This window comes from Nelusetta ayraudi, unplaced genomic scaffold (genome assembly GCF_046127955.1).
Source record: "Nelusetta ayraudi isolate G7.1 ecotype Tasmania unplaced genomic scaffold, CSIRO-AGI_Nayr_v1 ptg000008l, whole genome shotgun sequence".
In the NCBI taxonomy this organism is placed as follows: Eukaryota; Metazoa; Chordata; class Actinopteri; order Tetraodontiformes; family Monacanthidae; genus Nelusetta; species Nelusetta ayraudi.
Genome location: NW_027466058.1, coordinates 282,538 through 354,626, shown reverse-complemented (window position 1 = coordinate 354,626; position 72,089 = coordinate 282,538). Strand labels below are relative to the sequence as shown.

The 72,089-nt window shown below is 46.4% G+C and overlaps 1 protein-coding gene across 5 annotated transcripts; it reads left to right on the top strand.

Annotated features, from left to right (window-relative positions):
- Positions 1-27,627: 27,627 nt before the first annotated feature.
- Positions 27,628-55,770, top strand: pax2a (paired box 2a). 5 transcript variants are annotated; one of them, XM_076018446.1, is made up of 12 exons: positions 27,628-28,419; positions 29,847-30,012; positions 30,954-31,151; positions 34,727-34,812; positions 35,000-35,119; positions 36,037-36,081; positions 42,898-43,073; positions 45,537-45,657; positions 50,850-51,065; positions 52,259-52,360; positions 53,600-53,686; positions 53,876-55,770. In XM_076018446.1, exons 1-12 carry the CDS (start codon positions 28,377-28,379, stop codon positions 53,995-53,997), a joined length of 1,482 nt encoding a protein of 493 aa, XP_075874561.1. In that variant the 5' UTR covers positions 27,628-28,376; the 3' UTR covers positions 53,998-55,770. The 5 variants fall into 5 exon arrangements, with proteins under 5 accessions (XP_075874561.1, XP_075874563.1, XP_075874562.1 ...); XM_076018448.1 differs by lacking the exon at positions 50,850-51,065 and having other exon boundaries at positions 27,631-28,419; XM_076018447.1 differs by lacking the exon at positions 50,850-51,065 and having other exon boundaries at positions 27,631-28,419; positions 29,835-30,012.
- Positions 55,771-72,089: the final 16,319 nt, after the last annotated feature.

Here is a 72,089-nt window from a genome sequence, read left to right as displayed (position 1 = left end):
TAATGAAAGCTTTAAATAAAGCCTTGACAGACAGATTTATGTGTATAATCTTGAGTGTAAAACCCCCAAAAAACCTGGGAGATTTAAGTTCAGCTCCGGCTCTCTGGGGACTGCAGTGCAGGTGTGATGTTGATTTACTCCATGTAACACTGTGATTAATGGTATTTCTAATGCACTCTTGGCAAAAGTCTTTCACCGCTTACTTTGCATAAAAATGCAAATGAATACTGACAAACCAAAAAAAAAAAAAAAGTGGGCAGGGCCAAGCCTCGGAGCCTTGGGAAGTGGGTGTGCATATTTCCTTGAGACAGGGGGTGAAAAAAGAGCTAAAATAGTAGATTGGCCCTTGGGCGCCAGAATAATTAAAGATCATGAGCCTTCATGAGAATAATTTGAGGTTTCAGTGGAAGGCCACCAGGAATTCAAGGTTTAAACAATGCTAAATCTCTCCAGTTCATACGCCCTCCGCAAAACATCAACCTAGGAGTTTTGTAGAATGAAAATGAGCCTCAAATATTATTATCAACTTTTGGTTATTAGGTGTTTGGACTACATCATCAGTGAAAAACAACTGTTACGCTACGGATACAGTAGTATCCACATTAGTATACAGTCATTACGAGAGGGCCACTGTATCGGTAGTCAGCTGGCGTCTCACAGTGAACGCTCCCGAAGTTTACTTGTCTGAGGCTGTGGCAGTCTGTTCATCACTCAGCCTTCTCCCCTCTTTTATCATCATAAATAATGTTGATTAATTAGCGAGTCAAAATCACTGCGGATAATCCAAGTAGAATACATCACTGTCAGGGAAGCGTTGAATATTGCATTTACACCAGGAGCATTTTAATTACAGAAGTCTTAACATATTAATTAGGACTCCAGCGAAAATAAATAAATAGCAATAAAACTTTTTGAGAGACACATAAAAACTTTTCATCCTCAACTCAATCCCAGGAGGGATTCTCAACTTTGAAAGATGGAGAGCTCAGGTTGGCAGAGGACAAAAAAAAAATGCAGTGTGTGTGTGTGTGTGTGTGTGTGTGCGTGTATTATAATAGTATCTATTATTATATTTCAAGTTTTCTTTTATTACAATTAACTAAAATACCATGAAATCACACTAAATCACGAGCAAGTATCTTGCTCCTGGTCCATTCTGGGCTTCTGTAGTCACATGACTTTAATATGAAAACAACAAATATTTGTCTCCCAGTGGAAATTTTCGGCATGTTTTCCACGTGGCGCGCGGAAAGCAAGACACTTTTACGCAAAACAATATTTTACATATTCTTAAAAATAAGAAGTTCTGTGAAGTTTTTGAGCTTGTTGCATACCACGTCTGCTCAGAACTTCTGTTCTCTCTCAGTCACAGGTGTGGCGGGAAAATGCAGATGAACTGTTTTGCAATAGCTCTCTCTCGGCTCCAGAAAGCATGTCTCACTGCTTTATGAAGCCGTATCGCCTTGTACGCGGCGGGGCAACCAGCCCTCTAAAACACAAGCCCACCAGAGCCGATCCCATCAGAAGGGCGCCGGGCACAGATGAAATTGGGCTCTTTAACTCTCTGTACCGTAACATGCTAATGCAGGACAATGACTCGCTCATTGCCTACTATTATGGAATGTAGCGGTGGCCCGACGTGAGGGCCGTGACAGGAAAGGATTGCATGATACATGAAAAAAGGCATCCTGGGCCTTTTTCTTTTTTTTTTCTTCTTTTTTTTCCAGAAAGGAGCCAGAATTCAAGTTTTACCGCTCAGGTAACGCTGACGTGCAGGAGCATCCGTTTAAAGTTGGAAAATGAAGATTGATGCCTTACATCTGCTCTTATTAATATATTGATGATGCTGTCAAAAGCATTACAAAAAACATTTCTTTACTCTATTGATACATTATGGCCAGGTAATTGATGAAAACCTTGTGTGTGTCCCGTCCCCCCCCCTCGTGCATGCTATTTATCTACCATCTGCTGCACGCGCGGCTCCCCAGGGGAGTTGGTCGGAGGAATTATGGCTGATCTCCTGGAAGCTCACACACCGAGTTCCTCACTCTTCTAACGACGTTACATTCTGTGCAAAATCGGCAACACTAAACTTCCCGACACGGTGCAACACAATAAACAATACATACTTAAATAAGAATAAAACACTGTCAGTGTTGTTTTAAAATTGTAAAGTATTACAATAGACATTAACGGACTATTAAGTCATTTGATCTGAACTCCATCCAAAGCCTTTTAAAGGCACAGTAAACAACAAAATTAGAGGAACAACTCTCTCGGTGTCAGCAGGCGTTTAAGAGGAACATCACTCTGGCCATTCTCCTTGACCATTCGCAGTGGTCAGCGGCCCACATCAAGGAGACCAGACTGGATTTATTGCCACCGGGCCAAAGGTAACAAATACATGCAATATCAAGGCGGAGATGGATTCCATTATCACCGGATGGATTTTGTGCCCATCACGAGGGGCAATCACATGGAATAGATCGACACTGCGAGCCATACTTTTACATTAGGGCCCGTAAACTACGCAGCGTACGTAAACTCAACACTTCCCCACAGGCGGAGGGCTGCTGGTCTGCGGACAAAAGGAAACAGCCCAGAATCGGGCCCACTTAATATGTTGTCTTAGGTTCAATCCGGAGTTTTCTTTATTTATCTTATTACGAAAACCACACAGTCAAAGAATTTCTGCGGGTCAAACCCCAGACTATAAAACCATTAGAGGTTTCACTCGGCTGAGGTGGAAATATCTTCATCTCATCAGCAGGGTCGGCCGAAGGTTCCCGGGAGTCCTCGGAGGGATGGGATGAGGTTATGAGAGGTCATGTAGAACAGCGCCGCGTGACAGCGAATCAGAGGGAGCCTGCCGCCGCTGCTGCCCTCCCCCCCCCCCCCCCTCGACCCTCTCCAACCACCCCCCAACCATCCCACCCCTCCTTTGCAAGGATCCGTGTGAAACAAAAGGAAACAAGGCGATGAAACACAAACACGAGCCTCGGCGGACGCACTCCATCACCTCGGAGACTTTTTACGACGGCGGTGACGTAGGGCCTCATTACACTGTCGCCACTAGATCGCATTTTACACCGGGCACGAGCAAAGGTGTGGCTAATAAAGTGGCCAGTGAGTTTTTTAAAGCGGCGGTAATAGATTTTTAATGTTCATCCGTCTATGGCCTCCAGGCTGGGATCTCTGACATTTGGAATAATTGTTGTTCCAAGGATTATCACCGGGGAGAGTTGTGAAGAGTGGAGGGCCGATTTGAGTAAATGACTGTGTCAGCCTGTTTATTTCCGACACCACCGCCCCGGGCGCTGCTGCGGGACGGCTATTAGAGGAGCCCGGTCGTAAAGAGGGAGAACAGAGGCGGCGATTGCCCAAAAGTTAACGCTTAATGTGACAACTTATCAGACAAAAGCTCCCCCGCTGAGGATGTGAAAATGAGAAAAGGAGAGATGGAGGAAGAGGGAGGGACCAAGGCGCCGCAGCCCACAGTCAGAATCACCAGATAATATGATAGGACAGTACAATGAAGTGGTTGTAATAACAATTATCCAAAGTGGCTGCCGTGTCAAAGATCACACGTCTACTCCTAGTCCCATGTGCTTTAGCATATTGCACAAAGCCGTCCAATCCATGTCAGCCCGAGGGGAAGAGAGCCGGGAGCAGCGGACGTCCAGCCCCGGATTTAATTCCACGACTCTAATAGCCCTCGCCTGTGGCAAAGCCCCCGGAGGGCGAGTGTGGGTGAGCGTCTGTAAGAGCCGCTAAATAAACACTCGCAGGTCCCAGTGGGCCACGGAGGAAGCTTATCACTCCGACAGTGTACACACAGCGGGTCGGGGGGGTGGGAGGGGAAGAGCACACAAGTCTACAAACCGTTTAAAGACGTGTGTTTGAAGACAAATTAAGTTTGCTGCCGTCAGTGAGTTTCCATGAGGCCTTGAAATGTGCATTAAGGGGAATACTGCATCAGTAAATTCATAGACAGTGTTATTGGGATTACTCCATAAAAGTAATCCAACTACTGATTACTGACTACTTCTTTAAAAAGTAATCTAATTGTTCCTTTAACTACTTAGTTTCATAAGTAATCAATTACAATAGTCTTTGATTTAGACGAAATTAACTCAAAATAATGTTTACTACTAACTCAATCGCTGTTTTTTTTCTTTTGCCGCTGCCACGCTTGTTTTGGTGCATCATTGTATATCAATGTAAAGTAATGGAATCGGAAAGTAACTATGATATAATTACCAGTTTTGCCACGGTAATACGTTACAGTACTCCATTGCTTTTAATTACAGTAGTGGGATTTTTAGGAATAGATTACTCGCCAACACTGTTCATAAAGGATGCAAAATCCGAAACAACTTCCCTCGAATTTGCAATGTAGTCAGTAGACTCACTTTAGGTCATTTTTGTGTTTTTTTTTTCACATCAGAGCTAATGCAAAAAGTGTTTTATGGAAATCAGTTGGACAAATTAATTCTATTGCCTGCGAACTTAGAGCTCAAGTGACCCTCGTGTACCTCCTACAGCTGCATACATTAGGTTTTCATCAGGTAGGGTAGTCAGAGAACAAGACAACAGGGAGCTTTCAGCATTCGCTGTATTGATAATTATTCATATAGGAGTGGCTGACCTGTTATTCCAAAAATTTTGACAAAAAGAGAAAAACAAATACAAAAAACAACACAATTAGTCTAAACTGATATGGAATGTGTTGCAATGGATTTGTCCCTGAATTCCCTTTACTAACTTCTGTTCACGGAAACATCCATAGCCAAGAATTCCTAGAGCCCCAGACAAGATTTTTTTCTTTCCCTCTCAGCATCCCAGGTCTCCACGGCAACTCTGGCCGAGCCAAAGTATGTGCGTAATCTCTGCTGGCAGGGACTGATCCTGGGGCTCAGGCCGGCTGTGGAGTGGACAGTCCCATTGTTCCCCCAGAATCTCAAAGGAGGGAGGAAAGATAGGAAGAGCGGCTGGAGGTGGGAAGAAAGGGACCAGGAGGAAAAAGGCTCTGGAAGCAGTTAAATATAGAACAGAGTCGGAGGGATTAAGTGTGTGGAGGAGACGACAAGGAGCAGGTAGCGTCTTCCTTTAATCCTCACAAAAACTTGCTGGGAAAGTCATTAAATCCCAGTATCTGTTGACTCTTGTTACCAGTGGTGGCATTTCAAACAATTATTTGGCATATTTTCGGGTTTTGCACACTGGGATGCACTTATTGTCATTCTCTCCCTATACAGTGGGCTGGGAATTTTTGTCTCCCTGTATTTGCATCAGAGGAGGAGACAGAGAGAGGGTTGAAGGGGGAAGACACAAGTTGATTTTTTTTTTTCCCCTTTTTGAAGATTATGCAAAATCAGGGCCAGTTACAGAGGGGGTGGAGTGGAAGGCCAGACAAAGACTGAAGAGGGATGCTGCTGCTGCTGCTGCTGCTGCTGTCGGCATTTAAATAAAAGGAGCGAGCAGAGATAGGCGCAAAGGAGGAGAAGGAGGAGGAGGAGGAAAAAAAGCAGTGAGGAAACAGGGGGGGGGGAAATAGAGTTTCTTTAGCTTTCGCCCACTTTTTCTGGCTCCTCAAGCAGATGCCGAGGCAGATGGCGGTGAATTAACAGAAGATGGGAGAAGAAGAAATGAGAAAGCCCAAAACGGGCCCATGGAGGGAAGACATTAAAACATTGCGTGTGCATGTGCGTGTACGCGTGTGTCTGTGAGTGCACGCGCACGCTTGTGTGTGTGTGTGTGCGTGTGTAGTGTGCGCGCAGGTCCAGGGGAGAGGCTGTTAAACAGTATCTCAGCTGGGAGGACTAAAGAGGATGGGTGGAGGATTTCCTGTCAGAGATAGAGCTCGCGATAATAATCACAGGCGTGAAATTACAATGCTGATATTTGTTGCACCCCAGGGTGTGGTGTGGCGCGGCGTGGCGCGGCGTGGCGGGCCTACCCAAGCTTGGAAGGGGCCCACATATCAACAGAGAGCCGGCGCTGGCTGACGGTCATCAATGATCACGCGAGCGGCCCCTCGACTGCCCGCCCCCCTGCCCCCATCCCCCCCCCCCCTCCCCCACCCCCACCCGCTCGCAGGAGATCCGAATCACTCCGCGGAGCTGAAAAAAGAGTGTGATTTGCATTTACTGTAGCGTGATCTGAAGACACAGCATTTCTGTGTTCCAGTAAGAAAATGCACAACAAATGACTAAAGAGCACCAACATTTTCGCTTTATGATCTGGAGACTGGATAAATGCATAACATCCCCCCCCCCAAAAAAAAGTTTTCTCTCAAGTCTTTTTCTCGAACAATAAATAGCAGAATTTTGCTCAGTGTGCTTTTCTTTAAGCTCTTCAAGCAGATGGATGTCATGACTGAGCTCGGACCGGAACCCAATGGCTCAACTCAAACGCAAAGTTCAACTTGAGTTCTTTATGATAAGTGAGTTAAAATTAGAATAAAACCCTTCACAAGAGGAAAAGCTCCTTAAGGAGGACAAGATGAACTGATTGCATACACACAAGTTGATGGGAACAGGTGGAAACATTTGGGGAAAGATGATCCGACAGGTGGGAAACGAGGACAGGCAAGACAAAAACTAAACTAAACTTAAATTCTCGTTGCCATAAGAAATCTAACAAATGTGAGCATTTCTATTGTATTCCTCTTATCCTGGCCTGGTGTGTGTGTGTGTGTTATGAGCAACACTTACATGCTCTGACTGTATTCCCACGTAGGAATTTGACCGGAGGCACTCCAGCACCAGTTTCCTCTCGGCCATGACTCAAACTCTGACATGATGCGACACCACATTTCCTCCCGTCGGCTCAGTGAGGTGGGCGCTGGTGGGATAGAAAAAGGAGAAGAAGAAGAAGAAGCTCATTTTCATGTCCATCATCCCTCTTCGGCTCTTGCACCGCCTTGGTCAAGGGCCCCCCGACTGTCTGCCACATTTCTGGGGTGAAAGTGAAAAGTAGATGTGTTGTCAGGGCAAAACTGATAATGGCAGCCGAACACACACACACACACACACACACACTGATCCCAATTGCCCTGCTTTCAGCCCCTGCCACCCTCATGCTTGGCGGCACTAAAGGGTCCGCTGACAGACGCGGCAGGGCACTGCAGGACAGAGTGCTGACTTGGCATAAAAAGCCCACAGGAGGAAGAAGTCTTTCTCTAGGCTACACACATCACATCTGTAAAGGTTGTAGCCAGTATAGGGGTGGTCTCAAGTTGTTTTTCTTGATTTAATTATAAACTGTGAGAACCCACAGCAGCTGGATTAAAATTCCAGATGAGACATTTTGCACATTTGTCTTGCGAACGTCCAAAATAGTTAGCTTTTAAAGTCTCAAAAGTTACTTAAAATCATCAAAAGAGGGGAGCGACTTTCAGTGCACCATTTCAGCAGGTTACTCAGAAACACAGTCGTTGTAGTTCTACATTTGAACCAGTGCAAGAGCTTTAAAGAAGGCTCTTCCTATTCAACAAAAGGTTTTCGCTTCACTCCAAACTGGTAGTAGCCACAGTTTGGAGTGATTATATGTGGCTAATAGCATCTGTTGCACCTAATGGTAAGCCTACAGCTGTGGCATCCTGGAAGAACAAGATTGGCTGGCTTGAATGTGATGGACTTGATGCGTATCTGGTCAACTTTTAGGTTTTTACTCACTTTTACTTTCTATCAGCTCTCTTACAGATTGCAAATGCCTCCATCTGGCGTGTCAGGGTATAAGGGCCAAAAACTTTTAGTCATAGATTTGTGAAACAGTGCTGGCAGAAACTTCATATCACTTGCAGTAAATCATTTTCAACAAATATCCCGACACTCCTGCTAAAAGTTAAAAAATTAGCATGCCGATAAGGGGAACTGCTCGCTGGTGAGACAAGTTGGCAAACATTTAATTAATTTCTGATAAGTGATTCTTTTCTAGCATCTATTTTGGTTCAATATGCCATGTGATTAGCTCCTTATCAGCTCTGGATTTCATTCGAAACGACCCAACAAATGTTGGGAGAGTCTGGGACCAGATGCAGATAAGTGGCCTGTCTCCTAGCCGAGTGCCTGCAGCGCTCGCTGGTTATCGCCTCGCAGGCCCGTCTCGTTCAGATAATCTTCCCCTTTCAGCGGAGGGTGCGATATCGCAGCGAATCTATCACCAGAAGAGGCAAAAAAAGAGAGTGAAGGTCATTATAATGTCATCGCAAGTTATCCTGCCGCCCCCAAAAGTACCCGAGATTGAATATTGTTCTCTGGAGGGCAGATACGAGACATGAAAGGAAAGGGAGGAGGGACAGTAATAGGCAGGGAAAGGGACACGTTGACAGACAGGAAGTGAGAGAGGGGCGACTGCCTTGAAATAACGGATCGCGGTGGCCGTGCTTATGCAGAAATGCATTGCACTGGAAAGCGGCAATGCATAAGCCGCCCGCTAGATTTATACCAGAGAGAGTTGGGCTGGTAAAGACGCACTTTATCTTCAGACGTGAAAACAGCCCTTCTGCTCTGGCACCATCCCAACTGGGGCCGCTGCTGGGAAATTGCTGTTTTTACATTTCTGTGTCATTTCTTTTTTTTTTCCCCCACGAGGAATATGGATAACAAATGAAATATTCAGCCCCATTGTCTGATTTATTCCTTTTATTATCCACAATTGTGAGCCCGCCAGTCGAAGGACGCTTTGTCTCATTCGGGAGGCTGGGGGTTACCACTGGGGGGGCCTGCTAGCCTATCAAGTGTCTTCACATAAACAGGTCAGGATCCTGTAAGCGCTTCAATAAGCTATATTTTAAGGCTTTACACCGTGTGCAATCTCTAAACAGGAATCAGAGGGGCGGGGGAGGGGATTCCCTCCAGGCCACCTTACAGGAGCTCCTGGAACTTTATTTGAAAGACGAGACCAGATAAATGGGATTAAACACACTTAACAGTCACGGCGCATCGCAGCAAATAATTGCGCGTTGTCTCACGACTCCACGCCCCCACACGTCCTTTTCTGGGCATGTGTGTCGCCGCGTCGCTTTGGCGTGCGCCCGCGGAGCGCCCGCGGAGCGCACGGAGACAGATGCCCCCGTAATGGCGTCATTGTAGCACCTCTTTAGATATTAGTAATTGACCATTAATGAACTCCCTGTGATAGCCCACCGAGGAATACACACAAGAGGCCTTGGGGACCAGGGAGGGGGCAGCCGGGGGAAAAGGGCCTCATCGCATTAACATACTCCCAAGGCTACAAGAGGCTTTTAAGTGGCCAATCAATAAAGAGCATTAGTTCATCGTGCCCTCTGAGGGACCCGGGAGGTGTCCGCTGTGTGTTGAGAGGCAGCACAAAAAAAGGGGTAGGGGGGGAAATGTGCAGTCAAAAAGCCCCATTCTCTGTGAATGATGGATGTGAGAAGACAAACACAAGCTCAATTGGCTGTGTGTGTATGTATAAGTGTGTGTGTGTGTGTGTGTGTGTGGGGGGGGGGGGGGGGGGTAATCTCTGGTAAAACAATTTATTCTGCATTACACAAGACCACACGAGATGGGTTTTCTTGAGACAAAATTTATTTATCAAAAAGCCAAACTTTTCCTTTCATGAAAAATTTTTTTTTTTTGCCATTATCTGGCTTGCTCACATTTAAATTTTTCAAACTCATCCACTTTAACAAGCTCCATCCATAAGCGTTTTCAGCTACTCTTCATCTATGCACTACTTTACGACTAATAAGCTTAGGTCGTGATCAAAATAAGAGGTGAACGCCCAGAGCTTTACAAAGACGAAGCTACTACGGGGTGTACAATCTGCTAATGAGATTCTAATGGATGCTGCGGCAGTTTTATCAAAACTGGGTGATGCATTCCCAGGAACAAAAACGGCACTGACAGCCTAGCCACTAGCAACACTATGCGTGTGGCTTGCGTTGCCCCTTGCTCAAGCATAGGAAACCTACCATCCCTGTCTAGTAGCAAAATTCGATTTAGTTAGCTACAGATAAACAGAAGGTTCTTTCAATCACCTTCCCCTTCACAAACACTTCTTATTGGCTCTTTACCAGATGGACACTTGAAATAAACCCAAAGGTTCCAGGGGGAAGATACATTCCACCTGGCATACAAGGTTACTTTGGGTCCTTTTGAAAGTAACACAACATCAACATTGTAACCTTTAGCGTAAAAGCAGGACAAGGGCATCACAAATACCGTGTGACATTTACTGTACGCAGGCCGCTAGGCAGCGGTGAACGCAGCCGGACCTGCTCCTGCAGCGAGCTGGTTTATTCTTAATTCCCTCATTTGTGTTATATGGCACAATGAAATGGATATCATTACATAGAATAGCACCATCGTACAAATACCACGCGGTGTCCTTGAAGGCGTCATAATAAATGGTTCATCACTGGCAACCAAATGGCAAGACAAATTTATGGGCGCTGATCCCTCTCATCATCGGAGCAAAGTACTGCGTAAAATTTCATTGTAACTTCCGGGAGGGAAATAAATAAATTTGCCCCCTGACCTTGAGGACGAAAGGATTTCCTCACAGCGGAGATGATGCCACCCCACTCCGCCCCTCCCCCGCCCGTCCCGCCCCCCCCCATCCCTCTCTTCTCAATCACCTCCATACATCTCACCTTCATTGGCACCGCGTCCATACAGAGGCGGTCGGCCAAAGATAGGTGTCGCAGCTTCGCTCGCTCTGTATCTCCGCTGCCCCCTGGAGATTTGTGCCGAATATATCTGCTCGTCCTCTGAGACCTCGACCCCCGTGGCTCCAGGGTGCGGTGGGTGGGTGTGGGAGGGGGGGGGGGGGGTCTAGTCTAGTAGTGTGAAGGGTGGAGGCGAGAGAGGGCGAGGGATGACAGGGGAGGAATATGCAGAAAGTCTGGCTTTAAATCAAGATAAAAGACAGATGTAGAAAATAATGGAGGAAACAAACCCCTGGACGGCGGCTCCGGCTAATGGAAACACATGGCTGAGGTTTGGTCGGCCTGCCTGCCTGCCTGCCTGCCTGCCTGCCTGCACGCGCCCCAACATCCCTGCCTGATAATCTGGCCCGCCATAAAATTAGAATAGCAAATACCACCGCTGACAGAGATGCATGTCCTCCCCTCTCTTGTGCCACCATAAAAACTCCTGCCGCTGTCTTCTGACGCCGCAAACTTCAATTTAAATTTACAGCGCCGCAAAGAGGAGAAGTGATATGCATTCAGAATTTTTAATAACCTATTAAGTTATGACTTCAATTTCGTTTTATGAATATTTTCCTTGGGGAGTGCTGCCATCGCCGGAGAGAGACAGAAATTTAAAAAAGATAAATAGTGCTATTAATCCGTAACGCGTCGTTCCCATTATTCTTGAAAATGAGGGGTTATTTTTGCTCAGATCGTCGCATAATTGGCTCCTTACACTTGACTCACAGGCCAGAAAATGACCATATCGAGAGAAATGGGAAGTCTGACATTTGCCTGAGATTAAAATCATCATTTGTCTTCATATAATGTCAATGTGACAAGCGGTGTTTGAACTTGATTAGGGCCTCAGTGGCTTTATTAATAACAACTGGCGGATCGCTGCTACGAGGGGGTCAGCGAGTCGCCTTTGGCGCTCACAAGGCGGCTCCGCCATCAATTCGGCCCCGGAGAGCCGCTCGCGAGGCGGCGCTTGGTTTTACTGCATCGACCGGTTTTAAGTCACAAAACTATTAAAACAAGTCATCACAACAGCACTTTGCAGAGGGTGAGTGTGGGAGTGCGGCGGGGTGTAATAGCTTTAATCTGTCTGTTGTTTGTCTCATGGGCATTAAACACCATCTTGATATGAGCGGAGCTACGGCGCGCGCAGGAGGGGGTCCTCATAATATTTAATAGGTCATCAAAGGGAATGGGGGGTAGACCGCTGACATTTGCCTGGATAGTTAGGAGAAACCCCAGGAGTTGTCACATGACTCATTACCAGAGTGCCGTCGACTTGACAGTCGGCTGCATCATCGTTCAAAGGCGCCATTTGTCAGAGGCATCGGGATCCGGCAGACACAACTCCTCGAGTCAAAATGGCCTCATTAAACCGCGAGAGGTTTTTGATTCCACGCGGGAAATGGAGAATAATCGGTTGATAAAAAATCCCCGTCTTGCCGCCGAGAGGGAGACGCCGGCTGCGGTTTGTGTGGGAAGTTCCTGTCAAGGAGCAGCTCGAGTCAGTGTGGAAACACGAGGGAGCGTCCTGGAGTCCAGCAGCTTCGAACGGTGCTTTAGCCTTCTGTTTGCAGCCTCCTGCAAAAAAAACAACTCAGGTGGAGAGGTGTAAGAAACACCTGACTAGGGCTGTTGTCGCTAGCCTTTTGTATCTGGGCACTTTATGACATCACAAAGGGCTGGTGTACAGCCATGTTTTAGCACACGCTGTCTGTAAAGTGAAGCGAACACAAACTAGAAGTAAAGAATGAACGTTTCTGAGGATCTTTACCCAAACACGAAAGGGATGCATATTATTTTAAGAAAACATTTGCATAGAATAACAATATTGATTTTTGCCGTAATCATTGGAAAGGATTCAGATGTTGTACAGCATCTGTAGCTATGTGTGGTCATTTTAATAAAAAATAAGTGTTGTTCTACTTGATGTCACCATAACTATTTATGTTCAGCTTCGTGCATTAACAGAAGAATATTTGAAAAAATATTTCAAATCAGAAAGTTTTCTTTTTTTTACGCCAAAACACAAATAAAACCTGCACATTTCAAAAACGAAAAAAAAAAAAGAATAATTGAATTCAGCTGTCAGATCCCCTCAAACTTTGGAACGCCCCTGCAGCCCTGCACAAAACAACACTTGCACTGTCTTGCCCCCCAACACATTGATTCTCCTCCCGGGGGCCCAAACCAATTTCTCTTGTTTTCAGACGCTCTCCCTGCCCGGACCTGCAGCGGCCATGGCAGACATTCATCCATCCGCCCGGGATGACTATGACTGATCTCAACACCAAACGATCAATTTGTTTCTCCTCTTTCCATTCCTCCTCTTCGGTCTTCCCCCTATCCTGCCCTCCTCCTCCTCCTCCTCCTCCTCCTGTCTTTGTCTCCTTCAACTTCATTCTCCTGCTATTTGTGTGCTTTGCGCATGACTATGATGAAAAAGTGAAGATTGCCGGATTGTAACAACGCAATCCCTGTCTGACCTTGGCGGGCAGCTAATTCATTCCGTCTGTTCATCTATCTATATTTCTTGACCTATAACTTCTCATTTGGTGCCGGAGCACACAGATCGCTCAGGCAAACACAGAACCATAAGTCTTTTTCTCGCAAGGATTCGGGTCTCGCCCGCCAGTTGATCTTTGACCATTAGGGGTTTGGCGGATAGAAAAATAACCGCCCAGCAGTTAAGAGCATCTTGGGCCCGGCTGGCCGGCTCGGTAGTCTATGAGTCCCCCCACGTCATTCGCTAAGCTGTAATTGGATGTGATTGCTTCGCAGGACTACAGCGCCTTCAGATTCCTCTAAGGCATGCACGGTGATGATGTCAGTATTAGAGGGGAGCTGTTAATCCATGTTGTAATTGCAGTGAGTAGACAGCAGCGGGAAAAAAAGAGTTGGCCACCAAGCGTTCAGGAATAAACAGGCACGCTGGGTGTGTTTTGCTGCTGCACGCTGTGTCCGAGATCACCCACTCGTTTCCGACTTTCTTATGTAGGGAGTTCAACGCAGCAAACAACGTTGCGCACTCATTAGCCAAATGAAAAAAAAAAAAGACTTTTGGACACTGCTCTTGGCGGATTTAATATCATTGTTGCGGTTACATTATTAAAAAGCCCCGTATGCATTTTTGAAGTTCATACTATAATAAGCGTCTTATTAGAAACAACAATGCTTGGCCTACTCTCGCCTTTTCAACCTTTAGGTCAGCGTGAGCGCAATGCATGATGGGATATATTGCCGGGTTAATGACCATTGGCTGTACACTACTTTTTTTTTTTTAGTAGCTGCGTTTCCATTACCCCTAGAATTGTGCAAAACCTAAATATCACAAAAACTGGTAAAGAAAATGCCTAAACTTAGAAAACCTCTCAAATATCACTAAAAGCTTTTTAGCTTTTTAGCATCATATCGATGTATCTTGCGGGACAAGATTTTTTGAGAATTAAAGTTTATGTGCGTGACACCATTCAATGGAAATATCTGCAAATTGCAGTTGTACTTTGAAATATTGCTTTTATTTTGCAAAAAACTGCAATGGAAACGCAGCTAGTGATGCATTGTGGGATACGTTGAGTGGACAATATAGTGAATACCGATGTTGACAAAACTATACAGTGCCCTATACAGCAAGTAGGGGGCGATTCCCACATTAGCAAAACTCGCTTGCGGTGAAAAGGGGGCCGATTGTTTACACGTGACGCTGGAGCCCTGCAGCCATGTACACTGACGGCAAAGCTGGTCCGTGTGGTTGTGGCGGGGGTCCCTTTCCTTGCTATTCATAGACAATTTGTCAGGCCGGCTGTTGGAGCGCTTGCCGAGGCCCGTGGAACAGCTGGAGCCCCTCGGTGATTGATAAACGCGGCGGCAAGAACTTCATCTCCCCCCTGAATGAAGACAAAGACCCCACAATGCTCAGCCAGTGTGTTACGCCTGTCTGTCGTTAAGTGTGGGCCGAGCGCGCACGCTCGCCCCGCCCCTCCCGGTCCTCAGCTGGGGGAGTGGAGGTGCCAAGAGGGAGGTCACGGACCCAAACTAATTACCATTTTATGACAAAACGGTCCCTTTGTTGTCAATATATAATTGATTTACCTTTTTTGAGGGGAGAAGATCATTACGGAGTGTTTTTTAGGGGAACGCGGATTCAACGGTATTAGCCTCACGCGTACATGTTCACTGCTTAAATACACTGGTCGTTAGTGGGGGGCCGTTTGACCAGAGGGCTATTTAGGAGAGAAGAGAAGAAGAAAACAGGTCCAGTGTCGTCAAGTGCTCACAGTGTTTGTTTAAGAGGACGAGAAGCTCGGCGAACTGCAACTTTTGACATTTTAGTGTTAACTGAAGCTATTTATGCCAGTCCATATTACCTTTGTTTGTTTTTATTGTAGAAATAAGTGAATTGCAGAGTAGATTTACTTCATAAAATAAAGAACAGGGGGGAAAAGGTCTAAATTTATTTGATCAATGTTTTTGAAGTTTGCCAATTTTATAATTGATGAATTTTCAGGTGAAAAATGTGATATAGGCATTAAAGTAGTCAGCACTCAATCTGATGTCAAAATATCAGTACTGGTTTGGACAACTGGAAAAATCCATACCAGTTGGTCACTACAGTTGTGATTATAGAAAAAAAATAAAGCTCGGGAAACACGCAGTCAGAAGCGGAAAATAAATGTTCGCTGTTTATCTCAGTAAACGGCTAAAACACCCTCAACAAGCTTCTCATCATTTCTAAGATCATCATTGAATTAAAAACAAAAACAAAAAACAAGGTGGTTCCACAAGATAAATTAAGTGCGAATAAAACAGTGGCAGCAAACTGAATCTGATTAATTTCGACGGCTGGAGCCGCTGACCCAGTCCAGTGGACTTGCGCTGCAGGCGGCCGCAGAAGGAGCACGGCCAGCGCGGAAAACGACAGCGAGCTCAGTATCGGATGCGCCGATGATTATTAATACATCCCCCGTCTCGTATTGATCTCCGGCACGTGCCGCCTCCTCCGCCGGCGCTCTAACAGAGACGCGTTTGCCGAGGTTTGCCGCCTTCCGTGTCATAAACTTTTGCTTGGCCCGTGACCCATGCAGTGAGCAGGTCAGTGAGTCAAACCGGGGGCCGGCTTTGTCAAAGTCACCGTGTGGGGTGATAATCGTTACACTGGGCCGTGATGAATCCCAACAGAGGATCCGTCTCCTGTGGCTACACATGCTTCCCGGGAACATGTGCGGTGGCATTTTTGGATCTCGGTCTCTTCCCTTTTTCCTCTTCAGAGTCAGTCGCCTTTGAAAAGAGCTCAGCTTTTATCCCCGCGTGCACTGCCGCTCCTGCATCTATTCCTTTTATTATTTCCCTACGTTTTGTTTTTTTTTAAACCCCTTTGGCTGCGAGCGTTTCCGCACGTTCGCCAAACAAACGATTGCCGACGTGCTCCCAACTTTCTGCCGCGACTCTGGATGGTGGTGGAGGGGGAGCAGCAACGGCAGCAGCAGCAGCAGCGTCGGGGCGGCGCACACATCCATCCTTGACCTATTTAATGGCTGGGTTCTGGTGAGGACCCCCGCCCCGGCGCACAAATTGAAAAGTTTTCAGTCGCTAAGTGAAATGTATGGCGCAAGCCTGCCGTCCGCAGGAAAAATGGGCATTGTTCTATTTTAATTCCGAGCTCAATTCCAGACAAAGTGGATTTCTGGCCCATCTATTGCGGCCCTGCTTGTCGACGTCTCAGCTGCCAGGACGTAGGATGAATGAGTGAATATTAATGAACACAAAAGATGTACGGGCTATTTTTTTTTTTTTTTTTAGGTTACTGTCACCAGGAAGGTGGGGAAAAGCGGCGCCCTCCGGGTCCCCTGGGACGAAGGGACCCCTCTTCATATTTAGAATATTCCCCCCGTGAAGTTGAGCAAGAGATATCAATCTCACTTTGAGGCGCTGGGCCTTCATTTGTTTGTGAGAGACGCACAGCGCCGCTCAGATGACTGTGCCAATTCTTCAAATCCCACTTACAGTAAAGGGGTGCACACAAAACACACACACACACGCACGTACACGCACACACACACGCAGCGCTCGCAGCATCTGCTTCCTTCCCCAGCCGCCGTGTTTTCAGGCGTCTTCGGAGTCTGAACGGTCTGAGGCCTTGATTGAGGAAGCGGCTGCAGCGACTTTGTGTGGCGTAAGCGGGTTAGTTTTTCTTTGGCACACTTATTTTTGCAGCTGGTGTGGTGTAGCTGAGCTATCTTACCTTTATGCATCTGAATCTTCATAATGAAGAGTTTATAAACTGCTACATTTTTTTTCTTTCTTTGCTCTCATTATTTGGTCTTCTTTTAAAGAGAAAGCAGGACTTTGAATGGCCTGTATGTGAAAATACATTGACCTCTCAACTGACGTATTAAATGTCTTTTGGCAAGATTACATTAAATATCAAGGAAATTAAGACTTGGTTTGCACATTATTATCTTTTTCTATTTTAACCCAAGTTTCCTATTTAATGCCTGGAATGTAATACAATCAGAGCAGCAGTACAGTGACACAATCATTTTGAGTTGCAAAATACAAAGAGACACCTTTGGCACCAGGATATCCAGGCTGACGATAGAAAAAAGGTTGCCTAGTTGAAAAGAAAAAGGCTAAGACAAAGCCTTACAACGGAAGTCCCGTCTGTTATCTGTGTTACCTGTGTTGCGTAACTGCGTCTGACCTCGTTGCCTCTTCCTGGACGACGGAGGAGCGGCGCGCCGTTACCTGGAGCTGCGGTCTGGTCAGAGGCGAGAGAGCAATTTGAAAGAAACACGTGTTAGCCTCCAACGTTCCGCCCGTTGCAGATCTGTGGCTTCTCATCCCGCTGACAGTGGAGCCAGCAGGGCTAATAATGACTCTAAAGATGTGAAATAATTACGTGCATTCCCACAAACGCAGGCGCGCCTCACCTCAGTGCACAGCTCCTCTTCCGAGCCTCGCGCTGTCTCCTGCAAAGCCCTGTGCAACAAATGGAACCATTCTGTTATAAACTATTGACATTTCCGGAGGCTATATTTATGGATTTATGCTTTTCTCACAATTCCCTCAAAAGCACAATCTTTATACGGTCTCAGCTTTTTGTTGTCGTTGTTTTTTTGTTTTGCTTTTTATCTTGCGAGGATTTTCCCCTCCCCTGTCCCAGAGACGCGGCTGTGTCAGGCCGTCAGAACATGGCCGCGGTTCGGTTTTAACGAGGCAATGAGCCGTGCCGGCCTTCTTTCCCCTCGCAGTGGAGCGTTTGCCCCCACATGTGTTGGGTTGGACCTGCTTTAGCCACACTATTGATTGCAGGTGATGTTCTGGACTGAGTCCAACCGACCTCCAGAGAGGTGTAGATGCATCATTGTCCGCCGTGGTGGCGGCGGTGGCGGGCGGGGGGGCACAACCACACCTCTCCCAAACCCCCCCCCCCCCACCAGAGAGCTGAACCAGGCAGGCCTGAATCTGCCAACACAACATTTTGGACGCGAGCGCCTGAGCTGCTTAGCGCGGAGCCACAAGCGCCGCGGTCGCTCGTTGTAATTGCAAAAACAGGAAGCGGCGGCCATGCTTGAGCTGTCACTTCCTGAACGGCCATCCGAGCGACGCCTAATCCTCGGCTCCTTCACTTTTTCCTTCCCGCTCGCTAATTAGAAAAATCTTAATATGCAATCATGTTAACACTGGCTGTAATTTGCGTGGCGCGTATCTTCTTCTCTCCTTTTTTTTTCTCGCCCCCTCCACCGCCTCGCACACCTCACAGCAATTGATGGATATCCAATGAGACGCTGGAGTCCCTGCCAAAGGGAGTAGCTCTGCAGCTTGTGACACATCGATGAGGCTGGTGGGAAGTACGCCTTAAATTAATTAACATCAGACCTCTTGTAGCTGCTCACTTCTGTAAACAAACATTTTAATATGCGGTAATTAATTAAATCTGCCAAGCTCCTCTGCCCCTCCCATAGATCTCCCTTCATTCCTACTTTCCACATCTTGTTAAAGAGTTGATTATGTGCTGCGCAAGATGAGGGACACATTCAATCCGAGACGTAAAATTCCTTGATTTCATAAATTAACTATGTTAGAGCAGTTGTACGCATTTCATATGAGTGAAAGATTTCAAGGTCCTGTATGATGCAAATCTCACTTTGCCTCATACGGCCAGCGTTTTCTCACGTGTCTCCAGCCTGTCGGTGAGCTCACCAGAAATGTGAAAAGTGCAGCTTTGACTTTTGTTGCTCGCTGTGCTCACAAAGCAAGCAGTTGTGGAAATCAGCCTTTTGTGATGTCACAAGGGGTGCTTATGATTCACTGATTTTGCGTAGTATCCAGTACCCAGGTGTTGGCTCCTGTTGCTAAGGCTGCATTAATGTTACAGTTTTGGACTAAGCTAAAATGTAGCATTTTTGCAGGAGGAGGCTAAATGCTGTTTGCTCCAAATTTGTATACGTTTTTTATGTTAATCTATAAGGCTGTACTGGTTGATAAACAATTAAGATAAAACGGTTAAATATGACCTTCATATTCAGACTAGGAAATTCTTGCATTCACCATTTGTGACCTTGGGTTGGTCGCTCATTAAATAACATATAGGCCTCTTACACCACAGTGTCTCCTGGTTGAATGACGTCAAGCACAATACAGAAACCACTGAACTGACGTTGCTACAGGTCAGCGATTTACAGCAATTAACAGAGGCTTTGTTTATGTGTCCAGGTTACGACTGGATGGAGCTAAAATCTGCCACACGTAACATGAAGTCAGGGCCTGGGTGGGATGGGACGAAAAATACGCAGTGCCACAATAACACCGCCGCGTCAAACACGGGTGGATTAAGATTTATTTGGCAAAGATTTCTCATTCATGATAAATAAATTCAAACACTTCGATAAATCCTCCCCAAAATTATCTACAGTGGGTAGTTTTGCATTTATCAGAGATGCAAGGGGAGGGGGCGAAAAATGAAAGAGGGAAAAAAAATGGCATAAGTTTATGGAAATCCACATCAGCAGGGAATGGATGCAGACTCAAGGGGCATCGCTGCACAGGTAAGCTGCTTTTGGAGGGGGTTCATGTAAATCCTAAAGTCCAAAAGTCAATTACTGGGGCATCTCAAGCGTGTGTTACTGAAAGACTCTGATGTTTTATTGAAGAGAGGCTTTAATTCATCAGGCTGCTCGGCTCCCTTTCATGCAGCCTGGAGAGGGAGAGCGAGGCACCTCCTTCAGATGGCCAGTGTCATATATCACATGCGCGCGCACACTCACACACACGCACACACACACACACACACACACAGAGGGAGAGAGAGAACACACACTAATGCCCAAAAACAACTCTCAGGTGGTCTGCTTCACTCCACTGACCAGACCATTACCCCCTACACACACACACACACACACACACACACACACACACACAGACCTCTTAGTGCAGACCACACAGACTAAAACCAAAAATTCATCCTCTCTGGGCCTTTTTTTCTCTGCAGAATAATCAACTTTTCAAACAAGCGATCGAGATAACGCTTTAATTGCAGCATAATCCACTTCTACACATATGCATGCGTGTGTGTGTGCGTGCGTGTGAGAAAGACAAACGCATCTCGCCGCACTCGCAGCCTGGCGGGGCCCGGAGAACCCGACTAAGTTCCTCATCTCCTGATGTCATTGGCAGCGCCGCAGTAGCTCATTTACTCACAGCTGGCTGGATGCTGCGGGGGAGAGTTGCAGGGAGGGGGGCGGTTTGGGGTTGAGTGGGGGGGGGGGGGGGTTGTGGGGGGGGGGGGCACCTCCGTTCCCATCAGCTGATCATGCCGTCGTCTGTCCTTTTTATTCCCACTGAAATATTAATAAACAATTACGTTCCCGCGACAAAAAAAGAGAAAAGCCCAGACCGGGAGCCCCCGTGTCTCTAATGTCTCCACAGCTGGAAAGGAGGCTGGCGGTGGCGCCGTTGCCCAGAGTGAGGCGAGCAGACAGCTTATTTTTCCACCGTGATTAGCCAAACTGTGCCGCTCATACACAAATGGAAATGGGATGTGCATGAGTGTCCCCCCACCCTCTCTCCTCCTCACCCTCTCTCTCTCACTCTCTCTCTCTCTCACTCTCTCTCTCTCCCATCTGTCAAGACAATAGATTTTAATCTTTAATCCATGAGCAGCCAGCGAATACTGGGGGAAATTACGAATTACAGATGTTTTACTGTGTAGCTTGTGTGTTTTTGTTTTTTATTTTTGATGATTTCTTTTTTTTTTTTTTATTCCTCTCCCTCACCACCCGTCCTGTGACACACACACACACACACACCCCTTGCCCACTCTTCCTGGTCGGGCGCTCCCTCTGCTACCTGCCACCACAACTTAGCCGCACTCCCGCCACAAACACAACGCACGCACGCACGGCGGAGCCAGACACACGTAGGCGCATTACACACCCTCGTTTGGTGCCATCATGGTGCCATATGACACTGTCATCATTTGGTAATTAAACCCTTGCTGGCTTTAAATATGAAAAGCTGGCAAGAGTTGATGATGATGATGCTGGCTGTCGCTCAGCCCAGATTTCCAACACACCATCCAGACGTCAGGCAGGAAACATATTGTCCCCCGTGTTCCGCCGTCTCCCCGCCGAAGCTCCTCGGATGGAACTCTATTCTGATGCTACAATATGGGCGTCTGTTTGGATAGATAGATAGATAGATAGATAGATAGATAGATATAGATGCAGTTTGGCCTTTTTGTGTGTGCAAAGATCAAACTTGTCTGATTTTCTCTCCTTTGCGATAGCAAAACAAATGGCATGCGTGATGAAAATGTGCTAATTTTTAGATGTTTCTGGAAAAAAAAAAGACAGGAGTGAGGTGGCATTTTTTTCACCTGTTAACAACTTTATGTCCCAGTGTGGTGAATAAAAACATCTCCTTATGCTTCTCACACGACCTCTTGGCTTTGCTGTACACTTGACACGGCCGTACAGCCTGCATGTGAGGCCGCTTGTGAACAACTTTATTTCAAAATGCTGTCTTTGTACTTTTTGATTAACTTAAACCCAGGAGAAAAAAAATAATACTCACATCAGACCTTTGAAAAACTCTCTTCAAACACTGACTTCCATATTCTTCTGTGAGTCCAGCCTGTGTAGGTAGGGTCACAGAGGCCTCAGAAGAGGAGACGGAGGTGTTTCCAGGGTGGAGGGAGGAGGTTCATTTAATGTGAGGCGCTTTTTTTTTTTTTTTTTTTTTTTTTTTTTTTTTTTAAGAAAAGAAAGGGAGGGGAGGAGGGACAGAGGTGGAAGAGTGAGTGCAGTGGTGGTGGGAGGTGGTGGTGGAGGGTGGGGGTAGGGGCGGGGGTCAAGGGATGAAGGGCGGAAGCACAGGTGAGAACTTTAGCCGTCTACGGAAAAAAGGAAGTGAGAGCTTTCAGAGATAAATACTAACCGAGCCTCCCCCCCAAAACACACATGCGCACGCACACGCACACACAAACACACACACACACACACACACACACACACACACACACACACACACACACACACGCACGCGCGCAGAGTGACTTCCAGCCCCCTGGCAATCTTGGACGGAGCAGATACCATTGACCAGTCTAATGGACTATGCCATAAGATCCCCTCCCAACAACAGCGTCCAACCCGGAATGACTTCTCTCCCTCCGTCTTCAATCCCCCTCTCCTGCAGACTCCACTCAGGAGCCATAAATGTGCTGTGCGGCTGCGGGGAGAGTTTAGCTTCCATTACTGACAGCCCACACAGCTTTATGACCGTTTAAGCTCTCAGGTTTGGGTTCCTCCCTTTTTTCGGGGGGTCCGTGCACACACCCTCGCCCATCGCCTGAACACAGAGCCGAGTTGGGGTGGAGGGCAGAGGGGAGACGAACACATTGATTAAGATCATTGATGTCAAGAGTTTCAGCTCATTCTGCTGCTGGAAATGTCTTTTTAATTACTCACAGCACCAAACAATAACACCGTACACAGACTAATGTGTGTGTGTGTGTGGTAATTATTTGGTTTCAAATGTACCTTCACTGATATTGTATTATGACAAAAATATACATATTCGCAAAATGATGCTTCATTTACAGTTATTGGCAGATGAAGCAGTGGTTTTTGACCAAATTCAAATTACAACTGCTTTTTGCAAATTTTTCAACAAATTCTCAGTCATTTAATAATTCTAGGTAATGGCTATAGTTTTATAATGATGTATATTTTCTGAAAACCCGCAACAACACATCACGTGGCGAAGCACGGTGTCAGAAGGAAACAGAGCTGAGAAAAAAAACGGTTTCAAAGATCCATTCCAGGTGTATGGTCCAGTGGCAGGCTTATTGCCGTCTCTGAACTTCAAGGGACTTATATTACAAAATGTTTGTTAAATAGCCAATAGAGAAGCTATAATCTTTTAATGTTGAATTTTATGGCTTTACCACGCTCTGTCGTTCTTGTGGATATTGTAATATTGCATTTTTACTGGTTATTCGTCTGTTAATGTTCCAGATACTAAGTTTTATACTCTCGCTTACTTTCTTTTTTCTTTTCTTTTTTGTATTCCTCACACTGTTAAACACATAAAGAGAGAGAAAGTTTCCTCTGTGAACTTTGTGTATCTTCAAGGGATATGACCGAGCCAAGAGGACCAATGGGAGATAAAGTGTTTAAGATCCAGGCTGTCAGGAGCGTGATAACCAAATAAATAAACTCCAGCTTCTAAAAATACATTTAAATCTACTAGAAATTTACTTAGAAATAAATGGAATATTACCTTAAATTCAGTTTTAGTTACTGATTTTTTATTATTATTATTATTATTATTATTATTATTATTATTATTATTATTATTATTATTATTATTATTTGTTTGCCAAGTAATAACATAAATACATTTCATGGACTAGTGTTTATTTATTACATCTAGAGTTCATACTGCATATGTATTTATAGCTGAGTTGGGCTTTGATGTCTTGAAGTTATTGCACTTCAGTAAAAAAAAAAAAAAAATGTGTATATTAAGAAACGGTAACAATGGAATGTGTAATCTAGCAGATTACCCAGATAAATTAGGGCCACATGAGGCAAATTCAGATTCAGCACCTGCCTGACGCTACGTGTTCTTTGATTTCTTTTCTTCTCGGTTTTTTTTTCTCCCGGGCTCCCTCAACCTTTATCAATCCCTAGTTCATTGGAGCAGGCTCGCTTCCGCTTTTTGTTGTCGCCTAAACCGTTTAGTTTTGGATGATCGCTCAAAGATTCTGACAACCAGCGGTGAGAGGCGCGACGCCCAGCCGGTGAGGGAGCGCAGGAGGCCGGACAGATCTACTGGGCTGCGTCGGCTGGGATGCACCATTAGACAAGGGGAGAGCCATGGCTCACAGCGCTGGTCGATCAGGTAGGCATTTCTCCCATAGCTCATACTAATATTAGTGTTTGTTTGCAGGTGTGCTGCAGGACCAAAGCTGCGAGGAGGCTGCAGCTCCCTGCCTGCCTCTGCGTCACATCTATTATTTTATTATTTCCTCTCAAAATTTCTGAAAGATCAAACAAAGCATTTTTGTAAACACTGCGAACATATGTTTTTATTGCATAGTGGGCAAAATGTATATTATACATTTTATTTTTATTTTTATTAAATAAATAATTTAATACATTATTATTATTATTATCATTATTATTATTATTATTATTATTATTATTATTATTATTATTATTATTATTATCAGATTTTACTGTTCCAAGTGGTAATGGCCTATTACCATCACCTCCAGACTTTGGACTTTAATTGAAAACATAGATCACAGCCTAATTCACCTCTCAATCCCGGAGTTCAGATGGGCAGATCAATGGGAGAACTGTTGTAATGATCTAATTAATTATGGCAAAATTAAAAGCGAGTACAAAATCAATCTACGACGGTGTCGAGAGCGGAGTCAAATTGATACCCATCTGCTGCCGTGATAAAGCACATGTATAAGCAATGCGAGCGAGGACGCAGCTGACATCCTGCCTGCGCTTTTGGCAGATCCTGCCCATATGGCTCGCGGTGCGTCAGGAGACACCCGAATCATGGCTGGGCCATCGCCGCTGACTCCCGGTGTGACGCGGGGTGTTTGGGGGCTAATGGGAGGGAAATACAACCCAGAGAGACGTATGCAGAATTATTGGTGATGTAGTTTGTCGTTCAATTATTATTATTTTTTTTTTTATGGGAAAAGGTTGGGCCTGTTAGCAAAAAATAATTCTATAGGAGCTGTATTTTTCAAAGCTGGCGGATAGATAATTAGAGCCTTTTATCAGAGATGTTTGGATTTATTTTTGGTATTATAATGAATATGCACAGCAACGAATTATCTCGTAGAATTAATGACACATTGTGAGACCTGCGGGGTTTCAATCACACAGTTAAGACATTACGAGAGAAAAAACATGTTTTTTTCATTGAGCCGGAATGTTCAAAGAGGACAAGAATTTTTGTTTGGTTTGTTTTCAGTTTGAAACTCGTTGTCTTTGTCTTTCTACGAAACTGAAAAAATAACTTTAAAAAAATGACCTTATAAGTGAATATCTGATTGACGCTACTTAGTAGTCGGATCTATGTTTGAAATAAATATGGATAATGAATCAAAATTTGGCTCCACTTCATTAAAAAAAAATTCAAAACAGTTATCCACATCAATTCCTGGGTTGCATTAAAACATTGTGTGTGTGTGTGTGTGTGTGTGTGTGTGTGTGTGTGTGTGTGTGTGTGTGTGTGTGTGTGTGTGTGTGTGTGTGTGTGTGTGTGATGGCTGTGGTTTTTCTTCTTCTTCTTCTTCTTTTTTTAATCGTGGTGCCACAGGTTAAGAGGTAAAGGAAAAAAAATCGAAGACTGTAATCGCATTAGGTCCTCGGTGGCCGAGATTTTTTTTAAACGGCTGGATGGGGGGTGAAGTCAGGACTAACAGTTTCTTAATTATTATACCGTTTGTTTTGCTGTAGCACCGTGACACCGGGACGTCACGACAGGGCGAGGGGTACGTTGGGGCAAAACGGGTTGTTTTGTGTGTGTGTGCGTGTGTGTGTGTGTGTGTGTGTGTGTGTGTGTGTGTGTGTGTGTGTGTGTGCGTGCGTGCGTGCGTGTGTGTGGTAGTGGGGGGTAGCAGCAGCTTTAGGGCAAAAGTGCAGTGACGTGTGAAATTACAGCCCATGGTGCTACATATTGTACCAGAAGAGACCCCCCCCCCCCCTCCCGATAAAATAAATAAATAAACAGAAAAAGGAGAAACCATCCTCAAAGTTGTTCATTGGATAGCTATAAATTATTATTATTATTATTATTATTATTATTATTATTATTATTATTATTATTATTATTATTATCATTGCTGCTGTTGTTAATATTTTAGTAGTTTAGTTTAGTAGTTCCATTCAATGTCTAAATCATTTCATTGTATTTAAAATTATTTTACTCGTCATACTTTGCCAAGAAATGAATTTGACAATATTGTTTTCCATATAGGTATGAATGGGAAAAAACATTATTAATTTTTGCGAAAAAATTAAGCTAAAGTATTTTTCAGGGAAAACGCAACTTTGATGTGCACGTCGTCCAGCGGAGCCGCTGCTCCACCAGCCTTCGATGTGCGGATTTTTCTTCGGTTCTTGTGGGTGTTATTTTTTTCCTCCCCCTTTTTTTTTTTTGTTTCCTGTCGGATTGAGTTGGACCGGATGAGATTAAAAGCGCATAATTCTGCTACAGTAGGCTTACACTGCAACCTTTGACCCTGGTGGCCCCAGCAGCAGCAGCGGAAGCCTCCTTCACCTGCCTCCTCCTCCTCCTCCTGCTGCTCCTCCTCTGCCAGCAGCAGCTTGTGTGGCCACTGCGCCATCTACAGAGCGGTGCTCGCACACAGGCGGTGCAGCTGCTGACGACGATGATCATGTTGGGCGATGATGACGATGATGGTGATGGTGATGATGGCCTACTGACTGACTGACTGACTCTCCCTTGTAGTCTCATCGTGCACGCCTCGGGCCCCTTGCAGCATTTTCTTTCATGATAAACTTAAACATAAAATTTGTGGGTTGTTTTTTTGTTTTTGTTTTTTTTTTCATTTTGTGGTGTTATCATGAAACAGCGGGGATTTTGTTTTGTTTTTTTTAAGGAATATGGAAAATGTATCTTCATGGAAAGTGTATCGCCTGTTTTTCCTGCCATGTTAGAAAGTAAAACTGACATTTTTGCACTTTGGCCAAAAGCTGTGGTAAGCTCAGAACTTGCTAAGATTTTCTTTCATTATTACCAAAGCAGTATTTTTAACAACTTGGTTTTTAAGTTATTGGGACGGTTCGAGGTTTTTTGTTTGTTTTGACTGTTTGTTTGTTTTCCCCCTCCAACGTGAACAAATCGATTGTCAACAAAAAGTTCTTCTTATCTCACTCGGACTCCTCTTAAGAAAGGGCAGCGGTGGATTTAAATGTCGTGGCCCATGCACGCCGCGCCGTCCTGACACTGCTTTACCTCCAAACCTCTCGCCCCCTCTTGCCTTTAATTTCCTTGAACACCCCCTCACTCATCCACCCACCCTCCCCAAAAAAGTCTCATCATTTCCCATTCCGTCTCCCTCCTCTTCCTGGCTGTCGGATGCAGGGACCTCCTCATTTGAGCCGCACTGTTTTTTCCCCTCTCTCTTCTTCTCCTTCTCCTTCTCCTTCTTCTTCTTTTTTGTACGTTGGCGAATCACAAAGTGTTGGAATCTATTGCCTTTGTCTGACAAGTCATCCATCTCTATGCGAGGGAGGTGGAGGGGGGGGGGGATCTGTGGGATGGCGAGGAGGGAGGAGGGGAGGGAGGGAGGGAAGGGGTGAGGAGGAAGAGGAGGGAGGCGGGGGAGGGGGAGGGGAGGCGGAGGTGGGTGATCTGCGGGACTGCTGCAGCTTTTAGAAACAGACACGCAACGAGAGAGCTTTCATTCTCAGCCCAAAGCTTCGCCCAGGCACACAGCACCGTGGTGGGAAGGAGAGACAGAGCAGCAGCAGCAGCAGCAGCAGCAGCAGCAGCAGAGGCTCGCCGTGTCCATGTTGTTGTCATCTCCGTCCCTGCGTCTGATTTAACCAGCCAACCAACCAGAGGAAGAGGAGGAGGAGGAGGAGGACCAGGAGGATTTTTTTTTAATTCCAACCCCCGGCCGCCGCTCCAGCCGATCGGACTCGTTGGAAACCTCAACAGCACCGTCTGCACCTCTCCCGCTCTCGCTCCCTCTCTCTCTCTCTGTATTTATTTATTTTTTTGACTTCCATCCCGTCGTTTGTTTTTTAAAAAGCTGACGATGTTCTTCGAGCGGCGCCAGTGAGCCGCTCCGAGTCCATGTTGCTCTCCGGCCGGTGCGCTTGTGCACACGCGTGGCTCGTGCGCTGCACCTGACAGCCCGTCCTCGCACATCCGACTTTAGTACTTGAAGGAAAACTTCGCTTTTGCTTCTTCATCTTCTTTTTTTCGTCTTCTTTCTCCCTCAACACCGAGACCTCGTCCTTCTGTTGCAGCCTGCGGAGCTTTTTGCCCCAGCGACACTCGGGACTGTTTGCACACTGACGGTGTGAAGTCCACGTCCTCGTTTTTTTATTTTTTTTTACTTATTTAAAGCTGCACCACAAAAGGCGAAACGGCGACCTCAGTCGATTACCTTTCTTTCCTTTGCTATCCAATGGATATTCACTGCAAAGCAGACCCCTTCTCGGCGATGCACCGTGAGTACGCTGGATAAGTTTCTACCAAGTGTCTTTGTAGTGTTAAACTCGTTGGTGGTGAATGAAGTTCGGGCGAAACGGGGCGACTGTGTTGTGATAACTATGTTTTGTTTTGTTTGTTTTTTGTTTAAAAAAAAAAAAAAAAAAGAAATTACGACAAACATGAAGTCGAAACTGTTTATATTTTTAATAGACGCTAACGAGCATCAAGAAACGGGCAGTGAATTATTTTTTTAATTTGGTTATCAAGGCTTCATTCGTTCGTATTTTCAGCTCAAAAATTAATTGATGTGCTGATTGTAAAATCTCTGAAATATCAATGATGTTAGTGTGAACTTTATGCCAAATGTCTCATAAAAAATGATATTTCTTTTTTTTTTTTTTAAATTAAGGGAGCTCGTTAAAACGTTTATCTCCGCTAGTTTAATGAGAGAGAGAAAATAATGGCTGCCAAATCTTCAAACCTTGAAATTTTCTGCTGCAAGTACACAAGTTTGTTGTTTTTAATATTTTTTTAAAATGTGGTGTGGGAATAAGTAGTGATTTATGGATTAAATTTAAAAAATAATAATAATGACGATTTGCAGTTTCGTTCAGCCACATTTACATTTAAGATGAAATTCACAGTCACCCCCTCCCCTGCCACCTCCAATTTGAATACAAAGCTTTTATTGCCTGTGAAATGACAGGCAGGTAGTGAGGAGGGACGAGGACAGGCAGGCAGGCTGTGTGTAAATGCCCACCGCCACTTTCTGCTCCCCTTTAATCTGGAGGCTTTCAGCTGATTCCGAATTCTGAACATACTCAAAGATCTCCACCAGTTTATTCTCCCACCCTCCAGTCCACCACCACGCGATATGGCGAGCAGACCCGGGCTGGAGTGTAAATTATTTATCCCAAACCGCGTTTGTAATATGAGTTATCAAAGCTCATTTTAATTATTTACAATAATTGTGCGAGGAAAATTAAACAGGTAGAAACTCGATACGTGCGACATGTGTTGGGCTGCGGCGGATAAGATGCTCCTGGAAAATATTGCCTAAGCAGGCCAGTGCTGAGTGGAGAAGAGTCGATTCAGTATTATTTGTAATGCGAGGTTGTTTATTTTCCTCATTACTTCAAAAGTGAATCAACACCTAATATTATTCTTTATTTTGCATTACTTTTTTTATTATTAGTTAGGCAAAACTATTATTATCATCGCTAAAAAAGAAAAATCTATTATTTTTACTCTGCAAAATTGTCAACATAAAAAAAAAAATCACATGCTATTTCTACTATAATTCATTTCATTTATCTATTTTATTTCTTATTCATTATTTAACGCATCTTTTGCGATGAACGACGCAAACGGATAGGGCGACGCGACGCCTCCAGGTGTGTAATGTTATGTCCCCCTCCCTGTGCCGCCGTTGTGTCCCACGCAGGGCACGGCGGTGTGAACCAGCTCGGCGGGGTGTTTGTGAACGGCAGACCCCTCCCGGACGTGGTGAGGCAGCGGATCGTGGAGCTGGCCCACCAGGGCGTCCGGCCCTGCGACATCTCCAGACAGCTACGGGTCAGTCACGGCTGTGTCAGCAAAATCCTCGGCAGGTAAAAGGAGGGGATCCACTGTCACCGTGAGAGCCCGTGTGTGCGTGAATGCGTGTGTGCGTATCTGCCCGCGTTCGTGTATGTGTGTGTGCGAGTGTGTGTGTGTGTGTGTGTATTTCAAACATCAATCTTCAGCTGGCAACCCCCCCTTGCCTCTATTTCAGCCTCGGTCATCGCTTATAAAGGCAGGTCATTTATTCTTTTCTTTTTTTTTTCAACGCAGCAGTTCTGCGTCCGAGCGTTTTCTATCCATCACAGAAAAAAAGCATCATGAAATACATTTTTTGGGCGGTGGAAATTCATGGCTGAATTATTTTTTTGGAATAATAATAATCATAATAATATGAGGCTGCATTGTTATAGCGAGGGAATATATTAATTCGATACAAAAAAAAATCCGACAATCAGCTGGGAAATCACAATCTACTCAGCATTATTATCAATAATATTATTGAAAGGATACGAAAAGAAAACACAGAGCTGCATTATTGACTTCAGAGCACAATGGCTGTGAGATAATGCTTTGAAATATATTTTTTCACAGCCATCAGAAGGCATTTCAGAGGTATTTTCCTTTCACACACACTGAATGTTTTGTCCCCAACATTGCAGTTTAGGTCATGGTGGCATGTGGTGCATGCTGCTGTGGAGGCTGGAGATCAGGTCCAAACTGTGCTTTGTTCTGTCCGTCCCTCTGCTTTTAATGTGTTACTTTTTTTTAATCTCAAAGAAAGCTTTGTTAAGCTTCCGGTAAAATGTCAGTTAGGTCTTTTTAATTGGAATATATCCCTATAACGGGGTATTCCATACACTAATTCTCAGCCAGGAGGTCGAGAAAAATAAACATTTTTTTTTTTTTAAAAGCCACCTCTCTCAGCTTTGTGTCCAGTTTTGTCCACTCAGAGGTGTCCACTCTTGTGTGTGTGTCCCACGCCATGCAGGTACTATGAGACCGGCAGTATTAAACCGGGAGTCATCGGTGGCTCCAAACCCAAGGTTGCAACCCCGAAAGTGGTGGATAAAATCGCCGAGTACAAGCGGCAGAATCCGACCATGTTCGCCTGGGAGATCCGGGACCGGCTACTGGCCGAGGGCGTGTGCGACAACGACACGGTGCCCAGCGTCTCGTCCATCAACAGGTAGGAGGAAATGCTTTTCAGTTTTGTTTTTCAAAAGCGTGTAGAATTGCTGTAAAAATAGATTCAGGAATGTATTTTTTATTTATTTATAAAATAATGCAAATGAACTGAAACGTCAGGTGATGAGGGGAGGGGGGGGGGGACTGCGTGCGTAAATTGGATAAATCACGTCTGAAATGATCAGATGGCCGCTTCATCTCCACGCATCGGGCTAAACTGGAGTCATTTCCAGTCGAGGGTGGTCTCACGTGTGCAATTCAATCCCCCCCAACACCCCTACACCTCTTCCCCGAGCAGCCCTCCGCAACACTGGGGGCCGCGGAGAATCACATCTGTCTCGATAAAAACCGATCAATACCGCGTAACCAGATCCAGAGGCGGAGGGAAATACCCGACAAAGTCGTTCGATACGCGGACCACACTGCGACAGAGGCGGCCGAGGCAGCGGCAGCACAGGCAGCAGCAGGAGCCTCTTTATTGGCGCCACAATCTCTCTGTTTTCCAACAGCGAGCTGAATGTGGCGCGACAACAGGTCGCACGGTTTTAAAGAATTGTTCGCTCAGAAAAGTCTTTATCTTTATTTTCATAGTTTAAAACAATCAAACGCCAGTTTTATTATTTTTGAATAAACGTTTTTTCTTTTCTTTTTTTCTTTTCTTTTTTTTTTTTACAGCAGCGCGTAACTAATACAACATTATTATTATTATTATTATTACTATAAACTAAAAATGCATCCCTGAGCTATCGCTGTATTGATTTGCGAATAAATTGACTTTATTAGGCTGTTCCAATAGGGGACAGCCTGCACTCTCACCTTTGCACGGCGAGCGGGGCAGAGTGTCTTTAGACGGCAGAGAAGTCCTGCAGCGTGTGCGCAAAGTGACACACAAAAAAAAAAACATAGTGGCTGCGAGTGGTGAACTTTGGTTAGGAGGCACCGTTCCAGAGAGCTGGCCATCGGTATTACATTTTAATGAGCTGCACGGAGTCTCATAACACGTCCGGCTAAATGTAGAAAAGGAGGGAAGTTTTAACCTCCCCTACAAAAAAAAGAGGAGAATTAAATATACTGGATCTCGCTTCTGAATGATGGTTTTCAACAGGTTTGCTCTGGCATCCTGTTTTAATTACAAGTGCGTTAAAAAAAAAGTTTGTTTACAAGTTTTGTTTCTTATCATAAAAATGTATCTCATAATTCCCTTGTTTTTTTTCTGCTGGATAAAACAAAATTACTAAGATAAATGTGCTAGTTGAATCCTCACCGAAACCAGAAATGGTTACAAACCTATCCCCCCCACTCCCCCCACCCCTCCAAACACATTTTTTTTTCCAAACAAAAATGTTCAATTGATAGTTTAGGTTTAAATTTTATCACCATTTTCATGCATATGAAATTGTCGCATCTGAATCGCTCGTATAATCTCAGCTGCAGAAACACTTTTGTGTTGCTTTTCATTTCCGTGCCTCTTTTTTTTATTTATGCCTTAGCCTTAAATGGCGGGTATAATAAAAAGCTGCGAGGACGAGGGGAGTGAAGAGGAGCTGTAGAGGAGGGAGGCGGTGGGGTGGGCGTCGGAGGGGTAGGCTCGAGGTACAGCGGACCCCTGATGGTCTCTGTGGTTTGGAGGGCTGACCTCTGCTCTGTTGACTGAGGAGGATGTCCTGGCTTTAAACACATTTTTCCTGCATGAATTATTAAAGATTACACAGAGGCTGGGTTGCACTCAGTTGCGCCGGCCGCAGAGTCGGCGGAGCCTCCGACTCAGGCGAAAACCCCAATGGGGTCCCCTGGTGGCTTCCCATCTCATCGATCCACTTCGTAATCTCTCTTTGGGGATACGGATGGATATAAATAAATATATATATAAAGAGAAATGTCTTTAACAATGCAGCAACGCCAAAGACGTTCATCCGCCACTCCAAAAATCGCTTATTCAAGATGAAGGACGCAGACTTGAAACAAAGTCCTTGAAATCATGACCCCCCCCACCCCCCGAACCCCCAGCCATGAGGTCAGATAACTGTTGTGGCGAGATGTTGTTAGAAATTCAAATAAAATATTGATGTGTGTGTCTTCTGGAGGAGGAGGCCGCCGGCCTTTTGTTGCTGCGCCCGGAGGAGAGCGTGTGGAGGACGCGCGAGATAGTGGAGGGAATGAAAAGGGTCTGATGTACATTTTGCCCTCCCTCCCTCCTCCCCCGCTACTGCAAGTTAACCCCGTCGCTGCCTGAGAGCCGCTTGCTTGTTGCCTGAACGCCTCATCTGCAGTCTGGGAAAGCCTGTTTGCGTCACACCTCCGGAGAGCCGGCGAAGGCCTTCAAGGTGGTGGTTGGGGGAGGGGGGGATCTGCTGTCTGTTGTTCAATGATCTCACGTCCGTCCGTCTGTCACTCCAAAGATTATCGCGGTCATGCCATAAAGGGACCGTATACGAGCCAAAAGCTGGGCTCAGCCGTCACAAATCCTGCCGTTATCCTTTCGTTTTCCGTCACAAGACATGCAAAAAAAAAAAAAAAAAAAGCATTCAGATCTATACGTTATCTGGAAGGGCCGCTCGACCCCTCACCTTTGAGAGGCGATTGTGCGAAACTTTCTTTAATTCGACCGGCGGCGCAGATTGAAATTCACTTGATGCAACGGCGGTCCCCGGGTTTGACCAATGAGACACTATTGCTTTCCTGCCACATATAATTTATAGATCACCATTTGCATTCGCGGCTCCTCATTGCCATTCGCTCGTCTACTTTTCTTTCCCCGAGTACCAATCAATAGCGTCTTATGCTCGGTGAGCCTGGAGGATTCCTTTCCATGTGCCACGCACGGCGGACGACAATAAGACTAAAGAACGGAGAAGGGGAAAAAAAAAAAACTACAGCCGAGAGGTGACAGAGAACAGGCAGCAATAAAGAAACGGATTGGAGGAAAGAAAGAGATGATGGGGTCTGGGCGGTGGACAATGTAGCATTACTGTAAAAGAAAGAGCAGGGCCGGGCGAGGCTGAGGCAGGGGGAAGAGAGGAGGATGAGTTTTGGGCGAGAGAGCGGAGTGAGTGATGGAGGTTTTAGGAGGGAGAGAGAGAGGGAAGAGAGGGAGGGAGGAAGAGTGGAGGAGGGGAGATTATTAGAGCCGGCCCAGGTAGAGCCAGTGAAGCTGATCATTGGGGTGAATTGATGTGATTTCATGCTTTGTTTGCAAGATCATTCGGACCAAAGTGCAATGAAGACTTTCCCGCCACATCACATCTTACTGGCGCGGCGGCGACTTTATCATATTTCCAAGGCCCACAATCCAGCCAGATTGAATCCACAATCTCATGGGGGGGCGGCCCTCCATTCAGCCCCGCGCAGCGGCCACCAGATTGGCCCTAAAGCCCCGAGATTGGCTATTTGTGATGAGTGGAGGGAGGCTGGGATGATGGAGGGATGGAGAGGGGAGGGTCTCTTGTAGCACAAAAAAGGGATGGAGGGGGCATTTGTTCATTCATGGGAAGGTGTGAATGGAGACGCAAAAAAAAAAAAAAAAGCGCAGATCGATCAATATGATCGATTGATCCCCTGTTGTTCACTTTTTTCCAGGATCATCCGCACCAAAGTCCAGCAGCCCTTCCACCCGTCGCCGGACGGATCCATCACGCCGCTCTCCACGCCGGGCCACACCATAGGTGAGAAGGTGGAATGTGGAAGGAGGAGGAGGAGGATCTTTGTAGTCCGGATCGTCTTAATGCGGGAGGGTCCCGCGACCTCTGCCTGACCCTCCGACATTAGGGAACAACAAAAAAATAAAAACATCTGGAGACTCTAAATAAAAAAGGTGTGCGTGCTCTCTCTCTCTCTCTCTCCCTCGCTCAGTCCCCAACACGGCCTCGCCTCCGGTGACCAGCGCCTCCAACGACCCCGTGGGCTCCTACTCCATCAACGGCATCCTGGGCATCCCGCGCTCCAACGGCGAGAAGAGGAAACGAGACGACGGTAAGGGATCAGCTCCACGGGATTTTTAGTTTTCTTTTCATTTTATTATTTTCCTTCCCCATCCTCCTCCTCCTCCTTCTCCTCCTCCCTCCTCCCTCCATCACCCGTCTCCCACTTTTCCTGCGTGTGATGGAGGATGGCGTGCATGACAGCGCCGGAAGCCGAGTGTGTTTTCCCGCGTCTTCCCGTCTCTGGTGACTTGTTATGTTGTGTGTCAGGGCTGGGGCGAGTTCAATCAGCTTTTTTCTTTCGATTCCCTGCTCTTTTTCATTTCTTTCTTTCTTTCTTTATCTTTTTTTTTTTTTTAACCATAAGCCCAGAGTGCTGCATCTCAATTTTTTTTCACCCCGTGCTAAGATGTACAGTACATATCACGTAATCCCTCCTCGACACTGCTGCTGCTGCTCATTCATTTACACACCACCACACCACTAACAACAGCTAGTTGTTTACAGTCAGAAAGACAAACATACATTTAATTCTATTTAATTCTCCCGGGGCTCAAGAGAGTCAAAAGACGTACGAGCACCGTTTTTACGAGACGCTGCACTTCAAGCAAATCGACCCAGATATGCACAAAGATCAAGCGTTAAAGCCACAGCGTGTCATTGTAGAGCCAGAGCCACAGAGTGGACACACTGCCTCAGGGCTGATAGATTATTGGTTTTGCAAAATAATTGTTTTTTTGTTGGTTTTTTTTTTGTTTTTTTAATGCCTTTGAATTAACATGTCCCTAGTGGAGACCTGAACAAGTGCAGGTACAGACCTGCGCGGGGCTGGGAGGGGGGATGTGTGTGTGTGTGTGTTTGTATAGTAGTGCCTTTGAGCTGGCTAATAGTGATGTGGTTTTTGCAATGATTCCAAAGAGCACTCATCAAAACAGGCCACTTCCTTCTTTTATGTTTCTGTCTCTTTAGTTCTCTGGAGTGGCAACCACTTGGATGGAAGGAAAATAGGACATTGTAAGTTCAAGTTAGACCACCTTTTCTTCATTCTTTTTTGTCCTTTTGACATTTTGATCATTTTACCTGTCATTTTTCTGTAGTTTTGTTTTTTTTGGAGGGTATGTGGGTCAGAGATTCAGTTTAAATAGTGGGAGAATCTGAAATATATTACGTAAAACTGACAGTTAATGCTTCCACTTTGCTGTATGTAACAAATGTTTAGGTTTAATATGAAATATGGGTGCCTTGCTTATCTATTTACTTAGTTACCACCAATAATTTTAAACAAGTCCTGACAAATCCACAAACAAATCCATCTTTTTAATGTGGAAACCTGCTGCAATTGTACATTTCGAGATTCTAATACTTATTCCTATGTTTATATTTGAGTGTGTTAGATTAAAATAGAACAATAGATTGTCTCAGCGGTGGATCGTCTACCTGAGCAGTCACTCACAGAGAATTAACAAACATGAATCGATTAGCAGCAGAAATTAACCATAAAGGGGGGAACAGAGCCTCGTTTGCACACGGTTGTAAATGTTCTTGCAACGATTCAATGGATTCTGATGAATGCATGTCACTCAAAACAGTTTTTTTTTTGGGGAGCTCTGCCGCAGTGTTGTTGTTGTTGGCGTTTTGATAAACAGGAAGCGATCTTTGCGAGGGGTGGCACTCGCGCCATCGCTGTCGTGGCTGAAGTCAGTGGTTGCCCTTTGAAGGAAAGAAAAAGGTCCCCATTACCGGAGGGCTGTGGAGATAATGTAGTGTGACACGCAGTATGTACAAGCGGTCCCCCCGTAAGACGAGCCGCGGGGACATAGGTGGCGAGAGAGCCATTAATCCTTCCTTGTCATGTGTTATTGCAAATTAAAGGCAGCATGTTTCAGTGGACGGCTTTTGGCGTGAGGGCGGCGGGGAGGTAGGGGGGCCGGGGGAGGGGGATGGGCTGGGCGAGGAAGCCTCAGCAGGAGAACTCTTACTTTTTGGGGATTGTGCCCACACACACACACACACACACACACACACACACACACACATACACACACACACACACACGCACACACGCACACACCTGTGCCGTGCGGGGGAATGTGCAGCTCGGTGGCCTCCGAACGCTCGCGCAGGAGAACACAGTGACATTTAAGAGAATTTGCAATTCTGTCGAGGAAAGCTATTAATTCACAAATTAACACCCCTCCCTCCCCCCGCCCCCTCCTCACTCTCTATCTTGGATGTGCAAGCCATCGCAAAAGACAAAAGAAATAGCCTTAAGGGGGGGAAAAGAAGAGCGTCTCGGCCCGATCTGCGCAGAGATTGCTTTGCATGTCTGCGAGCAGTGATACCAATTATGCCGGCGCTGAAAGAATGTGTCTCAATGTGCGCCCTCCTTTACAACCCCGGCCCACCACCACCACAATCCTACACCCACCATCAGCACCCCCACCTCCCCCCGCTGCGCCCCCCAATCCTCTACCCGACTCCAGAAGCTATCCATAGCCAGATTTATTTGTGTATCTCATTACAGGAAATGGAATGTTGTCCCTGCCAAACGCATTAATAGTGCAGTGGGGGAAATTAGCCTGTTGTTGCACGGCGCGCTGACGCTCAGTCATTTAAACCTATGGTGGAGGTGGGAGCCAAATAGCGGCGCCAGTGGATTGGGTGACGGCGGCTCCGTGGCTCAGCCAAGTATTCTTTTTTTTTTTTTTTTTAACGTGTGAAATGTGTTGTTGGAAAATATCGGCAAAGCAAATTTTGGAACAATTGCATCTCTTGGTTAAGTTTCATTTTTTTTTTTTTTTTCTTTCTTTCGGTGTTCCGGCGCAGATTTACAGGTTCCTTTTGACCTCGTTGCACTGTGCAGTCAGGTTGATGTGACCCAACTGCTTCCCCTCATCACTATCTTCGCCAAGTGTTCTTTGACTGGGGTTCCGGGGAGGACACACACACACACACACACACACACACACACACACACACACACACACACACACACAAGGTTGCGAGCTACGGTGATAAATTAGATGGAGAAAGCAAAGGTCATAACTTGTGATTGTAGCGTGGGTGTGGGATGAGCTGATGAGCGTGCGCGTGGGGGAAGGGGGGTGGGGAGAAAAAAAGGAAAAACGTCCTCACAGGTTCTTCATTCAGGCCGCAGCCAGTCGTGTCAGCCCTGTTCAATAGCCGCAGAGAAATGAATACGCTCGCTGCTGTTTTGATTTGATATTTGGCCCCCGTTTGGAAATTGTCCGCTGTGTATCTCTTAACACATGTGACCCATTTGTGGGCTTTGAATCTTCTCGGTGCATGGATTTGAACCTGAGCGCACACTGGTTGGCTAGCCAAGCCAGTCCATGACAATGAGTCAATAGAGGATCACTCGAGAAAATAAATGCATCCAGAGTGAGGCAGAAATAAATGGAATCATGACCGCCATGATGGCCTTGATGGGCTGCGCGTGAGGGAGAAAAGCCCAGGTTTGAGAGGGGCCACAGAGCGGAACACGGAGACATGAAGCTGTTAGGGCCCCGACAGGAGAGGAGGACACAAAAGGGTCAACGCTGCGTTTTCCCTTCCTCCACCCGCTTGGCTTCGCCTCTGTAGCTCTTTCTTTTCAACATTTCTCCTCTTATCGCTGGCGGTTAACCGTTTGCAGTCAGAGACGTGGCTGCACAAAAAAAAAAAAACCCTCACATACTTGGAAACAATATACAATGATATATATATATTTATACACACACATATATATATACACACACACATATGAGGAGAAGGGATTCACTGAGTGAAGAGGAATCATGTCAGAGAAAAGTCAATTATGGGCAGCGATGCTGAGAATTAATGGAGCGATGCATTACTCAGCTTGAGGAGGGAGAAGAGGCGAGAGGAAAGACGGGACGCGTTAATTGCATTTCCACAAATACTCGACACGCGGGGTGGCGAATGCTAAACGACAGACCGGTCCGGAGGAGGACGGCAGGGGAGAACAAAGGGAAGCAGCAGCGAGGGATGTGCACTTGAGTTGAGTCTTCAATAGTAAATATTAGTAGAGGTGTTTTTTTTTTTCTTTTGTTTGTTTTTTTAAAGAGGATTTAAAAGAGGTTTTGTTCCCCTCGAGATGGAAATAATGACGCGCGTAAATTCTGCGGATCTTTTTGCGCAAAGAATCATCACCATATTCAAATATGAGGTGATAAAAAGTATAACGGGCAGTCACGCCTCACAACACCGTAATGAAAGGTCAACTTGTAAATGGTGTGGACAAACTGTGGCCATAAAAACATTGCCCCACAACAACCCCCCCCGCCACCTCACCTCACCCCCTGTTATTATTATCAAACCTCTGCGTCGGACTGGACGCGCAGGTCCGAGTCAAAGTAAATGAAACGGCTCGGGTGCGTCCCGGCTTGGCGCCGCTGACGTGGTCGAAAACATCAGGCGAGCATCGCCGGGCTGCGCCGCCCTGCCGACAGACAGACACTACACTGGTCTGCGGTGCTAAATCGAATTAATAAAGCTCTTAAACACGCCGCAGCATAACAGGATCTTAACAGCCGTGGCAGTAACTGCTCCCTCTCTCTCTCTCTCTCTCTCTCTCTCTCTCTCTCTCTCCCCTCCCCTGCTCTCACCCCTCCTCCCCCGTCCCCACCTCCCCACTCCTCCCACCCACCCACCACTCTCCTCTCCGCTTCAGAGGTTTCATAAATATAGCTAGCTTACAGGGGGGGAGTGTTCACCCTCTGGGTATACCACTGTTTGTGTTCCTTCGTGAGGTTTTTTTTTTATTATCATTATTATTTATTTATTTTAAAGCATCTCTGCGTTGTTTTTTTGTTTTTTTTCAAACCCCACTGAATGACGTACAATTTGCCGCCACCATCGTTTCCCCAGTCAGCCTATGAGGACTTGGCCCCTCTGATTTTAGACAAAAAAAACAACAAAAAAAACCCACCCACCCACTGATGTGCCAGTAATTTGCAGAGAGAGCCGACGTGGTTGTGTAGGCATTATTTGCCTTTCAAACAAGCCGCGGCCTCTTACTATGCACACAGAGAGAGAGGGAGAGAGAGAGACAGAGAGGGAGGGAGAGAGTTATCTTATCAGGGACGGCAGAGATGAAAGAAGGACGTAAAAGTGGCACCACGTCACAGCGGGGTATTTACAGCCCCAACTCCCCTCCGAGACAATCAAAACACGACAACTTTTGATTCCATTGTGGTCTGTTTTTGTAAGATAGTGACGCGTCGCCGTGTTTGCGAAAGGCCAAAACAAGAAAAACACACATTGGTGTCAACTTTTCACTGGATCACAGCAGCAAGTTGTGCGTTTCTCATTGAGGTTTCATGCTCCAACCCACTTTGAGTGTTTTTTTTAATTTAAAGAAAGACAGTATTAATAAGATACGGCCGCGCGTCAGTCATGTGAAGCTGATCAGAGAGCTCACTGGGGTTTTGAGGTCGCCGTCGGTGCGCCACTGCTGGAGAGCTTTGCTTCTTTTATCTTCTCGCACGGCGGTGTTAAGACGGAGAGACGCAGTCAGCTGGCGCTGTGAGAGCGATAAGAGAATACCTGCTGAGGCACCCACAGGGGCTGAAGCAACACTGGGAAAATGAAACAAGGCAGTCAATGAGACGCGTGCACACACAAACCGCACGCGCGCACACGCACACACGCACACTGGGCGATCTGACAGTTGGGCTTCACACTCCAGTTGACACGCTGACTGTCAAAGGGTGAATCTGATTTATTGCGGCCGTCTTATGATATATGTCAAACATGAACCTCTAATGGCAAACTCAGGAAAATAAATGATTCACAAGTATTTCTAGGCAAAGGCCAAATCACCAATTTACGGAACATCAAAGAAAATCTGATGCAAATCCATAAATATTATTAAAACACTGTCAAAGCTTTAGAAAAAGGTTGCGTTTAATGTCTCCGCCGATCGAAGCTAAATAAAACAACGGCTCAGAGTGCACTTTGAGCGACGTGGCGAAACGCTCTAGAAGGTTTGGCTGGTAGACGACGGGTCCTTCCTGCAGCGTTTTCAGGAGGCCTGATGGAGTGCGCGCAGGGGTGCTGAGTATCAGCGCGCTCCTCCACGCTGAATGACAAACAGTTGCTATTGATCGAGGGCCGACTCTCCCCTCAGACCAGCTGATACGAGGTAATTAATGACTCCATTTTCCTTTGTACCGCCAGAAAAAAGGAGAACGAGTGGGCTCCTTCCACACAGCAAAAGCTGCACAACTGGCAGCGAACCCACAAAACAACACCGCACCTCCCCCCCACTAAGCCCACTCCACCCAACACCTCTTAGCCAAGATGAGAGGAAAAATGTGTTAAACATATGATTGGCTCATGTAAAAGCATGTGACAGTTGTGTTTTTTTTCCTTAGAAATATTGTAGAAAGTCAGTTTCCTTTCCGAGCCAAACACGCGCACACACACACACACACACACACACACACACACACACACACACACACACACACACACACCTATTTGCAGTGCCCCATTCCATTCCCCCTCCATGGATCTATTTCTCGCTGCGACTCGGGTTCATCCTCTGGCCTCAGCCATTGAAAAAAGGTCAAGCAGCCGAGCAGAATGGCAATAACGCCCCTGAAATGGTACCATCAGTGGAACATGATTGATCAATTGAATTCCATAGCACAGAAAAATGTGGGATTAAGTAGAGTATTATACGCACAATGAGTTGAGGCATGATGTTCATTCCGAGTTCATTTCGCCTCCCTCCTCCGCCGGGCGGATCGGGCAATCAATAGCGGCCGTGCATATCATATATCACCGCCGGCTTCGCCCAGGAGAGAACATAATCTGCTGCAAATTTAGAATGACAGATTCGTAAAGGGAGCTAAAGCTCTCATCCGCTGCCGGCCGCGCGGGACACAGGGGAAGGAAGGGGAGGGCGGCAGCAAAGTGGCGCTTCTCGGGGATGCTGGCTTTGGAGCTGCATTTTCTTCCTTTCTTTTTTTTGGCTTGATGAGGACCAGAGAGGAGGCAGCGGCGGCGGCGGCGGGCTCCCAGGTTGAGCTGATGGGGTCAGAGATCAGGAGGATGCGGGAAGCACAGGCTCATTTGTTTGTTTAGAGTGCGAGCGAGTGGGGAAATGCATACGCTTGGCCTCGCCGCCCCCCCCCACCCCCGTCCTCATACGGCCCTGAGTGTTGTCCCCTTGCCATTCTGTTCTCCCCAAGACAGGCAGAGAGTGTGTGTGTGTGTGTGTGTGTGTGTGTGTGTGTGTGTGTGTGTGTGTGTGTGTGTGTGTGTGTGTGTGTGTGTGTGAGAGAGAGAGAGAGAGAGAGAGAGAGAGAGAGAGAGAGAGAGAGAGAGAGAGAGAGAGAGAGAGAGAGAGTAATACGTTCAGGAGGAAATAGTGCAGTTAAATAATGGCTCTCCATTTCCTCGCTGGCAGAATGAGGGTCTCTGTGTGTAATCGCCAGCTCCTCTCTTACCTCCTGGAACGCGCGCAGGCTCCCTTTTTACAAGTATATACTCGCACCGGAGGTAATCCATCAATTACCGACGACCTATCGCATGATGACCACGCTGATGGCGAGCGTTGCCGAGGCGAGGCGGGGCTCGAGTGAGTGTATCCGTGTGCGAGGGTGGAGGGACGTTGGGGTAAAAGGTGCCAATTTACTGCTCGCGGCATCACTCTCAAAGTGGTGGAGGGACAAAAAATGTTATTCTTCATCTTAGTTTATGTAACACTGTTGAAATTAAGAAAAGAAAAAAAGGACTGTGTTGTCTGATGAAGATGAACGTCACTGCTTCACTTCCTGTCCTCTTCCTCTCCCTCTCCAGACGGCTCTGACGGCTCGGGCCCCGGCAGCGACTCTCAGGGCAGCGTGGAGAGCTTAAGGAAGCACCTGCGAGCGGACGCCTTCACCCAGCAGCAGCTCGAGGCCCTGGACCGCGTCTTCGAGCGGCCCTCCTACCCCGATGTCTTCCCCACTTCCGAACACATCAAACCCGAGCAGGTCGGCAGGACCCCCTTCAAACCTCTCTCGACAGTGCAACAGTGACTCTTAAAAAAACGCTTGGTGAACTAGCAGACCCCACCCCCACCCCCAAGCCTGCTTACAGCCTATCACGGCGGATAACCTTTATTTACATTCATTAGGCTGTTAAACAAGAAGAGACTATTAATTTTTCTATTGGAACTCAGCGCGGGCACCGGCGCAGCCTTAGCAAGTTGCCCTAATTGAGTTCATTTTCATCTCTGCGCGATCGCGGGGAATTACAGCGGCGATAAATCAGAGGGACAGCCCCCCTCGGCCCGGCTACGCGGCCCCTAATGCAGCTAATTACCAAAGTGATTTCTACGGCGAGATCAATACCAAAACGAATTGGAAATGACTTGCAATCACAAAGAGCGCGGGCGAAGGTATTAAAAAGGCGAGAGGAGAGTCGGGGCAGGGAGGGGGGTTGGAAAAAAGCGGCGTCAGAATGGTCCAGAAAAATCAGTTTTAATTTAATGTAATATTAATCAGGCCGCTTTTTTTTTTTTTTTTTTTTTTGCACTCGTTCTCTTTGCGCCTCCCTTTCTCTCTCCGCCCCCAACACCCCCCTGCTTTTCTTAAAGCGGCGAAAAAAGGTGGGATATTAGGCTATTAGGGGCTTGTCTGGTGTCTGCGTCGGGGCATTAAAAAGCCATTTTGAAGAGGCCGAGCTGAATGGGCCTCATCCCTCCCACACTTCTGGCAGCCATGTGGTCGGGTCATTCAGGCCCCTCTGTGCTCGCCACTCGCCCTCCCTCCCTCCCTCCCTTCCACCCTCCCTCGCTCCCGCCCCCCGGCCCTGCCCAGCCCGGCCCTGCCCACGGGTCCGATCTGCATGACAAAATGGGCCCTTGTGCCGCGGAGGCCCGGGCGGAATAGAGAGGAACATCCAGCCGAGTGCCAGGGAACAGTTGTAAGCAGACAATTAGAGTTTATCTGGGATAGAGGCAGACAAGGCCGGGGTCAGCGGCTCGGCCCCCGTGGGGACCACCTCCCCGGGCCCGCTGAGACAAACAGATGCACGCACGCACACAATAAAAACACTCCGTAGACGTACATGTGCGCGCACACGCTCGGCCCTCACACACAAGCAGAGGAAGAGGAAGAAGAAGAAGATCAGGAAGTGTCATCTCATTAACAGAGGGGATTCATCACAGCTGCTCACTGAAGTCACATCCATTAAATTAAAGTGGGCGGACAGTTAAAAGAGGTGCCGTCTTAGAGTGTCCTAGGTGGATCTGTGCTCACCGGAATTAGCATTGTTAGCATCATTATTATTATAATTTGAAGCACAATCAAAGAAGGAAATGATCAAACTAAAAGCAACAGAAGCTGCAGAGCGCCAGCGTTTCATCACTTCACCGAGCGTTTTCACGTGCTCATCGCAGAAGCGAGGCACAAAGGTTGATTTTCTTTCTTTTCTTTTTTTTTTAGACCTTGTACTCCCCTTTTTAAAAAAACCCACACCACATGTCTCTCCTGTAACAAAGCCCTGAATGTCTCCTCCCTTGACTGGTCACAGGGATGACTGCAGTGGAGCACAAAGAGCCAGCTGACACCCCGTCCTTTCACTCCTCTCCCAATCCCTCTGTCATCCCTCTCTCTCTCTCTCTCTCTCTCTCTCTCTCTCTCTCTCTCTCTCTCTCTCTCTCTCTCTCTCTCTCTCTCTCTCTCTCTCTCTCTCTCTCTCTCTCTCTCTCTCTCTCTCTCTCTCTCTCTCTCTCTCTCTCTCTCTCCCTCTGCCTGCCTTAGACAAGCCCTAATGCATGCATACATCATAGGTCTCGGGTAAAGCATGGCGACGGGTCAGGTTGGCGAGGTGTGGGTGGCTGGGGGTGCGGCAGAATTCACCTCAGGAAATATTCCGGGGGGGGGGGGGATCACAGGCGGCTTCCTCAGATCCTCCGGAGGGTTTCCTGGAGGCGCGTTCCACATATTGTCTCCTGAGTCGGACTTAAAGGCCCGGCGTGTCAGGTTTAGTGGCCTCTAATGGTAAGAGGGGCGTATTGCAAACAATTTTAATGTTAATCCCAGTTTCCTGATGTCCCATTTGACCCCTCGTGACCTTTTCTCAATTAGGTGTGATGTAAGGGTGAAAACCACAAAACCCTGAGCAGCTCCACACTCATGTACAGGAGATACATGGTGGAACAATATGACAGCCGCCTAACAAGCAGTCCCCCAATTATGAATATATACAAAAACACAATAGTGTTTTATTTTTGGTAACTTCATCCAACTAGAGACATTTGTTAATTCCATAAAATACCAGTAGGTGTCTTTCAAATGTTACACACAGGGCCTTTAAATCCAGCTCACAACATGGATTCATACGCAGTTTGTATACATGTTTGTTTTGTTTTTTTTAGAATATCTATCCAAGCACTTCGCACATTTCTCCGCTGACACACTCTCTTGCATTTGTTGCATGTTTGTCCACAGGCGAACGAGTACTCGCTCCCTCCCCTGAACGGTGGCCTGGAGGACGTGAAGCCGAGCCTCTCCACCAGCGCCAGCTCCGAGCTCGCCTCCAGTGTCTCCCAGAGCTACTCTGTTGTGACAGGTACAATCTGACTCACGCTGCAAGAACCCCCCTCACTCCCTCTCCACAACCACACCACCACCACTACCACCGACAGGCCAAACACAGCTGCAGTCGGCCAAGGTGGTCCGAGCAGCAGCAGGATCGCAAACTGTTTCACGAAAGCTCCTCGGCTGAGGGAGCTAATTATAATAATCATAATGTTCATAATGATAGTTTTGTACACTCAAATGAGACAAAGTTGGCAGGTGCACTGGATATATCACAAAAAAAAGTCCCGCACGCCATCAAGAGCTTGTTATGTTGAGTAATAAACGCAGTATCACACTGAACCTAGCCGGCTAATGCGCCAGCAGATTGACTCGCGGCACTTCTCCTGAGAGACAGCTGCTGTCCTTACCATGACACCACGTCGTCATCAGAGCTCTATGATAGGCTGTTGATTGACAGCGGCTGGAATGGAGCCGTGGTCGGCCCGTCGGTCGGTTGGCTGCCTCATTCTGGACGGCACGAGGGAAAAAGGAAAAAAAAATCTTCAGGGACTCTGTGAGAAAACTGAAATGATAATAATGATTTTTTTTTCTTCCTATTTATAAAATGTCTGTCAGGTTCAAGTGGGTCCAACAGGTGTGCAGGCGCGGCGTATTGAATACCTTGCAGTATTAACTCTCTTTATCACCCACCCCCTGCCCTGCGCTGCCCTGTGACTGTGACTCCAGGGCTGATGACTTGCCGGCTTAATTGGAATATTGCCTCCATGTAGCCGCCGAGTGTCTTTTCCCAAGGGAGGTTGGGTTTACCGATGGCCACACTCCAGATTAATACGCAAGCCTTTTTAATAAAAAGCCCATAATTACGCAGCGGGCATCAAAGTCAATGAGTCCACTGTCAGCGTGCGCGGGGAGACTAAGTGGAGAGGACGACAGCATGATTGAAAACTGCAGCGCCGCTTCTCAAATGATCCCTATAGTCTGGCCCCGGACGCGGGCGCGCAGCGGCGGCGGGAAAGAAAGGGGCCTTTTTCATTCGAGGACATGTGGGAGGTAGATTTGTCCCGGAGAGTTGGGCCTCAGGAGAATAAAGGTGTGTTTTTGTCTTTTGCGCCCGGCTCCTGCTATGAAAGCGGTCTCGCTCTGGGGAGCACAACCATAGCAGGTGGCCTTAAAGCCACCTGGGGGTCTCGTAGGGGCCCCTTTAAGTGAGGCAATATGGGGGTCGCAGATTGCTTAACTTGGGGACAATGCTTGAAAAAAAGCAAAACAAAAAAACACGTCCAACTACTGTGTAAGAACACATTTTAAAACGTGTTTATTTCAAATTAAACTTTAAGTAATTTTCGGCAAAACTTCTACATTAAATTCTAGCAACTTTGCAAAGTAATGCATGCAGCATTTGATTGGGTGTAGGTTGTCAGCATATCGTGTTATTATTATTTTTTTCACCCACTTCCATTAGCGATCCAGGCAAATAAGAACGTATGCCAAGGCTGAAAAATGCTAAATTAACTTCCTCATTTAGCGCCGGGATCCAATTATCAATAAATTATGCTCTCATACTGGATGGAGCTACAAGAGTATATTCATTCCTTAAATGTTTTCTGCTCCCAATTAAAATTCATACTGTTATTGATCTTGTTGATTTTTATGTCCTGGAATTTGCATAATCTATTTGAGATGAATGATTAATGAAGTGCACAGTTTTTCGCTCTCCAAGGGCGCCTGGGAGAGCAGCGGCGGCCATCTTTCGTGTCCCCTGTTTACCCCGATGTGTGAAACAGACAGTTACCTACAAAGTAGGGCGGCAGCCAAAGCAGAGAGTGTGAGCGTTGCTGTGATACACTGCTGGGATTCAGGGCAGAATGCTAATCACTTTTGCCTGCCGTGGTCTGCGTGCACGTAAATGCAACTTTACAATACCAAAAGAAAGGCTTCATTTGTCAGTGAAATGCCCAAGGAGAATGGTTTTCTTTTAACAAAAATGTGCAATACTCACCCGAGTCTTTCCGGGGACGAGAATAAACTGGAAGCTCTGCTTGTTTATGCCGCTGCCATCATGTCTCTCCACCTACGAATGAGAAAACTGCATAAATGAGGACACAGGATGCTGGAAAACAAGCGGCTTTACATCACATTAACTTTACCTGAAATGTAAACCTCTCTCACTGAGCCTGGATTAAGACTTGGCCCTGCCTGCTATTTTCTGCACTTTGTCAACATGCAGCAACTGAACCTGAAAGCCTCAGCATGTGGGACGCCAACAAAAAACTGCGTCTCTCAGCTCAGTTAACGCCTGCAGCTGATAAACAAGTGGCTATTTGATCTGGTAATTAATAACTTTAGTCGTGTGACTCGGTGATTCAAGCCCTGAAAATAGTTGGATTGGATGCAACTATGTATACGTGCTGCTTTGTTAGTTTTGTTTAGGGCATCAGAGGAGTAACTGCTTATCAATTATCACACAATAGTTGGCTGTTCTCAGCTTGTGCTACCTAAGAGAAGAGGAACTTTTGCTCCAATCTGGAAAATTGCAGGGGGGGGGGGGGGGGTTGACTGGCTGTCAGCCATGTTGTAAACAAGAGCTCCGGACTGGGCAGCAAAGTTCAGCTATGTGTGCGGTAGGAGATAAAACGTTGGAGAGGAGGGCCGCTCAGTACGTGGACGCGGCGCTCCGAGGTGTGTTTGGGGTTCTTAGCAGTTCATTTCTATGGTTGATGGGGTCTGCAGACGTTATTGTCAGTGGTGGAGCAGAGACAGACGCGGGGAGAACTCTATATAGCACCTCGGCTCTCGCTCGGAGACGTGTTTGCCAGCGGGAGAAGAGTCCCCGAGGGACCCCCCACCCCAGTTTATCTTCCATCTCCATCATCAGGGCCCGGTGATTTGACAAGCCCGCCTTTAGCTTGGTCTCTGCCTCCGTCTCCAGGACACTAAGCAACACCATGTCTGATTAGTTTCAGAGTTCACTGGTCTCGAACGCGGCGTCTCGTACCGGTTGTTGTTGCGACGTTACCCCCTGTCTGTTTGACAACGGCAGCTCAGCCGGCGCCGAGGAAACAGAAGCTTACTGTAGCATGCAGGGAGTCTGAGCAAACATGCTTGACCTTATCCCCGAAGTTCACGTTGATGTTGAGCGTGTGGGTCGGGCAGCGTTACCCTGCAACACTGTAATGTAGTGGATGATATTTACCAAGCTTGAATCTTTGAAATAATTTCATTTTTATATCATTTGCTGTGATCAAGAAGGGATGTTGGTGACACCTATCTTGATGTTTGATGTTGTTATGGTGTGTCTAGTAGCTAACCCTGGGTCAATGTGATTTCAAGTGTGAACTCCATGTGGCCAAGCCCTTATCGTTACTGCTTACTGTCTTGTTTTGCACTAATAAGTGCACATGGATGAAGAATATCTATGGAAGGATCTTTTTTTGTGCCTGTTCTCCTTCATCATCTCCGCTACTGCTGCAGCCACAGGCATCCAATGGTACGATTGGATGGCTCCCCCTTCTGAAATATGCTTGTGTGCATGTGTGTGCGTGCGTGCCCGCGTGTTTATGTATGAAAAGAAGTTTTAAAAAGAGTTTGCCGACTTGAACATTTAATTAACTCAAGAACAGAAGTGAGTGTCATCCCCTTAATATCTCCTCTATTTGGACTTGAGATTCCAATAAGAAAAAAAAACTCTTTGACACACTTGCGCTCGGACGTCATAAACTTTGGGTCCGTCCAATTAAACGCAAAAGTCGACTCGTTAGAGTATTTCTTGTTCGTGCTGGAGATTTGTGTCAGCCATTCTTCTTAATGATTCCATCATAGGCAAAAAAAAAAAAAAATAAATAAAAATCACATTGTTAAACATTTTGTCATTTTTTTCCCTCTTTCTTTGTCTACCTATGACAATGGCATTTGTCTCAATAAGACGTGTAATTGCAGTACCACTGTCTGGATCTGTCGCAAAGATAAAAGAAGATCTAGAGCGCCTGCTGTAAATTTCTAGAAGCAACGACGACTTATGTTGTTGCCTGATTTCCCGGCATTAGGCTCACGGGGGCTGACAGGGGGCTGCGTCCCCTCTCCCTCACCCCCCCGCCCCCTCCTCAATAGAGGAGCCCTTATCTTAATGAGGAATCACAACACACAGTCCTGTTGTAAAATAACAATGATGGGGGAAGCAGCTAATGAGGCTATCATGGTGTCGGGGAAAGAGCCGTTCCCTCCCCGCTGGCCTCCCCGAACAGAAGAGGCTCGGCGGCAGACGCGGCTGGCGAGGCCGGAGACAGAGCTCGCATTGATTGCACAGGTTCAAGAGGCAGCGGCGGGTTTTCCAAATGGAAGATGCCAAGACTCATCAGCCAAATTAGATCAAAGTGCAGAGTTTTGAAGTGTCGGCCCGCCAACTGTTGTTTGCTGGGTTGATTTTTTTTTTTTTTTTTTCGTTGCTGAGGAGGAAAAGCAGCCGTGAGATTATGTTGTTTGTTTTTCGCTCCCCCCCCACCCCACTCACACACACACACACACACACACACACACACACACACACACACACACACACACACACACACACACACACACACACACACACACACACACACATACACTCGAAATAAAGAACCTTGGGGGAACTCTTTACGCATTTGAGCTTGACTGATCAGGCGAGATGTGTTGTTGCAACATTTCACTTCTGCGTGTTCCCACTTAGTTGGATGAATTACTGCCGAGCGCACATGAGGGTGTTATGATGAGGGATGTAAATGAACAATTCGGCTCTTCAGCTGCGGGGATGAAACCTCCTCCTCCGAACCTGAGCGGCTTCGCTCGCCGTTCCTCAAACGCCCTTCAGGCGCCTTTTCCACAAACAATCTCCACGCAATCCCTCAATTTTTTTTTTGGTTTCTGTTTTTTTCTCCCCCAGATTAATTGTCGCCTGGCGCTGCTTGGTTACGCGCGCGACCAATCTGAACTACTTGCTGCGGCGTGTTTGATTGGCTTGCGCCTCCGTGCAGATGTTTCCCTCTCGGTTATTTGGAAAATGTCGGATAAACTTCCTTTCTTATTTGTTTTCCTTTTTTTTTTGTTGTGCATCCATCCTGCCAAACATGCGAGTGATTGAATGTGTGCGCAGCATGTGTGGAGTGCCATGACTACATTATATCATTTTTTTCCCATTTTTTTCTTTTTGTCCCCTCCCCCCACCTCCCTTCCCCTCCCACCCGGCAGATTCTCAGCCATCATATCCGCCTTTCAAGTGTGTAAAGCAGCAGCCGCACGAGGCCTCCTTTGCCCCCTTTACCCCGTCCTCTGTCGGGGACTCCAGTCCGGTCGACATGTTGCCCCACCAGTCCGGCCTCTCTCTAGATGCCTCCAAACCCGCGTGCGCGACCCACGTGCACGGCCCCTGCTACAGCCACTATACCAGCCAGGCCTTTATAGCAGGTACAACATCACCGACGGGGCAGCGTAACCCCATTTGACAACGGAAAAAAAAATTATATATACATATATATATATATATGTATATACATATATATATATATATATATATATATATATATATATATATATATATATATATATATATATATATATATTTATATATATGTATATATATACATATATATACATATATATATATATTCGAATTAGCAGCAGAAAAACCTGCCAGCGCCACGGCTCCTTTTGTGGCAGCCACGACTTGTTTGCCTCCTCATTAACAGCGACGGCGCTCTTCCCCTCCCTGCACCCTGCCTTTCACCAGCCGTGACCCCTGTGCCCGTCTCCTCGCTTAACAAAAGGGCCTCCAGGTCCCTCCGTCCCAGTGTCAGCTCCGAGGGCCCACAAAATGAGTGGTGAGGTGCAGAGGCAGAGAGAGAGAGAGAGAGAGGGAGAGAGAGAGAGAGACAGAGAGAGGGCTGGGGCCTTCATTCTCTGTGTTGCCCCTCCACCCACACACCCTTTTATCCAGCAAGGCCCTCCACTGTCACAGTTAATTACAGGAGTGAAAGTAGAGCAAAGCGCAGAGAGAGTTCATCTCAGTCTGAAATTCGTCTTTGGACTTTGGTGTCCAAGTGCCAAAGCAGTTCATTCTCATATTTATGTCAACACACTTCATTTATGTATTTGCTTGTTTGAAAAATGCACGTTGTTCAGACCACTTCACGCAAGAGAGATCAAAATCACAGAAAACGGACAGCAACTGCAAAAAATGCTGGAAAACATTGTTTTTTTTCTGGTCAAATTTACTTTCTTCATTTTATTTTACTAGACATACTTTGCCTATTGTCAGATATTAACAGTATACACATGTACGTATACATATTACGCTTTGACTGCATGTTGTTGTGTGCCTCTATGCAGCACTGGAGGGAACCAAACCCCCACAGAATAACGCTTGAATTGTCAATATGATAATTGCCGACTCCGCTCAATAAAAAAAAAATTGCTGCTGCAAAGTGCAACAAATATGCAGTTTAAATAAAAATTTCCGAAAACCACCTTTCAGCGGTCGTCCTTGTTTTGAAATCTTAACAAGGAAGTCATTTATTGCCGTGGACGTATTCACAGTCGATCCGTTTAATCATTGTTCATCTTTTTTTTCTCTCTCTCTTCCTGTTTGTGTGTCCCTGCAGGTCGAGACATGGCCAGCACCACTCTACCTGGCTACCCTCCACATGTCCCGCCCACAGGACAAGGCAGCTACCCCGCCTCTACACTAGCTGGAATGGTCCCCGGTAGGTTCTCGTGTTTTGTTTTGTTTTTACCAGTACTTTCATTTCCGCCAGGTAGCGGCGTGCGTGTTGATCTGCTCCAAAGAGCTCGAGCGTGGCGTCTGAGAGCGCGAGAAGGTTTCCTGAAAAGCGTTGATCTCTTGTTCTTGACCCGGAGGATTGAAGCGAGCTTGTTACGGCCCTGCAAAGGCTGCGGTTAGCTTGTGGTTAGCGTCTGCAGATAGGGACATTAGACGAACTCGATAGGCGATCACCACAATCAGTGGCCGTGTGATAGGACAGTTCCTCTCAGTTACACTCCAGCTCCCAGCGCTCATTACCCTCACCGTGTCCACACACACACACACACACACACACACACACACACACACACACACACACACACACACACACACACACACACACACACACACACACACACACACACACCCTCTCGCCATCCCCGTCGATAAACACTGCTTTTTTTTCTCTTTTTTTTTTGCGCCTCTCCTCGCCTCCCCGGACTCCCAGGGCTGCAGAGCATATCTCTTTCCCCTCTACTTAACCTGCAGTTCAGGTTCACGGCGAGCAGTTAAGGGTCAAAACACAGAGGCGTGGAGGGCCTGTAAATATTTAAATCACTATCTCTCCCAGGGATGAGCTTGAGTTACATCACAGTGGGGACGGCGGGGGATCCCGCGGCTGGCAGCTTGTGTCGCCGTTCTGCTCCAAACAACTGAAAACACAATCGGCTTTATCGCTCGGAGACGTGAGCCTTCTCGCGCTGACCGTTAATCAAAGGACGGGCCGCGGCATCGGCTGGCGAGCCGGAGCTGCCGAATCAAGTAGAATTGCTTTCAGTTTTATCACCTGCGAGTGGGGATGTTTCTTCGCTATTGACGAGGTGAAAGGGATTATTTTCATACGGAGATTTGGGGACAGACACAAAGCAGAGGCCATTTACCAGCAGCTTTATATAAAACTCGGCCTTGTCTTGTAAACGAAGGAAGCCCGCGGGTTCACAATTTTAATCTGATCGGCTTTGAGTTATTTTCACACCGACGTGCACTGTGGAGACACAAGGAGTGACTGTTAGACGTGGTGAATTCCAAGAAATTCCCAAACAAAACTGACGCGGGATAAATACTCAATAGATTTTAGATTGTGATCTGACTGCATCCTCAATTTAACATTTCGATACTAATAAAAATAATCTCCTCAGTCCATTTTTCAAATAATGGGATGTTTTCCATTGTTTTCCAGGTGGGGATTTTTCCGGAAGCCCTTACTCCCATCCACAGTACACCACTTACAACGAGGCATGGCGGTTCAGCAATCCAGCGTTACTAAGTAAGAGTCCTTCCTCTACATGGCAGATCATAATTTCAAGGTTCATACAAGCATGTCGGATGAGTTTGAAAAAAAAAAAAAACCTGCATCACTCCACGAATCGCGCACGTGCCTCGCTTGTTGTTTGACCTCACGGGTTTCCAACGGCTCGCTCTTCTGTTAACTTTCAGGTTCCCCTTATTATTATAGTGCCGCATCCCGTGGCTCCGCACCTCCCACTGCTGCCACTGCCTACGACCGCCACTAGTTACCAAGGGGAGCGGCTCAAACTGCAGGGCCACGGCTTCGGCCTCCACATTGTCCACGTCTGAAGAAGCGCCGTGGTCGAAGGGAAGCCGAGCGGAATCAACCCCCTCCCCCACGAACCTACATAACACCACCACCCCCAACACGTGACGTTAACGCCACCCGGAGGAAGGAGCGGCGAGGTCGACGCCAGTACACCCAGCTCACCCGGCTCTGCCTCACACCACCGTTGGATTGAAAAAAAGATTTTTTAAAACGGGGCGGAGAGGGGGGTCCGGACATTCAGAAGTCGCCCATCATGCCCCTTCAATCTCTCACAGGCCTGAACAGTCCCAGAATGACTTTAAGAGATTCTATAAATATATATATTATAAAATATGAATTGAAGAAAAACCAGTGTGAAGAATACCATGTGGAATAAATGTTGTGGGTCTTTCATTTTTTTTTCTCCTTTTCTTTGTTGTTGCTGTTGTTGTTGTTATTTTATTCACCGACGCTCACGTTCCGTTTCTGACGAACAAACGCAGCTTGTGTTTTTGTTTTGTTTTTCCGCCTGCTCCAAACGCTGAAGTGCAGAAATTATGACGTCGTAGCTTCCGCGTTGCTGGTGCAGTGACTGGAGCCCCCGTGTGGGCGGGAGGACCTCTGGCGTTTCACGCCGTCGGGGGGGCCGGTGCGTTTGTCTGTCATCTGCTCTCGAATCTCCAGCCCCGCCCACTCTACCAAACGGCGCGCCCTGCATCTGCTTCCCCGTCTACCGACCAGGTGGCGACATCACACCTCCTGTGGCTAAACAATCAATGTAAAAAGAAAAAAACAAAAAGAAAAAAAAAAAGAGTAAAAAAAAGTAAAAATCGTCTCGCAAAGTTTTGAAAAGGCATGGCGGCCGCCGCGTGGTTTCCGACCAGGACTTTTAGATACTTTAAATTATTTTGCATTCTGTCACTACTACCTATGTACAAAAAAAGAAGAAACGAATCCATGGAAGATCTTGTCAGCGTAGCTCATATCCAAGTAGTCGTGTTTTATCTTCATTTCCAGTCACGTCAACATCCGTCTTTGCACTATAACTTCTGTTTATTTATTTTATTATTATATTTGGTACGTTCACTCGACAGTCGATTTACTGTTTTCTCTTGAGGACGGGCCAGAACTATTTGGGTCACATTGTGTAGGTATAAAGGCAAAGAAGACAGACGTCTTGGGGTTTCTTTTCTACGTCCGCATCCTCTCGCCGTAGCTCCTCCACTTCCTGTCCCTGCGGGTCGTGACTCGGTGGGCTACGCGAACAAGTCCCCCTTAGTCATACCACTAGATGCCTCCTCACTCTAGAGAGCTGCGCACAGTTGAGTGAACCAACTGTAAATTAGCTTCGACAATTGCCTTACAAACCCGTTTCTTTTTGTTCCTCGACGCAAATTCATGCCTCTTCGACCCGTTTTCCTGCCTTCACAAACGCACGTTCGGCACCACCCTGCGTTCTCTGACCGGTTCAGTTTGATTTTGGGGGGTTTTTTGTTTGTTTGTTTGTTTTTGGAAAATATTTTTTGAATGTACTTTTAACAACATTTGCCAAAGACTTAGTTTGATATCTAGTGTTTTATTTACAGTGTATGTATGCATTCAATAAAGCAGTATTATCTTTTAAGTGCGTAGTCAACACTGAACATGTACGTTGTGACTTTTCAGCAGGAGAACGACGGCAACGTGAAGCATATGGCTGTACTGATAATTAACACTCCATCTGTTGCAAAAAAAAAAAGAACGAAAATAATACAAATGCTGCTTTGTAGAACGATTTGTGAATAAATGTGAAGACAATTCTTCTCTGTAAATAATATCACAGGAACCATTTCAGTATCATTCTAATGTACTGGCTCCCTTTGTAGATAAAACAGACATAAAAAAAAAAAAAACAACTCGACATTTGTGTCTTAATGTGACATTGTGCTCTGAGAAAAGGCACGGCTGTGTAACCTGCAGCTACACACACTGTAGGTTTGAGACGCTAACATCACATAGTCGTCTTTGTTGTTTTGGCTTTCTTTTTAACTCTATTTCCATGATGTCGCCATGATGTTTATGTCACTATGCAATGAGTTAACGGTCTGTCTGTCTGTATCGTCGTTCCCTTGTCGGGGCTCGGAACAAGTAATCTCCACGGAGAACGTCGCGAAAGCGAGAAAGACCTCAAGCATGAAACGCTTCCTCCTGAGTTTTACTTTTTTTATTTATTTTTTGCTCCGCAAGCAAAGACGCACTCAAAACTGAAGTCCTTGGCAAGAATTGGAGACGTCGCCTCGTTTACCGTCAGTAGATGTCACGATCCTTAAGTCATCACTTGTAGAGACACGGCCACTTATTCCACGCCGCGCATCTCTCTTCCCTCCTTCACTGTCTCCATCAGCCGCCGACTCTTTAGCATCCCAGATTGAGCTAGCATCGACTGAGACGTGTCACCTGCTACCAGGGGGGGTTTGCAGTCACACCCTCGAGGGGCAAACAACAAACTGCAGTCCTGCTCTCCCGCAAATGCTTTCCTCCTCCAACAAATTGCACTTGGGATTTTGCCTCTTCAGAGGAATAATAAAAATAAACAAAAAAAAAAATACAAAAAATAAAAAACAGAGTGTGGGGGGGGGGGGGGGTGGAGGTGCCGCGGAGGGCAAGCGAAAGTCTTTGCTGCAAAGGAAGCAAAGCACCTCTGGTGGGATTGTGGTCCTCCGCTGTTTTAAAGATGATACAGGAGATGTGTCACGGACATGAAAAGGATTTCTGGGGATAAAGAAAAAAATCTATACGACGAAGAAAAAAAAACAGCCTTGTGGCCTCAATCATTGTTCTGTTTCAGTTCTGTTCCAATTCTTTTTTTGTGCACATGAAAAATAAATTCTTTTATATGTCAGCTGTTGACTCGCTGTTATTGACCCCATTAGAAAATGTTTTAGAGTTGAGGTTGCCAGGATGGTGGGCTAATGATTGGTAGTATTTTGTGAAGATTAAGGAATATAGAAAACAACTATATTCCTTAGACCAGCGTTTCTCAACTGTCGGGTCATGACCTGAAAGTGGGTCAAGGAGCTGTTTTGATTGGGTTGCGGCTTGGTGGGCAGTTTCCCTTTTTTTTTGTTTTTTTTTTTAAAGTGATTTCATATTTACTAGACATGATAGAAACTGGGCTTGCATTTTTTTTTTTAAATAAATTTGAGTTCAAATTCGCAAATTCATGATCAGGAAAAAATGTGGGACCCCACCAATTGAGAACCAGTGCCCTCGACTGCCTAAAGGTTTCAGTGTTGTGCAAAATTTACATTGCCAGTGTACAGTGTAACTAGAAAAGATTATTATTTACTTAGATTATTGTTTTTAGCAATATCTCTGTGTCCCCAACTGTGAACTGTGAACGCAACAGGCCCAGCCAGGTGTTGATTCAACCCTATGTTGTCCTCAAAACATGTCAAAGATACAAAAAAGCATCAGTTCTAGCATGTAGCTATAAACAGATGGCTAAGCTAGCAATTTTCAGCTGTTTTTTTTTTCAGATTTTTGTAATAATTATGTTTCTGGACAAAAACTGATCATAAAATTGGTATAATACTCAACCTTCATACACTGCTGTGGCCTTTGTTTTTACCACTAGTGCACAAGCATACTTATCATAGCCACTCATCACATTAGAGCACATGTTCAGGTTTATGAAAGGCAAATGAAAAGGTGGAGAGGAGCAAAAGTGATAGAGGGAGGACAGTTAGAAAAGAAGCAGTGTCCACTCAGTCCAGCAAATTTAATGATGCACCAGTTTCCTCCTGCTGCAAACACACCAGTGCTGCCACAACTCCTTTCCAACAGTGGCCACATAAAACACACACACACAGACAGACACACAAACACACAGACAGAAGCCCAGCCAATCGTAATTCAATTTCCCTGCTTTTCCTCTGCCTATTGTTTATTTCATGGATCCCCCGTGAAGCATCAAAAGCTGCACTTTCTGTCAGCCCCCTAACTGTCCTATGTGTTTGTCATTCGAGCCTTGTTAAGATAAAATCACACAACCACACACACGCGCGCACACACACACACACGCTCACTCCTCCTTCTCCCAGCTGAGAATTCCCAGTGGTAAAATTATTCCATTTAGATGGGAACTTTTTTTTTGTCACTACCCACTCTAAATTGGCATATCTGGCTCTCCTCGTAGAAACCAATAAACTGTGAACCCCGGATGCATCTGTCAGTCAAGCTCATCTTTACTTTGGCGGGCCAGATGACAACAACAGGAGAGGAGACACACACCAGCAGTACGGGCCGCACTGATTGGCTCTCATCAGTTAGGCATTACGAAAAGCACCTGTCATCCTCGGGGCTTCTCAAAGCGGCGCGGGGAGGCCCCTGCCACGGGGGCCAAATGGGCCCCGCGCTAAGGTTTACTTAAACACTTCACCCTCGTTGACAGCTTGGCTTGGTGATGCCCTGCAGCTAGCCTCTCCGCCATGATTCATGTCTGTCACTGGTAATATATACGGTGAAATGAGTGCATTCTGGGGAGCTGGGGAGCGGCCGGGGTCTGAGGCAAGCTTTTGCAAAGTTGATTCAAGAATCAATATATACAGTGTGTGTGTGAGTGTGTGTGTGTGTGTGTGTGTGTCCTTGCGGGTGCGTGTGTATATATTTATGTACTTTAAAAAATATATATATATGATAAATAGGATGAATCAAATCAGACAAAAACAGACACTTTTTTTCTTTAGTTCACGAAAGGTGGAATTAACTGTTTTTTTGTGTGTTTTTTTTCTAATTGAGGCTTTCACAAAAATTGCTTAAATCTTGTTTGTAAATGTTTAAGAACAATAAATGATTTTCTTGCATTTACTCCGAATGTTGTTAATGACTTTAAGTGACCACTTGCGCAAACAGGGTGTTTCCTTTCAAAATAAAAGTCACTGTTTACCTTTTTTTGAGCAAGAAAATCTAATAATTTAAATTATTGGGTATATTTCTATGGGTACATTTTTAAAACTGCATTTATAGCAATGACATCATCATTCATTGCTATAAATTCATCATTAATTCAGGGACCTAGTGGACAACGAGTCTGCGTTCACCCTGGTCGGGGTCACCTGATCACCTGATTTCAATCGGAAGCCGCCAAACAATACGAGCACTGAGACAACGAACACACGAACCGACTTGCCCGCGGCGGATCCCTGAGCACCTACAATTGGACCTTACGGCTGACTGTCTGTCTTTGTGCAAAAAAAAAGAAAAGAAAAGAAAAAAAAATCCACCAGATGACCAGTGAGCGCGACTGGATGGAACCTGCCGACGGACGTGACTCGGGCGCAGCATATATTGTTCAGAAACGAGGAGCAGAGGTGGTCTCGCGCTGACGTCCCGTCATCTGCCTGCCTGCATGGGAGCCTGTCATCATCCTCATCATGTGGCTGTCAGAGTTGATGCTGGCGAGGGGAGAGGCCAGCCCTGCCGTGTCAATCAACGAGCCCTCATTAGATGGCGCTTTAATTAGTCACTGTACGGGCGCAGTATTGTTCACCGCGGCGACTTCGTTAACTCTGTTAATCCCAAAAGGGTTCTTTTTTTTTTTCTCTTCCTCTTTTACGGGGGAGGGCGGGGAGGTCGGAGGAGACGCAGGTTCGGATGTATTAAGTGGAACTTCTTTGTGTGGTGCTGCTTGAAGGAGTAAAGATTTGAATTCAATTTGACTTCATTTGTTTTGTTTTGTTTTAAAATATGTAAAATCAGCTCAGAGATCTGAGAGAAATAAACTCAAGGTTTTCAAACCAGAATTTTAGGACCAACCAGTACTTTGAATTCAGTTCTGTATTGGATCAGATCAAGAATACAGTGTTTTTAACATCGGAATAGAAACAAATAAAAAAAATGCTCATGCTAGAGTAAATTATTTCAGTCTAATGCTTCGAGAGTTCAAGCCTGGCCATCCCCGTCCTGACAGAACAATGATTATGAGGTTATTTTCACTGCCGGGCGGGTGAGACCATCCAGGCGACAAGAACATGACTTTGTGATGCTTGTAATGAGTGAACATTGATTGATTCCACGCGGCCTAAAGAGGTTTCCGCCATGTTTCAAGCTAAAAAAAAAAAAGAAAAAAAGAAGATGGCCTGGGCGCCGTGCGCGATGGGCGAGTCGCACTGCAACGTGGTTGTGCAATTAGAATAATGAGCAGTCGGACAGCTGTCTGGCGAAATGCAGTCGTTGTGTTACTCGCACTCCGTCCTCATCTGCCAACCAGCGCTGCCCTGGTTGGATCGGCCAGCAGCCCCGTTCAGGAGCTGAGTTATCGCTTCCGGTGGCCATTGCGCGACACGTTGCATAATTAAGCACTTAATGTGGCTCCCAACCTGATGGAAAAGGGGGGGAAATGAGGAACTGTGGCACGTTGGCGTGCAAAACAATGCGAGTGACTGCTGGAGATTTCACGTTTGGAGGAAGTGTGCCAAGGCTAAAATGTGTTTTTAAAAAAATAAAAAAAAAACTGACCTCGCTGACTTGTGAGTGAGCGAGGTCAGTTTTTTTTTATGTCTTACAGGGGCTTGATTGGTTTGAGCCCCAACTGTTGGTTAAAACGGTGCAACAAGAGCGTCGAGCCTCCCACGGCGTCCACATGAGGGGAGAAAAAAGAAAGCGGGAAGGCCGAGATTCCGCAACCCCCACCACCTCCGACTAGCTTCCTACGCTGCTTTACCAGCCCTCCGCCCAAACACACACACACGCACGCACACACACACACACTACCCGACGCCCCTCCCCTACCCAACACCCAGTCACTGTCAGGCCAAACACATGATGAATTGCCCTGTCAACAGAATTCATTCAGGGACCAATTAATTCAGCAGAAATGAACTAGAGCCATCAGTCGCTGAAAAACTCAGTGCAAAGAGAGCAAAGTAGCCCCACTTCGGGGGAATAAAAAAAAAAAAAAAAAAAAAACGGGGGTGGGAGGGTGGGTGGAGGAGTGCGGGAGGGAAGAGGGGTGAGCGCAGTGCGCGAGAGAGAGAGGAGAGGGCAGGCGAAAGGAAAGAAAAAAGGGGGTGGGGGTGGCGAGGGAGAGAGCGCCGTGGAAGTTAGTCTGACAGAAATTGGTCATTTAATGCTTTAGCGCACTGGAGACAGCCCCTGTCATAGACGGAGGCATGGCAGGGGCTCCCCTGGTATTTTATTTATTAATTATCCTATGCAGCGAGGGGGCCTCTCACTGTCTCCGGCCGGCCCCGTCAGCCGGCCCTCGCTGTCATTTCCTCTCCACAAACAGATCCTTTAACACCGCGCTCCAGGTTAATGGAGACAAAAGCCAATATCCAACCGACCTCCACCCACACACACACACACACACACACACACACACACCCAACCACCTAAATACAGTGCTCATCTGCACCTTATCCAGGTAATTATGCCTCAGACGATCTCCTGAATATGCCGGCGGGATGCTAATAACTGCCGCTGGAGCCGACGCGCGCACAACACGCCTGACCTTTTCAACTCACCGCCTTCACGCCGGCTAGCGCCTCCCGAGGAGCGCCCGCCAATTACCAAAACGCGGCAGCGACGTCGTTGGATAAACACTCCTAAAAAAAAAAAAAATTGTTTAACGAAGGCCGCGTTGATTATTCCGGGACAAACTCGCACTGATTTCGGTCATAATTGGCTCCCGGCTCGGAAGCGTTGCGGTTCCCACGGAGGGTTTTCCAGCTCGGGCTTGGTAGGGGGGCGGAATTTTACTTTCGCGATTCACATATTTGTCACCTCAGACGCTCCCTCCTCTGTTTTCATAGCGGCGTCGACAACAAAAGCGCGGCGTGCCAGCAGCCCGAGCTCTGTCGGCAGTGACAAATTAGCGCTGTGAAGGGCGATAGCAGCGGCGGATAATTAAGGTGTTGTGCGAGTTATTTATTTATCTCTTTTTTTTTTTTTTTGGGCTCCGGATCAAAAATCCGCTGATTCATCCCATGGGTGATTATGGCGTCCATATGGTCAACATACAGCGAGCTGCGCCCGTGGGGTTGGAGCGGGTGGGGGAAGGGGGAGGAGGGGCTATCGGGCTATCGGCGGCGGCTCTGCCAAAAAGTTTGCTCTTATCTTTTGTGGCGTCGCCGGGCGCAGCTTGTGTGGTGCGCTGAATTATTAACGCCGTCTTTTTTGTGAAGTCGGGATGCGGCAGTGGAAAAAAAAAAAAAGAAACGCGGGACGAGAGGCAGCTGGGAGGCTGCCGCCGACTCCTCTCCTCTGACATCAGGAAGTGAAACCCAACGCCGTTTTTCCACTGATGGGCCCGTGCACCCTGGACGCCCCCTCGCTGACGTCACCTCAGTCCGATAGGTTCACCGTGGGGATGTGCGACTGTTTATTTTACGTATTCGGTGCTTCTATGTGTCTATTAGAGCCAGGGGTTGGTGGTCACATTTTAAACGGGGAGCAGCACGTCCACTCTCCTCTGCCTCTCCTGTTCGCCGCCCTCACGGTCCAGATCCTTCAGCGCAGTGAAAACACAGCAAATAGACCACGGCGGCACGCCGGCCAAGTGAACCTGACAAATGGAACTGAAAAGCTAACGGAGAAGAAAGAGGTGCTTAGGCCGACTGTCACAGCTAAAGGGCTTCCCTGATTTCTGTTTACTCACCGCGCTTGAAACCTGACTTGTTTTCCTGCAGCTTACTGAAAAGACTCTGTCTGCTTGTCAGCGTGCCCCCAGCGCCAAAACACATTCATTTCGCGTCAGGTTTGGGCTACAGACTCAAGCTTTCTATTCTATTTCAACAGTTTTCCTCCACTTGAGAATTATTACTGCGTCTCAGAAGGTCGTTCATATACAGAGAGCTTGAATCAAACATCAAATCGTGAACCGTTCACGTTCAAATCTGCAGCCTGCATGTCAAGCGTGCGAAAGCTTCCTTCCAGATCCAAAACGAAAGAGAAGCTGGGACAAGGAGTGAAACCTACAGAAAGAAATTTGAACAGAGAGGAGATGTGCTGTAGAATATAATTAATTAAACGAGCCTAATTAGGAACATGAGAGCAGGTGCCAGGCTATGAGCTGACAGGGAAGACAGCGAGACAACATGCCAGCACAAAAAAAGAAAAGCACAGCCACACACACACACACACACACACACACACACACACACACACACACACACAAATGGGCGACTAAATGCACACACAGGCACATGGGCGCACACAAACACGCAGCTGCAGTTATGAGGGTGTATCGTGACAGGCACAGGGACAAAACAACTTTCTGCGTTTTGTCATGTGAAACCCCGTAGGAATACTCCCTGACAGGAAGCAGAGACCCAGGCACCGTGGGGGTCTCTTGCCTTTGTCTCGCGCACATTCTCTTTATTATTTTGTTCTGCAATGGTGGAAGGAAGTTTGCACAAGCCAGAGACTTCTCTCCCCTAATTATTTCAACACTTGCTTGGAGACTCGGGGGTGTGGGGCAGAGGCGTCGGGGGGCGCGGGGTAAAAAATTCACAAAAGTGCTTCTCCCTCGTCTCCAACCTCTCCCATCTCGTGACCCTTCTAACAATTCTTCCATAGGATGGAAGAGAATTTTTTAAAAAAAAAGGTAATAATGGATTGAAAATACTTTATTGGAATAAATATTCCAAACAAGATTTGATTTTTTTGTAGTTTCAAAATTAGTTTTTTGCACGCAACATGTGTTGATACAACAGTGTAATAATTAAATCAATGTATTGTAAGTACGAGAGGTGCAATAATTTCATTTCAGCCTTGATTGCTTTTTTCCTTATGTATTTGTCGCTGATTTAAATTGTGTAAAAACTCGCAATGCATCCTTACAAAACTTTGGGACTTGAGAATAATATAATGTGTTAACTAAATACTTGTTTATGAGGGAATATGTCCCGTGTTACATTAATTCATTTGTGAAATATTAGTGAACCATAGGCCTCGAGCACATGTTTTGGGATGAAAATGGCTGAAAAGGTTTGTTTTGAACTGGAAGTCATTTGTAGTCAATTTGATTCTGATAATATTTTAGTTATTTTCAGTTTTTCTCAGGGACAAAGTGACCCCATTTATTTAAGGAAAACGTTTTGCTTCATTTTCTACATTCACTTCTCCTGCACTCAGGGTCACGGGTTTGCTGGAGTCCCAGCAGTCATTTGGGCAAAGGCGGGTTTATACCCCAAACAAATCACAGGGCATAAAAATGTTTCCACTGGCGAACTAACACAGTAAAAAACCACATGTCACCCTTGAAAGTTTCACACAATTTGCTTTTTAGGATTCATTTTTTCAGCTGAAATTAAGACAGACTATGATGAACCCCCAGACTTACTATTTAAACAAAATCTCTTCCTTCTAAAACATGCAGCAGCATCTGGATCCCTGCGTGGTCCTGGAGCTCAGACTGCGCGAGGCGGACAGCTCTATATCCAGCCCTGGCGCGGCCTGTCAATGCTGCGCCAAAGCCTAGACGCGGGGAGGAGAGGGTGGGTGCAGCGAGGGTGCGGAGAGAAGGCTTTTTTAATTATCTGTGGTTGAGTCGGACTGTGCATCATCATTAGAGGGACTAAATAGCAGTGGTCACTGACTCAGGTAGTGGTAAACGGCACAATTAACAGGCTGAGGGGGAAGAACTGTATTCAATTTGAAAGCCTTCTCTCCTAATCCATCTCCAGTGATCAGCGGTGCTGCTGAGCTACGCCCTTTTACATTCAATTACATTAATCAGGTTATTACCCAGCAAAAAGTCAACATTTTAATCAAGAAGTGGCAAAGTAGGGCGAGACGTTGCACCTCGACGGGGAGGGAAGTGACAGTCAGAGGAGGGCGGCGGCAATGTCCGCCTCCAAGTAATCCTTTGCCAGAGCTCCATATTAAAAATCTCATCTTCAGCCTCTGTACCAAAAGGCTTCAGCTTTAGTCTGTTCAAGTTCAGGGTAAATCTTTTCTTTTATTGTGACTCTGAACATGTGCGGCGTGGGTCTGAAGTTCTGCCGGTGGTTTCAAGCTGCCAGCGGCCTCGTTTATAACCCTTGCAGGGGTGTTGTTAGCGCAGCGGGAGCAGAGGAGATGTGGAAACACAGCTGCCGGGTTCTCATCCCAATAACTACCCCAACAGTGTCTCCCGTGCACTTTATGGAAAAGTCTGGGAAAACACACCGTCAGACGCCTGGATGGATATCCTGAACGTATGAAGAACCGCCATTTCTTGCTCAGGTGGGCAATCGTTTCATTCACGGCGGTAAAAAAAAAGAGCCAATTTGTATGAATATGTGCTTACTTCACAACCAGACCGCGTTGGCTTTGCTGACTGACTGCTGACTGCACACACAAAGTGAATCTAATTTAGTAGAACCTCTGGCTAAGCAGTAGTTTCTCACCCATTTTCTCCAACTAACAGGGAAGAAATCAATTCTCGGACATCTATGACATGCAGGGGAGGCTTGTCTCGTTTTTTTTTTGTTTTTTTTTCTCTCCCGGCTTTATTTGTATTATTTCCACACTCCCCTCTGCATTTGGGCTTGTTAGGAGGTCTGCGATGGTCGACCCCGGCATCGGTTTCTGATTAATGGAGGGAAATTCTTGTTGTCCACCCCATAATGAGAGAAGACAGAGGTGAGGACGGCTCAATAGCAGAGATAACCACTCTTTGATCCAAACGGTCATGCAGAACCTATACTCGCTGCATCGTCAGAAAGCCCGCTGTCAGGCTGCCATCGTCGAAAATCTGCCCTCCCCCGCCTCCCCCCGCCATCGCAAAGTTCAACTCGCGCCCTTCCAGAGATCTACTTGTTTCACAAATTAGAACAAGAAAGCAAATAAATGTGAGCGCAACTCATAATGCCGATTGCAAACGACGGCAAAAAGTGTATGCCCTTTGAGCGTGACCGCATCCTGGAGACAATCGCGGCGCAATAATTGACGTCTTCGACTCGGTCACACACCAGCGGCGGCCCGGCAATGAGGCACATTTACCAAATATTAAACTGTCTAAGTGGCATTTCTGAGAAGCCCACTAACAGCCATCTCCGCTTAAGACGTCTTGTTAAATTGAGACCTTGTTCCCCAGTGGACTTAAATGTAAAACACATCTCTCCCCTTGACAAGCGGTGTTAATCCATTTAGTGTAACCAACTAACATGTCCCTAATTAAAATATGCCTTTTAATGATACGTACTGACATCCTGGAAAACACTGTCACGCTTCCCTCCTTTAATACAGGAATATGCTAATTGCTCCAGTAACACTGGTGTTCAAATCCCAGGGCTGCAGCACCACCGCCACATCCTGGGGGAGTTGGCTGTGCGAAGGTTCTCGAACCCTCGCCTCAAAGGGAAGGTTCCTCTGTCAAACCGTTCGTTCGGCAAAGACAGCAGGAGCATTTTTTTTTTCAGGAGGTCTCCTGGACTGATTTCACTTCATTTGCAGACTTTCAATTTGCCACTCAGGAAAAACCTCCCGGCCAACCGTTCACGCCAACGTTTCACCCGCAGTGGCTGGAGGTGGTGGTGGTGGTGGTGGTGGTGGTGAGGGGGGTTTCAGGCCTCCCCACTCCATCCCATGGCAGCTCATTTAAAACAAATCAGGCTGATTGTTGAGTTGCTGCACTATACAGGCCCAGGTGATAAAGCAATTAAAGCCCTCTAATTCTTCTCCTCTCTGAAAGGGCCGGCCAGTAATAGAGTGAAATCCTTTTTGTTGCGTCCGGGATTTTCCCCCCACGTTTTATTTTCATTCCCCCGACATGTGAGGGTTGTTCTTTTGACGGGCAGTGCGAAAGCGATTTTAAATGTAGGAGGGGCCTGGAGTCCTCTGTGGCAGCGGCCCTGGATGACAGTTTAGAGCCTTAGTTAATAGGCTCTCTCTGGACAGATGAGGTCCATTAGAAGGTTAATTTGAAAATGAATAGAGGACACAGGGAGAGAAAAAAAAAGTGGGGGACGCAGTGAGGTTGCTCTTGGTGGCCCCACGGTTCAGGAAAAGAGCAAAAATGATGGTGAAATGTTTTTGTTTTTTTTTGGGGGGGGGGGCGTTCACAAAAGTACAAAAAAATTAAGCAAGCAATTTAACAAGTGCAAATCCGTGAGATCTTACAAATAGGCAAATTAAATCAAGGGAGCCAGGGCCTCGGACCAAGCACAAGTGAACCCTATCGCTTCCCGTCCATGTGGCCGTTCCTTAAACATTGAGGCATTGTTCAGATGCAAGGACTGCAGCCCCTTTGCCTCCCAATTTCCATTTCTTTCCCCCCTGCAGAAAAGGCTGAATCTGATCCGGACCCATTGGTGTGTGGATAATGAAGGGGTTACCAGGAGCTGGGAGAGGCCCAGTAATTCCCCGCACCGGGGGAGTGGGTTTTTGGGTGGGGTTTGGATGAGAATCCCTGCTCCGTGATGCATGCACTCATGTGAGCTTGTGACAGCCTTTACCCAAATCCAAGGCCAGACCCGGGTGCTGTATGTATTATATAGAAAAACACTACAGAACCTGCTATCATTTTATTGGTGCAGCGGGAGTGGGTTTCTGTATACAAGTAGGCCCGGGAAATATTGTACTGTGTACTTTGCGCTACTTATACCTAAAGCAGGACCTGGAAGTTGCTTGACTGGGAGGTTTTTCACTTCACCTTGTCTTGAACTGATAGATTCAGTGAAATAGAGGATAATATCATCAAAATCTACTGCTGAGTTCATCATCCCGAGATTTCAATAGACGTGGGAGTAACCCCGCTCAATCTGAGGTCATGGGAATTAGCATATCATCTTCAGAAATAGTTAGCCAATGTGTGGGTGTCTCCCAGAGGGGGGTCACCTTCAGCATTAGTGTTAAAGGTACCAAGTGATCCAGGGTTAAGTATCCCCACATCATTATGATAAAGATGTTAACAACTACCCGACCCACCAATTGCTGTCAATAGACACCGAGCGCCGGCTCCGTGCAGCCTGGCTCAGCCTCTCCCAGGGACCCGGCATGAGCCTCCATCCATCATCTAAATACTGCTGGCCTGAATCATGGCCGATCATTACAGTACCAGATAGAGAGTCCCCATGATTGGCCGTGATTGTTAGATCACGGCAATCCGAGGGGTGATCCATCACGCTGGGTGGCACCTAACACCTCTGCGTGATGGGGTTCACCCTAGGGGTCAGGACCGGGTCAGCCAGAAGAGAGCTTCCACAGAGAGAATACTGATCACGTTCATTTTTATCGCACAAAAGACTTCAAAAACTGTAACAAAAATGTTGGGTTTTTTGGTGGGGAGGGGGCTGTTTGCAAAGGGCACATTTCATTTTTAAGTTTATTTCTTATTAACCTGGCATACCAGATGGAAGGCCTCCTAAATTCTTTACCAGACAGATTTCCATCTGCTGAGGAGCCAGCAGAAACTGTTTGAAACGAAGAAACCTTTGGGAAAAAAGGGGGGAAAAGATTTAAAAGGAAAAAAACAACATGGTTGGTTCTGCCTATGGCTTTGAAGCAAAACAATCTGAATTTTTACTGCCCTATAGCCAGGAAGCAACACCTCAGGAATTCAAAATTGGTCACATAGCTATCTGCGATGCACAACACTATTGCCAAAACCATTTAGGAATGAAACAAATATGTGCTGTCCTAGAAAAGCCCTATGTTGTCACTCCTTGTTCTTAATTTAAAACAAAATCAGATCTAGTTTTGCATAAAGGTTAATCTCTTTAGCATCAACTAGATGTGCAATTACTCCCTGTGCTTTTATTTGTCTTCTGTTGGTTTAAAGGCAGCAGGCAGGCAGCAGTTGCTCACTGGCATTACATTCGGAAGAAAATTACTAATTACGGTATACAATGTAATCTGGTAAGCTAAACCACTACTCAACTAAAAAGGCTTTAATTTGTTTGTTGACAAGATTTCAGAATCTAGCGATCCAGTTTTAGGGAAAAAGTTAATGCCCATCATAACACAAAAGATTTTTAAACAAAACCTCTGCTCTAACTTTTATATTAGCGCTGATCTCTCTCTCTCTCTCTCGTCTCTGACCCCATCAGACTTGTTTCTCCAAACTGGTGCAACACAGTGCACACTAACCCCAGGCTATGTGTTGTCATCCAAAATGAGATATGTTTATTTTCCTTGGACCAGCATTTGTTCCATTAGCCTGTAGGGTCGCAGACCACACTAGGAAGCAACGGGGAGTCCTTCCCAGCACCTGCAGCTCTAGCGACATAGCCCGCTAGCAAGGAAGGGCTTTGGCCGCTGCCCAAATATCTGCCTGCACCTTCTGTGCAAAACCCAGCAGCCTTAGGAAACCAGGAGGCAGCAATATTGTGGAACAAATGTCTGCTAATCTCATCCTGCTGGTCTGGGGTCCTGAGTGGGGCCTCCTCATTGTCTCCCGCAAACACTTCTTGGCCCTTAAAGTCACACAACGACCAACCAGCTCCTGATGTGTATCATCTATAATAGCCATCAGCGCTCGTGAGAAGTCAATGATCTTTTGGCAGTGGAACACATTAACATCAATGAGCTAGCATTGTATAAGGTCAGGACACTTGTAAAGTGTTTAAATACACATGGAAGAAAAGGATTTATTGATTCTATTAAAATATATTTTCTATTAAAAAAAAGTACTTTTTGGTGTAAAAATAATTTTGCGGGTGTAGCAAGACCTCTAACAAAGTTATGCAAAAATTAAAAGTACCTATATTGTTACTGATTGAAAGGCCAGGACTAGCTGTACCTATATTTGTGATTTGCAGCCAATTATAATTTCTGTTTCAGATAACTAAAACGACAAACATTTGTGTCAGATAAGATAGATAGATAGATAGATTTTACGGAAAAAATATCTACAGTAATTTACACCCTCATCCCACAAATGGCTTCTGTCACAGAAAAAGACAAAAATTCAGCCCATCCCATCAGTGAGAGAGAGCCATGTTTTTTTTGGAGCTGGCACAGAAGGAATTGTCACATGAAGTGTGTTATTGGAAAATAATATTTGGAATTATTTTCCTGATCACTGGTTTATCTCTTGGAATTCTTCCACTTTCGCCGCAAAAGTTCTGCAGTTTAAGCAAAACAAACGGGAAGGCAGTCACCTAGGATGACTGAAATTTATTTTTACCGTTCCAAAAACTGACTTCCCATTTCTCATAATCAGTTCTAAAAGATAACAATTAAACCTGGTGAATGCATGAATGGAAAGTGGCTTTCCGCATTCAGATTCACCAGACCTATTGATGTTATTCATTGATCACTTTTTCGGCGGCTTGCCGGGGAAAAAAAAAAAACGTAGGAAAACAATCCAACCCAAGTATGTTTACTTTAATGAGCGGCGGACCGGGAGGGGCAGAGGGTGCGTATCTATGGCAACGGTGTGGTCCCCAGCTGTCACCGTGAAGAAGACGGGTGCCATAAGCAAGGAGACCACTTAACCTCAGCTGCTCCTCAGCTTAGGGGAGTCAAGATGCTGCTGGAAACTCTTTACAGAAGCTCACTTAATATGTAGACAATAACCTTCTTTGAGCAGACAGGAGATGACTTCACAGCAGCAGGCGAGGCTGAAACCGAGAGAAAGAGAGAGAGAGAGAGGGAGAGAGAGGCAGAGGAGGAGATACACGCTCAGCCTCCTTGAAGTGGCGTTCACTATCAGGAGCTCCGGAGCAGCAGATGGAATGTTTAGGGCTCCGAGAGCGGGGAAATTGGCAAAAGCTAATTAGATCTGGTTTAACTGGAGAGTCGCTTTAATTGTTCACTGTTAACTTCTGATGGAGGGGATGTTATTTTGCGGCGCACTTTTAACTCAGTCGCGCCCATCTGTCAGAATTACACACAACTACACACAGCAAATGCAAAAGAACTGGCTGGATGATTTCCCCTTTTTTTAGATAATGGAAGGATCTAATTTCATCAATCTAATTTATACAGTCAAAATGACTTAAAATTGTATAATTGTATTACTTGGAAATTTCATGAAATCATTTGTTTTGGCGCAAAATAAAATTGAGTGGACTCAAAATGAAGGAAAATGAAGTTTGATGCAAGCATTACACGCTTAAAATTTGAGCAACAACAATGAAATCGTGTTTGCCATGAAATGATTTTCATGGTTTGGTACTTTGAGAAAGACTGCTCGTTGATGCTCTTCTGATTATACAGATTTATCAACAACTCAGCGTGCAGCTTCTGAAAAGTTAGTGTGCTGTTTTGCTGCAACGGCAAGTGTTCCACCTGTGTTTCAATAAGGTACAGAAACTTATAAACAACACTATTTCAATAAAGTTCCACCTGAAGCTTCTTTTTTTTAAGTCCAAATACAAAAACAAACGCATCACGTCTGCCACCGAAGAGGAGAAACATCCAGAGTCCGTCAGCTGACGGAGACGCGAAGGAGGAGGGAGAAACGTCATGGAGTGAGGGTTCGAGGAGTGGGGGAGGTGGGGGGGAGGCGGAGTCGGGCGTGATGGGGTGTCTGACAGGGCGTCGTCTCGGTGTGACACGTATTGCCGGTGACAGAGGTCGGGGGGTCAGACAGGAAGGTCTGTTGTTATGAAGGGGAAGCGCTCGGCATTGTTCGGCCCTCCGCGGCCCAATCAGGCATTGTTGCCGCTGCCCGACACAGACAGCACAAGCCCGTCCTGTGTTCCCTCCTTTATCTGCCATTGTCTCTTTGTCTGCCGCCGTCTGCGTTCCCCGTCTCAGCTCCTCGTCTTTCCTCCTCTCTTTCTCTCTCACTCTCTCTTTTTTACCCCTCTACACTTCCACCCCTCTTGTTTTCTCCCCCTCATCTTTCTTCAGTCCGTCCCCCACGAATCCCCCCTGGCTCCCCCCGGCTCCCCCGGCTTCCCGTATGCGCATGCAATTGAGTGTGCATGCGTGCGTGCGTGCGTGCGCGCGCGTGTGTTTGTCTTCGCCCCGGGGCCATCCCATGGGAGGCTTCACAGGCTTTAGAGGCCAAATGAGGTGTAAGTCTATTAAAAAGGCAGAGCCCGACGTGCGCGCTCGCCGCTGCGGCGGCGCCGGCGTGTCATTCAGACGCAGTTAATTTCCACTTGATCAACAGTCGATGTGTCGCCGAGGTGAAGCGCCGACAGGTCAGCAGAAGCCTTGAAGGCCAGGCGGGTGTTTTTTTCATATGCGGCTGTTACTTGCACTGCACCATGCA

Coding starts and splice junctions, on each gene's coding strand:
- pax2a (XM_076018446.1), top strand. CDS start 28,377: ATGGATATTCACTGCAAAGCAGACCCCTTCTCGGCGATGCACC. Junction 34,813..34,999: donor CACGCCGGGCCACACCATAG/GTGAGAAGGTGG, acceptor TCCCTCGCTCAG/TCCCCAACACGGCCTCGCCT. Junction 53,687..53,875: donor CAGCAATCCAGCGTTACTAA/GTAAGAGTCCTT, acceptor TTATTATTATAG/TGCCGCATCCCGTGGCTCCG.